The sequence below is a fragment of the Triticum dicoccoides genome, chromosome 6B (assembly GCF_002162155.2).
Source record: "Triticum dicoccoides isolate Atlit2015 ecotype Zavitan chromosome 6B, WEW_v2.0, whole genome shotgun sequence".
Taxonomy (NCBI): Eukaryota; Viridiplantae; Streptophyta; class Magnoliopsida; order Poales; family Poaceae; genus Triticum; species Triticum dicoccoides.
Genome location: NC_041391.1, coordinates 659,126,014 through 659,198,102, shown reverse-complemented (window position 1 = coordinate 659,198,102; position 72,089 = coordinate 659,126,014). Strand labels below are relative to the sequence as shown.

At 46.1% G+C, this 72,089-nt stretch overlaps 1 protein-coding gene, 5 non-coding genes and 1 pseudogene across 7 annotated transcripts; 1 reads left to right on the top strand and 6 right to left on the bottom strand.

Moving 5' to 3' along the window:
* Nucleotides 1-27,780: 27,780 nt before the first annotated feature.
* LOC119323196 (cyclic nucleotide-gated ion channel 17-like) lies at nucleotides 27,781-32,657 on the top strand. 2 transcript variants are annotated; one of them, XM_037596789.1, is made up of 8 exons: nucleotides 27,781-28,145; nucleotides 28,850-29,345; nucleotides 30,034-30,246; nucleotides 30,383-30,666; nucleotides 30,978-31,089; nucleotides 31,237-31,473; nucleotides 31,606-32,293; nucleotides 32,403-32,657. In XM_037596789.1, the coding sequence occupies exons 1-7, from the start codon at nucleotides 28,087-28,089 to the stop codon at nucleotides 32,290-32,292; spliced, it is 2,088 nt and encodes a 695-aa protein (XP_037452686.1). In that variant the 5' UTR covers nucleotides 27,781-28,086; the 3' UTR covers nucleotide 32,293; nucleotides 32,403-32,657. The 2 variants fall into 2 exon arrangements, with proteins under 2 accessions (XP_037452686.1, XP_037452685.1); XM_037596788.1 differs by having other exon boundaries at nucleotides 31,606-32,657.
* Nucleotides 32,658-33,707: 1,050 nt separating this feature from the next.
* Nucleotides 33,708-33,868, bottom strand: LOC119326854. The gene has a single exon (XR_005158219.1). It is a non-coding gene; the product is annotated as a U1 spliceosomal RNA (small nuclear RNA).
* Nucleotides 33,869-38,100: 4,232 nt separating this feature from the next.
* LOC119326853 lies at nucleotides 38,101-38,255 on the bottom strand. Its single transcript, XR_005158218.1, has one exon. It is a non-coding gene; the product is annotated as a U1 spliceosomal RNA (small nuclear RNA).
* Nucleotides 38,256-40,028: 1,773 nt separating this feature from the next.
* On the bottom strand, nucleotides 40,029-40,189 carry LOC119326833. Its single transcript, XR_005158200.1, has one exon. It is a non-coding gene; the product is annotated as a U1 spliceosomal RNA (small nuclear RNA).
* Nucleotides 40,190-42,588: 2,399 nt separating this feature from the next.
* LOC119326857 lies at nucleotides 42,589-42,748 on the bottom strand. Its single transcript, XR_005158222.1, has one exon. It is a non-coding gene; the product is annotated as a U1 spliceosomal RNA (small nuclear RNA).
* Nucleotides 42,749-69,347: 26,599 nt separating this feature from the next.
* Nucleotides 69,348-69,508, bottom strand: LOC119326831. The gene has a single exon (XR_005158198.1). It is a non-coding gene; the product is annotated as a U1 spliceosomal RNA (small nuclear RNA).
* A 1,533-nt stretch (nucleotides 69,509-71,041) lies between these two features.
* LOC119326868 lies at nucleotides 71,042-71,170 on the bottom strand (annotated as a pseudogene).
* Between the last annotated feature and the right edge of the window lie 919 nt (nucleotides 71,171-72,089).

Genomic DNA, 72,089 nt, shown 5'->3' with positions numbered 1-72,089 from the left:
ATCTAGTTCCGTGCTAGACTTGCCCACACAACGTTACAATTGCATGTTTGTTTGTTCTCAGTTGTTTTGTGATATGAATGATGCCATACTATGCTTACTGTATTATAAACTTTATCTCTGTATCCTTAGTTGTCAATACAATGTGAAGAAATAGACAATGCATTAGCGATGGTACATGGTCATATGTTTGGAACCAGGTTTTATTATGTACTTTGCAGTAAAATACAACTAATATTTTACATTGGTTCACCAGAATAAGTTTTGTATATAGACCAAAGCTATCTTGTTTGCTTTTGATGCCTCCTTAATATCTTCAGTTCTGGTAGTACTAATGTAAAAACTCAACTTTTCAGCAAGCTATGGAAAAACTAGTGGAACTGCCACCTTCTGAAGGTGGTGAGGCAACTATAACCGCAATGTCAGCTCTTGCTGCAGTGGGTCAGTACCTGTCCACTAACAGTGCCAAAAGCATGTTCCTGTGTAATACTAGGTTGGTTGTTAAGGCAATCTCATCCAAACTGCCTCATGATCAAGATATGCAAGCTCAAAACAATGTTATATCTGCGCTCCAAACACAAGTCCATTCCCTAACAGAGACCCTTTGTGAAACAAGGACATACATTGTTCGATGTCATCAAGATATGCATGGTTTTGAAACCAGACTATTAGACATTTGCTATGTTGTTTAGGAGCCTAGGAGAAATGAAGGCGAAGGTTATGGTGCTCCATCGGACAATACAACATGAAAACGTAATAGTCAGGTCAAATGAACTGAGCTTTTGAACTTCTGGTGGTGCATTTATCTGCCAGACTGTTAACTTTTATGCCAACCTTCCTTTTGTTTTATAGTTGTAATTTGTTTTGTTGTGATATAAAATTTGTTCTTAACATGCAGCCACCGGCTAAAGAAAACAGCAAGCCATTTTTGTATAGTATAGGGTGTTCCCTATATTTGCACTGGTGGCGATCTTTGATGCCGAGTGGATGTAATCTGTGCAATCGCCTTAATAGACTAGCGTTAGTTTCGGGCTTATTTATTTCCTACTCTTCTTTTTCCCTGGTTTGCTAGTGTCCCCAACAACCATGGGCCATATACGGACCGTGGTAACCTTGACCTTGCTATGGGCCGTAGGATCCATGGGTCTCCTACGGGCCATCGATAAATGGGACTCCAACAGGGCCATAAAATCGGCGGGCCTCAGGCCGCCGGATAAATGGGTCTACATGGGCCGTAAGTGGGTGTAATTGGTATCGGCCCAACACGGTAACAGGCCGTTAACAGGTCGAAGGACAGCAAAGGCTTAATTCGGTCACAGACATAACGGGTCGTTAATGGGCCAGAATACATGACTGGTTGGAAACGACTGAGGGAGTCCTGGATAAGGGGGTATCCGGACAGCCGGACTGTATACATCGTCCGGACTATAGAAGCGTCAAGATACAAGACTCAAGACTCCGGCTAGTGTCCGTATGGGACTCTCCTTTGCGTGGAAGACAAGTTTGGAGATCCGGATATTATGTTTCCTTCCTTGTAACCGAATCCATGTAAACCCTAGCTCTCCGGTGTCTATATAAACCGGAGAGGATGGTCCTTAGAAGGCCGATCACAATTACAATCATACCATCATAGGCTAGCTCTTAGGGTTTAGCCTCTATGATCTCGTGGTAGATCTACTCTTGTACTACTCATATCTTCAATATTAATCAAGAAGGAAGTAGGGTTTTACTTCCATCGAGAGGGCCCAAACCTGGGTAAACATTGTGTCCCTTGCTTCCTGTTACCATTAGCCTAAGACGCACATATTGGGACCCCCTACCCAAGATCCGCCGGTTTTGACACCGAAAATGGTGCTTTCATTGAGAGTTCCTCTGTGTCGTTGCTTCGAGGCTTGATGGCATCTTCAATCGTCAACAACACAGTCCAGGGTGAGACTTTTCTCCCCAGACATATCTTTGTGTTCGGCGGCTTCGCACTGCGGGCCAATTCGCTTGGCCAGTTGGAGCAGATCGATAGCTTCGCCCCTGGCCACCAGATCAGGTTCGGAAACTCGAACTACACGACAGATATCCGCGGAGACTTGATCTTCAACGGATTCGAGCCTGCGCCAGGAACATCGGACAGTCACGACAAGCACGGCCTAGACCTGCTGTCGGACAATGCTTGGGACATCATCCCCAAAGCAGCCCCGGATCTACATCCAGGGCAGGTTGCGTTGCCTATGGACAGAGGGCTGGACCCCGCCCCGCAGGCCGCACACTCATCGGCGCTGGAGTCGAACACATGTCTCACCTCTGTGGAGGCCTGTAACCATGGGCCCCCGGACTCATATCCGGCTGTTGGCCCTGGTCCGCACACTCTCGAGCTAGCCGGGCCAGGTTGGGCTCCGGTGATGGAGTTTACCGCTGCGGACATCTTTCAGCACTCGCCTTTTGGCGACATGCTGAACTCATTAAAGTCTCTCTCTCTCTCTCTCTCTCTCTCTCTCTCTGTCAGGAGGCTCTGAGCCGAACTATGTCTGGCTAGAGTGGGAAGCAGGCGACGAAGGAATTCGCTGCCCACCCACCACCCACTTTGTTGCCACGATCGATGATTTAACCGACGTGCTCGACTTCGACTTCGAAGACATCGACGGTATGGACGATGATGCAGGAGACATACAGGAGCCACCGCTCATAGGGCGGTGGACAGCCACTTCTTCATATGATATATATATGGTGGACACTCCAAAAGGAAACCAATGGCGATGAGGCAACGGAGGCTAACCCCTCCAAGAAAAAATCAAAGCATGGGCGTCGCCAGCGCCGCTCCAAGCCCCGCCAAGGCAATACCGGCACCGGAGACGATAATAATCCGGACGGTGCCGACGATGAATACAACCCCGAACAACCCGCCTTCAAGCAGGCCGAACAGGAAGACGGGCATGACAGCCCATATGAACAGGCGATGGACGGGTATCCGGAGGAGGACAACTACATGCCCCTCTCTGAAGATGAGGTTAGCCTCGGAGACGACGAGTTTGGTGTACCCGAAGACCCCGCAGAGCAGGAGCGCTTCAAGCGCCGGCTTATTGCCATGCGAGAAGCCTGAAGAAGAAGAAGCAGCAGCTTCAAGCTGATCAAGATCTGCTCACAGATAAATGGACAAAAGTCCTGGCAGCCGAGGAATATGGACTCAAGCACCAAATGGCTGACCGGCCGCCTCGAGGTCGGGACAAAATGGCATATCAGCCGGAATACCAGCCTGCAGCCCCGCGCTGGTTTACTATGGCCCGGGGCAATACTCAGGACCTGCGCGATAAACTGGGTAACGCCGCAGGACAACCAAGATCGATTTACGGATCACGGGGGCGCGCCAAAGCACATGACGAGAACCATCATACCGGATACACTAATAGCAAATCCGTCCGGGCCGAATACAACCAGAGAGACGCAGCTGGACTGCGCCGCGACATAGCCCGGCACAGAGGCGCCGCACACCCCCTCTGCTTCACTGATGAAGTGATGGATCATGAATTCCTAGAAGGGTTTAAACCCGTAAACATCGAATCATACGATGGCACAACAGACCCCGCGGTATGGATCGAGGATTTCCTTCTCCACATTCACATGGCCCGCGGAGATGATCTACATGCCATCAAGTATCTTCCCCTTAAGCTCAAAGGACCTGCCCGACACTGGCTAAACAGCCTGCCCGCAAATTCCATTGGCAGTTGGGAAAATCTGGAAGATGCATTTCTTGACAACTTCTATGGCACATATGTGCGACCTCCGGATGCTGATGACTTGAGCCACATTACTCAACAGCCCGGAGAATCAGCCAGGAAATTCTGGACTCGGTTCCTAACTAAAAAGAACCAAATAGTTGACTGTCCGGACGCCAAAGTCCTGGCGGCCTTCAAGCATAACATCCGTGACGAGTGGCTCGCCAGACACCTTGGCCAGGAGAAACCAAAGTCCATGGCAGCTCTCACGACATTAATGACCCTCTTTTGCGCGGGAGAAGACAGTTGGTTGGCTCGCAGCAGCACTACGCCGTATTCTGGCATGTCAGATGTCCATGACAATAACAGCAAGCTACAATGCAACAGACACAAGCGACGGAACAATGGCGACTACACCGAAGACACGGCGGTCAATGCCGGATTCAGCGGATCCAAATCCGGTCAGCGGAAGAAGCCATTCAAGCGCAACAATCAAGGACCGTCCAGTCTAGACCGCATACTGGAGCGCTCGTGCCAAATTCATGGCACCCCGGACAAGCCAGCCAACCACACCAATAGAGACTGATGGGTATTTAAACAGGCCGGCAAAATAAACGCCGAAAACAAGGACAAGGGGCTGCACAACGACGATGACAATGAGCCCTGGCGTCCACACATGGGGGGACAAAAGAAATTTCCCCCCAGGTGAAAACGGTCAACATGATCTACGCCACCCACATCCCCAAGCGGGAACGGAAGTGAGCACTACGGGACGTATACGCGATGGAGCCAGTCGTCCCCAAATTCAACCCATGGTCAGCTTGTCCGATCACCTTTGATTGTAGGGATCATCCTACTAGCATCCGTCACGGCGGCTCGGCCGCATTGGTTTTAGACCCAATTATAGATGGATTTCACCTCACAAGAGTCCTTATGGACGGAGGCAGCAGCCTGAACCTGCTCTATCAGGACACAGCGTGCAAAATGGGCATCGATCTTTCAAGGATTAAGCCCACCAAAACCACCTTTAAGGGTGTCATTCCTGGAGTAGAGGCCCGCTGCACGGGCTCTATAAGATTGGAAGTGGTCTTCGGATCTTCGGATAACTTCCGAAGCGAAGAGCTAATCTTCGATATCGTCCCTTTCCGCAGTGGTTACCACGCACTGCTTGGACGAAACGCATTCGCCAGATTCAATGCGGTACCACACTATGCATACCTCAAGCTCAAGATGCCAGGCCCGCGTGGGGTCATAACAGTCAATGGAAATATGGACCGCTCTCTCCGTACAGAAGAGCACACTGCGGCCCTTGCGGCCGAAGTACAATGCGGCCTCCTCCGGCAAACCACCAATCCGGCGATGACAACCTCAAGCTCCGTCAAGCGAGGGCGGAACACCCCGCAACAGGATCAGCAGGCACGTCAAGAGCATGACTAGCAGTCCGGCCTCCGCTCAAGTCCCACCCAAGAAGCATTCGTGCCACGCGTACACAATTACGCACTCAAAATACCATGGGCACAGGCGGAGGCATAGCAGTGGCTCAGTCAACAGTACGGTATTGCTTCGTAACCTTTCCTTTTACCCTTAAGGACATTGCTTTAGTGCAGCTTCTCCAGAAGAGCCGGATTGTCGGACTTACATAGGAGAGGAAACCCAGGAGGCAACAGGCTTTAGGCACAGCAAGAAACACCCAGGTGGAATCTATTTACGATCGTTGTTCTTGCTTTATCTATCTGTACGTAGCCTGCCCCTGGATAGGATATGTTAAATAATCCTATTTATCTCTGCTTAAAGCATTCATTGTAAACATACGCTTAAACGTATTATTTATCAATGGGAGACCATATATAGCGTCAGCTTACTTATTTTTATTTGAGCATTTTTTATAAATGTCTATTTGATTTCGCATCCGTACACATTGGTACGCTTAGTTTGCCAGGGGCTTCTTATGGCGCCCCACAATACGGCAAGTCAAGTCCGAACACTTTCAACAGTGCGGCACCCTGAACTTATAGCACTATATGCATCAGCTCCGAATCATGTCTTGGGTTATAGTTGGGATAGCCCGGCTCCCTTGTTTTGGTGCCTTACATTCCGTTAGTTCGGCTAAGGTAGCGCAGGGAGAACTACTGCGATTGTGCCCTGGTTTTTTCAGACGAGCACCTCAGTAGAGAAAGCACAAAACTGTCCGGCATGATGTGGCGAGAGCTGGTCGTTGTTCGAGAGGTCTTAAAATCCTTGAAGATTTTTCTGCTTTAGGCGATAATTTGGCTTTGTCTGATATAGGCGTGTATAGCGCCCCAATTCAGCCTTCCAGATTCTAGGGGCTTCGCCGAAATTTAAAATTATAGACTTCTATGGCTAAGTGAAGGTTATAAAGCCGTATAGTTTGATTGCCTTGCTCGCTGCGCTGGACACCTCCTTAAGGGAACAAACATTTGGATAAAGAGTGTCCGGGTTTTCCACGAACACCCCAATACTAGTTACACGAGGGCGGAAGCCGACGACTGGCCTACTTTCAGAATTTGATAAACAGCCGCATAGAAGGTAATATTTTAAATAACAAAAGTGCTACATAGCGCAAGTAACTTCGTATTTAAATTACAAACATGACAGAGGTGAATTCATTCAAAAATTATGTCTTTAGTACATTCATCGGCCACGAGGCAAGCACCCTTTATCACGCCATCATAATACTTCTCGGGATGCGGCTTGCCCTCCGGCGGCCCGTCCTTCACCAGCTTCTCCGCATCCAGCTTGCCCCAATGCAACTTTACACGGGCAAGGGCCCGGCGGGCACCCTCAATGCAAACGGATCGCTTGATAACTTCCAGTCGCGGACAGGCATCCACCATCCGCTTGATCAGGCCGAAGAAGCTGGTGGGCAGAAGATCACCAGGCCATATCCGGACTATGAGATCCTTCATAGCCACTTTGGTCGCCTTGTGGAGTTCGACCAACTGCTTCAGTTGGTCACTCAGAGGCGTTGAATGTTCGGCCCCAGCATACTGGGACCAGAACAGCTTCTCCGTTGAGCTCCCCTCCCGGGCATGGTAGAACTCCGCGGTGTCTGATATGCTGCATGGCAGATCTGCAAATGCCCCTAGAGAGCTCCGGACTCGGGTAAGTAAAATAAATGCCTCCTCCACATGTTTGCATTGCATAAAAAAATTTCTTAACCGCCGCTATCTTTCTGGCCTCCTGGATCTCCTGTTGTGCCCTCTCGGCTTCGGCCTTGGCGTCTTTTATATTTGTAAGGGCCTTCGCAAGCTCAGCCTCTTTTGCTTTCAGCTCATGCTCCGCAGACTCGAGCTTCTTGCCGAGCTCCTGGAGCTCTTCTTGTACCTCGCCCACTCAGGCCTCTTGCTTTTTGCGCTTCTTGAGTTCCAAGGCCGCTTTGTGTTCGGCCTCAGACAGCGCCTTCTTGAGAGATGCCACTTCGTTGGTGGCCTCTGTTACCATATCACGACGTTTCGTCATTAGCATAATCAAATTTTATTTACTATTCATTATATGAGAGAGGGGAATCATTCACCTTTGCTCTCCTCGGGCTGCCTCCTCGCGAGGACGAGCTCTCCCTGTGCCCGCTCTAAGTCCTGCATTAGGCCGGTGATTTCGACCGTGCGAGCAGCAGCGGCCAGTAGCATGGCTTGTTTATTTACATTCAAACTTATTGTTAGACTCCTGCGGATTATAATTGACCCTCCATTTGGTTTTTCTTTCCGAACACCAAACAGAGTATCAGGGGCTACTACCTATCGGGTGGTAACTTCACATATTTTTACTGCTTACCTCAAAGCCTGTTAGGAGGCTGGTGCAGGCTTCGGTTAGTCCGCTCTTGGCGGACGAAACCTTCTGAATCACCGCACTCATGAGAGTACGGTGCTCTCCATCTAGGGAAGCGCCGCGAAGCGCTTCCAGCAGACAATCCGGTGCCTGGGGCGCAACGGAAGTCCTTGATACAGACGGCCCTCCCTCCATAACGAGGGGCTGCCCGCCTAAGTCCGGAACCACTGAAGGCTCCGGAACAGTGTTCGGCTGAGAGCCCAGCTTGTTGTGGCTCTCATCAACACGATCCGCGGGGACCTTGAACCCCGCGAGTACGACGTCTGGGACGCCGCCTTGAGGCGCCCCCAGGGCCATCTCCACCATCGCCGGGAGCCTTCGAGACAATACCTCCGTGTCATCCGCAGGCCGAGGAGACGTGGCCGTCGGGTGTGAGTTCATTACTGACTCACTCAAGGACCCGTCCGAAGATGACACTTCAGGATGGGCCCTGTCCGGACTGCATACAAGTTCGGCATTATAAACAAAACTATGAAGCGAAATTACGATTGAGTGCGGATACTTATGATCGCACTAGGGGCTTCTTCCTGGGCAGCCACCCTTCCTCGCTATCGGCGGCGGTGGCAGAGTAGTCCGGAAGGGACACCTTTCCCTTCTTGGACGTCCCAGTCTCTCCCACCGGGGCGGTCTTCCTCTTCTTCCCTCCCCCAATACGGGGAGGTGGAGTTTCTCCCTGTTCCTCCCCGCCTCCGCGGGAGGAATCAGCCTCGTCGTCATCGGACTACAAGGGTATGACGGCCTTACGCCGGGGGCCTCTCCTGACCCCCTGGTCCGCCGTCTCAGGCCCCCCACTCTTTCTGGACGGGGCGGCCTCTTCTTCTTCTTCTTCTTCCCCTTTAGGGAAGGAGTGCGCCTCGTCGTCTTCGGATGAGGCTTGCGCAACCTTACTTCGGAGACCCTTTCGGGTCCTCGGGGCCTTCTTATAGGCCTTCTTCTCCGGCCCCTTATAGGGCGTCGGGACCAGCATCTTCGTCAGAAGATCATTGGCTGGGCTTTCTGGCAACGGAGCCGGACTGTCAATCCGCTCCGTTCTCTCCACATACTCCTAAACAAATATACACAATCACTTAGGAATTCTCCATGAATACATTGGGAAGAACCGGACCCGGTGGTGGCCTGAGAACTCACCTGGGTAGGGTGCCATGCGGCGTGGAGCCCACGGTCCTCGGTTATGAGAGGAGGTACTTTGGTGGCCTTGAATAGCTCCTTCCACTCGTTCTTGTGCTTCATGCCATAGAGCCTCTGGAGCGTCCGGTGTTTGGCCGGGACGAACTCCCACAGATTGAATGCCCGCCTTTGGCACGGCAGAATCCGGCGAATGAGCATGACTTGGATCATGTTGACAAGCTTGATGTTCTTGTCCTTCATGCCCTTGATGCAGTTGATGAGTCCGGTCAGCTCTGTAGATTCACCCCATAACAGGCCCTTCTATTCCCAAGAGGTGAGCTGCATAGGGGTTCCAGATCGGAACTCGGGGGCCGCCGCCCAGTTGGCGTCGCATGGCTCGGTGATGTAGAACCACCCCGATTGCCACCCCTTCACGGTTTCTGCAAAGGAGCCATCAGGCCAGGTGACATTAGGCATTTTTCCCACCATGGCTCCTCCGCACTCCGCTTGTTGGCCGTTCACGATCTTCGGCTTCACGCAGAAGATTTGCAGCCACAAGCCAAAATGAGGCTTGATGCGGAGGAAAGCCTCGCATACGACGATGAACGCCGAGATGTTGAGGACGAAGTTCGGAGCTAGATCATGGAAGTCTAGCCCGTAGTAGAACATGAGCCCGCGGACGAAGGGGTGTAGTGGAAACCCCAGTCCACGGACGAAATGGGCAAGGAACACGACCCTCTCATGGGGTCCTGGAGTTGGAATGACCTGCCCCTCGTCTGGTAGCTGGTGGGCTATATCTGCGGCCAAGTATCCGGCCGCCCTGAGATTCGCGATCTTCTTCTCTGTCACGGTGGAAGCCACCCACTTGCCTCCTGCTCCGGACATGGCTAACCGTGCGGAGAAAACCTGGACTAGGGTGCTGGAGCTCGAGGGGGCAAGAGTATGCGAGGGAGGAAGAAGGCGTGGGTAAGAATGGGGAACTCTTATCCCTTTATAGAGGCGACGAAAGCGGTGCGCGTCCCCACTAGCCTGTTGAGAATCGCTTACTTCCCAAGCGCCACGATTGATGGCACGAGGGGATTACCAATACCCATATTGATGAGAATCCTGTGATAAGGGGACATGATCTCTGCTTTGACAAGATGTGTCAAGGAAACCGCCTCGCAATGCGCATTGTGGCTGGTTGTGAAAAACGGTTCGAATAATGACCTGGCTCTAATGGCATGTCACGTCGTCTAAAAGTTGTCAGCTGAAGTATCATTCTCTCTACGGTGGTATGTGAAGATCATTTTGCAGATCCGGACATGACCTACGTGTTCGATAATAACCTTGGAGTATTCGGAGGAGGAACCCGCCTTGCAATGCCGAAGACAAGACTGCGCGCCGGACTCATCGTCATTGAAGCCTGGTTCAGGGGCTACTAAGGGAGTCCTAGATAAGGGGGTATCCGGACAGCCGGACTGTATACATCGTCCGGACTATAGAAGCGTCAAGATACAAGACTCAAGACTCCGGCTCGTGTCCGGATGGGACTCTCCTTTGCGTGGAAGACAAGCTTGGCGATCCGGATATTATGTTTCCTTCCTTATAACCGACTCCATGTAAACCCTAGCTCTCCGGTGTCAATATAAACCGAAGAGGATGGTCCTTAGAAGGCCGATCACAATTACAATCATACCATCATAGGCTAGCTCTTAGGGTTTAGCCTCTATGATCTCGTGGTAGATCTACTCTTGTACTACTCATATCTTCAATATTAATCAAGAAGGAAGTAGGGTTTTACCTCCATCGAGAGGGCCCGAACCTGGGTAAACATTGTGTCCCTTGCTTCCTGTTACCATCAGCCTAAGATGCACAGATCGGGACCCCCTACCCGAGATCCGCCGGTTTTGACACTAACAGGCGCCTCCACCTTTCTTGGGGGGGCAAGCCTCCCCTCCTGGCCGCCGCTCCTCCCCTCTAGATGGGATCTGGAGGGGGCCGGCCCCCTCTCCCCTTCCCCTAATATAGTGGGGGTGTTGGGGCTGCCAAACACATGAGTTTCCATCTCTCCTGGCGCAGCCCTACCCCTCTCCCTCCTCGTCTCTCGTAGTGCTTGGCGAAGCCCTGCTGGAGTGCCACGCTCCTCCATCACCACCACGCCGTTGTGTTGCTGCTGGACGGAGTCTTCCCCAACCTCTCCCTCTCTCCTTGCTGGATCAAGGCACGGGAGACGTCACTGGGCTGCACGTGTGTTGAACGCGGAGGCACCGTTGTTCGGTGCTTAGATTGGATTCGGTCGCGATCTGAATCGCTTCATGAACAACTCCACCAATCGCGTTCTTGCAACGCTTCCGCATCGCGATCTTCAACGGTATGAAGATACACTCCCCTCTCTCTTGTTGCTAGAATCTCCATAGATGTATCTTGGTGATGCGTAGAAAATTTTGAATTTCTGCTACGTTCCCCAACAGTGGCATCATGAGCTAGGTCTATGCGTAGTTTCTATGCACGAGTAGAAGACAAGTTGTTATGGGCGTCGATTTTGTCAATTTACTTGCCACTACTAGTCTTATCTTGATTCGGCGGCATCATGGGATGAAGCGGCCCGGACCGACCTTACACGTACGCTTACGTGAGGCGGGTTCCACTGACTGATGATACGTCTCCAACGTATCTATAATTTTTGATTGCTCCATGCTACTTTATCTACTGTTTTGGACTATATTGGGCTTTATTTTCCACTTTTATATTATTTTTGGGACTAACCTATTAACCGGAGGCCTAGCCCAGAATTGCTGTTTTTTGCCTATTTCAGTATTTCGAAGAAACAGAATATCAAATGGAGTCCAAACGGAATGAAACCTTCGGGAACGTGATTTTGTCACCGAGCGTGATCCAGGAGACTTGGACCCTACTCCAAGAAGTGCCAGAGGCGGGCACGAGGGTGGAGGGCGCCCCCCTGGGCGTGCTCCCCTGCCTCGTGGGCCCCCTGTTGCTTCACCGACGTACTCCTTCCTCCTGTATATACCTACGTACCCCCGTCAGATCAAATATGGAGCCAAAAACCTAATTCCACCGCTGCAACTTTCTGTATCCACGAGATCCCATCTTGGGGCCTGTTCTGAAGCTCTGCCGGAGAGGGCATCTACCATGGAGGGCTTCTACATCAACACCATAGCCTCTCCGATGAAGTGTGAGTAGTTTATTTCAGACCTTCGGGTCCATAGCTAGTAGCTAGATGGCTTCTTCTCTCTTTTTGGATCTCAATACAATGTTCTCCCCCTCTCTTGTGGAGATCTATTGGATGTAATCTTCTTTTTGCGGTGTGTTTGTTGAGACCGATGAATTGTGGGTTTATGATCCAGCTTATCTATGAATAATATTTGATTCTTCTCTGAATTCTTTTATGTATGATTGAGTTATCTTTGCAAGTCTCTTCGAATTATCCGTTTGGTTTGGCCAACTAGATTGGTAGTTCTTGCAATGGGAGAAGTGTTTAGCTTTGGGTTCAATCTTGCGGTGTCCTTACCCAGTGACAGAAAGGGTTGCAAGGCACGTATTGTATTGTTGCCATCGAGGCTAACAAGATGGGGTTTTTATCATATTGCATGAATTTATCCCTCTACATCATGTCATCTTGCTTAAGGTGTTACTCTGTTTTTAACTTAATACTCTAGATGCATGCTGGATAGCGGTCAATGAGTGGAGTAATAGTAGTAGATGCAGAATCGTTTCAATCTACTTGTCTCGGACGTGATGCCTATATACATGATCATACCTAGATAATCTCATAATTATTCGCTTTTCTATCAATTGCTCAACAGTAATTTGTTCACCCACCGTAGAATACTTATGCTCTTGAGAGAAGCCACTAGTGAAACCTATGGCCCCAGGGTCTATTCTCATCATATTAATCTCCATTACTTTAATACTTGCTTTGTTTTTACTTTGCCTTTTACTTTTTACTTTGCATCTCTATATCAAAAATACCAAAAATATTATTTATCATCTCTATCAGATCTCACCCTCGTAAGTGACCGTGAAGGGATTGACAACCCCTAATCGTGTTGGTTGCGAGTAGCTATCATTTTGTGTAGGTGCGAGGGACTCGTGCGTGATCTCCTACTGGATTGATACCTTGGTTCTCAAAAACTGAGGGAAATACTTACGCTACTTTATTGCATCATCCTCTCCTCTTCGGGGAAATCCAACGCAGTGCTCAAGAGGTAGCAAGAAGAATTTCTGGCGCCGTTGCCGGGGAGTTTGCGCAAAAGTCAACCATACCAAGTACCCATCACAATCCCTATCTCTCGCAGTACATTATTTGCCTCTCGTTTTCCTCTCCCCCACTTCACCCTTGCCGTTTTATTCGCCCTCTCTTTCCCAATCTTCTCCTCTCTTTCCCGTTTGCCTCTTTCCCGTTGCCTTTCTGTTTTCTCGTGTGCTAAGCTTGCTTGCTTGCTTGTCGTCATGTCTAATTCTTTATCTTCTTTGTTATCTCCCGAGAATGAAGTTCTAAATTTTAAGCAAAGGGAGGGAGAAAATCTGAAAGACGTTTGGTATAGAATTTGCAATGCTCAAAATAGATCTACTAGGAAGCAATCTACTTCAGTTCTTCTTCATAATTTTTGCGTAGGTGCTAATCCTTGGTATAGATATATCCTTGATACCATTACCGGAGGGAATTTTTTGGGTAGCCATACTTTTGATTCTTATAATGCTTTATTAGATTTATTTGGCACACCACCTCTTTTGATTAATGGAACTACATTAACTTTGGAGCATGTTACGTAAAGACTTGAAATTATTGAGAATAAAGTTGCTACCATTGAATCAATTGAGAATCTTGATAAAAAGATCCACAATCAAATTACCCAATATGGATCTAAGGTAGGAATGACTTTGAAAAATATTAAAGAAAAAGAACCCATAGTTAATGAGAAAATAAATCTAGATTCCACAAGAATCGATAAACTTGAGGGTATCATTACCAACTTGGGAACCGCTTTTTCTTCCGTTCAAAACACTCCAAGTTCTTCTACTAAAAATACTAAGCTCATTTATGTTCCTAAGAATAAGGGTGAATCGTCTAGTAAGGAAACTGTGGATCTTAAATCTATAAGTGTTCATCCCAATCTTTTTGCCATCATTAAGGAACCTTTTGCTATGAGTGAATTTCTCGATCTTGTGCCTAAGAGTTTTATAATTACTGGAAAGAAAGAAAGTTCTAGGAAAGATAGATGCCTCAATGAAGAATTGCCTACCAAAGAAGGCAAAACCTAGATCTATCTTCGCTTTTATGCCTAGCTAAGGGCGTTAAACGATAGCGCTTGTTGGGAGGCAACCCAATTTTATTTTGTGTTTTTTGTTTTTGATTCTGTTTAGGAATAAATAATCCATCTACTTTCTGTTTAGATGTGGTTTTATCTTTTAATTAGTGTTTGTGCCAAGTAGAACCTATAGAATAAGCTATGATGATAGTTGATTTGATTCTGCTGAAAAACAGAAACTTTGCGCTTATGAGAAAAACTTCAGTAAATTACAGAAACGTGTTTTTGCATTGATTCTTTTTTATGATGATCAATAAACAAATTTTCCAGTACGTCCTATTTTGGTAGAATTTTTAGAGTTCCAGAAGTTTGCGTTAGTTACAGATTGCTACAGACTGTTCTGTTTTTGACAGATTCTGTTTTTCGTGTGTTGTTTGCTTATTTCAATGCATCTATCGCTAATAAATTAGTTTATAAACCATAAGTAAGTTGGAATACAGTAGGTTTAACACCAATATAAATAAAGAATGAGCTCATTACAGTACCTTGAAGTAGTCTTTTGTTTTCTTTCACTAACGGAGCTCACGAGATTTCTATTGAGTTTTGTGTTGTGAAGTTTTCAAGTTTTGGGTGAATTCTTTTGATGGATTATGGAACAAAGAGTGTCAAGAGCCTAAGCTTGGGGATTCCCATGGAACCCCCAATATAATCCAAGGACACCAAAAAGTCAAAGCTTGGGGATGCCCTGGAAGGCATCCCCTCTTTCGTCTACTTCCATCGGTAATTTACTTGGAGCTATATTTTTATTCACCACATGATATGTGTTTTGCTTGGAGCGTCTTGTATTATTTGCGTCTTTGCTTGTTAGTTTACCACAATCATCCTTGCTGTACACACATTTTGAGAGAGCCATACATGATTTAGAATTTGCTAGAATACTCTATGTGCTTCACTTATATCTTTTGAGCTTGATAGTTTTGCTCATAATGCTTCACTTAAACCTTTTTGAGCGTAATAATTTTTGCTCTAGTGCTTCACTTAGATCTTTTAGAGCACGGTGATAGATTTGTTTTAAAGAAACTATTGATCTCTCATGCTTCACTTGGATTATTTTGAGAGTCGTTAATACCATGGTAATTTTCTTAATGTTAATATACTTGGTACTCAAGATATGTGAAACTTTCTTTTGAGTGAATTAAATACTAAGATAAGTTTGATGCTTGATAATTGTTTTGAGATATGGAGGTGATAATATCAAAGTCGTGCTAGTTGGGTGATTATGAATTTGAGAAATGCTTGTGTTGAAGTTTGCAAGTCCCGTAGCATGCACGTATGGTTAAAGTTGTGTAACAAATTTGAAACATGAAGTGTACCTGGCTTGTGCATCCTTATGAGTTCCGGTCGGGGACGAGTGATGGTCTTTTCCTACCAACCTATCCCCCTAGGAGCATGCGCGTAGTACTTGATTTTTGATGACTTCTAAATCTTTGCAATAAGTATATGAGTTCTTTTGACTAATGTTGAGTCCATGGATTATACGCACTCTCACCTTTCCGCCTTTGCTAGCCTCTTCGGTACCGTGCATTGCCCTTTCTCACCTTGAGAGTTGGCGGAAACTTCGCCGGTGCATCCAAACCCCGTGATACAATACGCTCTATCACACATAAACCTCCTTATATCTTCCTCAAAACAGCCACCATACCTACCTATTATGGCATTTCCATAGCCATTCCGAGATATATTGCCATGCAACTTCCACCATCATCATCATGACATACATTACTTTTGTCATATTGCCATTGCATGATCATGTAGTTGACATCGTATTTGTGGCAAGGCCACCATGCATTATTTTTCATACATGTCACTCTTGATTCATTGCACCATCCCGGTACACCGCCGGAGGCATTCATATAGAGTCATATCTTGTTCTAAGTTTCGAGTTGTAATCCTTATGTTGTAATCAATAGAAGTGTGATGATCATCATTATTAGAGCATTGCCCAAAAGAAAAAAAAGAAAAAAAAGGGGAAGAAAGGCCAAAAGAAAAAAAGAAAGGCCCAAAAAAAGGGCAATGCTACTATCTCTTTTTCCACACTTGTGCTTCAAAGTAGCACCTTGTTCTTCATGTAGTGAGTCTCATATATTGTGCTTCAAAGTAGCACCTTGTTCCTCATGTAGTGAGTCTCATAAGGTGTCCTTTTTTATACTAGTGGGAATCTTTCATTATAGAACTTGGCTTGTATATTCCTACGATGGGCTTCCTCAAATGCCCTAGGTCTTCATGAGCAAGCGAGTTGGATGCACACCCACTAGTTTTCTTTTGTTGAGCATTCATAGCTCTAGTGCATCCGTTGCATGGCAATCCCTACTCCTCATGTTGACATCAATTGATGGGCATCTCCATAGCCCATTGATTATCCTCGTCAATGTGAGACTTTCTCCTTTTTTGTCTTCTCCACACAATCCCCATCATCATATTCTATTCCACCCATAGTGCTATATCCATGGCTCACGCTCATGTATTGTGTGAAGGTTGAAAAAGTTTGAGATTATTTAAGTATGAAACAATTGCTTGGCTTGTCATCGGGGGTATAGAAGTTGGGAACATCTTTGTGTGACGAAAATGAAGCATAGCCTAACTATATGATTTTGTAGGGATGAACTTTCTTTTGCCATGCTATTTTGAGAAGACATGATTGCTTTGATTAGTATGCTTGAAGTATTATTATTTTTGTGTCAATATGAAATTTTGTCTTGAATCTTTCGGATCTGAATATTCATATCACAATCAAGAAGATTTACATTGAAATTATGCCAAAGTATCACTCCGCATCAAAAATTCTTTTTTTTCATTTACCTACTCGAGGACGAGCAGGAATTAAGCTTGGGGATGCTTGATACGTCTCCAACGTATCTATAATTTTTGATTGCTCCATGCTACTTTATCTACTGTTTTGGACTATATTGGGCTTTATTTTCCACTTTTATATTATTTTTGGGACTAACCTATTAACCGGAGGCCCAGCCCAGAATTGCTGTTTTTTGCCTATTTCAGTATTTCGAAGAAAAAGAATATCAAACGGAGTCCAAACGGAATGAAACCTTCGGGAACGTGATTTTCTCACCGAACGTGATCCAGGAGACTTGGACCCTACTCCAAGAAGTGCCAGAGGCGGTCACGAGGGTGGAGGGCGCCCCCCCTGGGCGCGCCCCCTGCCTCGTGGGCCCCCTGTTGCTTCACCGATGTACCCCTTCCTCCTGTAATACCTATGTACCCCCGTCAGATCAAATACGGAGCCAAAAATCTAATTCCACCACCGCAACTTTCTGTATCCGCGAGATCCCATCTTGGGGCCTGTTCCGGAGCTCCGCCGGAGAGGGCATTTACCATGGAGGGCTTCTACATCAACACCATAGCCTCTCTGATGAAGTGTGAGTAGTTTATTTCAGACCTTCGGGTCCATAGCTAGTAGCTAGATGGCATCTTCTCTCTTTTTGGATCTCAATACAATGTTCTCCCCCTCTCTTGTGGAGATCTATTCGATGTAATCTTCTTTTTGCGGTGTGTTTGTTGAGACCGATGAATTGTGGGTTTATGATCCAGCTTATATATGAATAATATTTGATTCTTCTCTGAATTCTTTTATGTATGATTGAGTTATCTTTGCAAGTCTCTTCGAATTATCCGTTTGGTTTGGCCAACTAGATTGGTAGTTCTTGCAATGGGAGAAGTGTTTAGCTTTGGGTTCAATCTTGCGGTGTCCTTACCCAGTGATAGAAAGGGTTGCAAGGCACGTATTGTATTGTTGCCATCGAGGATAACAAGATGGGGTTTTTATCATATTGCATGAATTTATCCCTCTACATCATGTCATCTTGCTTAAGGCGTTACTCTATTTTTAACTTAATACTCTAGATGCATGCTGGATAGCGGTCGATGAGTGGAGTAATAGTAGTAGATGCAGAATCGTTTCGATCTACTTGTCTCGGACGTGATGCCTATATACATGATCATACCTAGATAATCTCATAATTATTCGCTTTTCTATCAATTGCTCAACAGTAATTTGTTCACCCACCGTAGAATACTTATGCTCTTGAGAGAAGCCACTAGTGAAACCTATGGCCCCAGGGTCTATTCTCATCATATCAATCTCCATTACTTTAATACTTGCTTTGTTTTTACTTTGCCTTTTATTTTTTACTTTGCATCTCTATATCAAAAATACCAAAAATATTATTTATCATCTCTATCAGATCTCACCCTCGTAAGTGACTGTGAAGGGATTGACAACCCCTAATCATGTTGGTTGCGAGTAGCTATCATTTTGTGTAGGTACGAGGGACTCGTGCGTGATCTCCTACTGGATTGATATCTTGGTTCTCAAAAACTAAGGGAAATACTTACGCTACTTTACTGCATCAACCTCTCCTCTTTGGGGAAATCCAACGCAGTGCTCAAGAGGTAGCAACTGACATGCACTAGTTGCATAAGGTGGCTAGCGGGTGTCTGTCTCTCCCACTTTAGTCGGATCGGATTCGATGAAAAGGGTCCTTATGAAGGGTAAATAGCAATTGGCATATCACGTTGTGGTTTTGGCGTAGGTAAGAAACGTTCTTGCTAGAAACCTATAGCAGCCACGTAAAAACTTGCAACAACAATTAGAGGACGTCTAACTTGTTCTTGCAGCATATGCTGTGTGATGTGATATGGCCAAAAGGATGTGATGAATGATATATATGTGATGTATGATATTGATCATGTTCTTGTAATAGGAATCACGACTTGCATGTCGGTGAGTATTGCAACAGGCAGCAGCCATAGGAGTTGTCTTAATTTACTGTATGACCTGTGTGTCATTGAATAACGCCATGTAATTACTTTACTTTATTGCTAAATCATTAGCCATGGTAGTAGAAGTACTAGTTGGCGATACAACTTCATGAAGACACGATGATGGAGATCATGGTGTCATGCCGGTGACGATGATGATCATGGCGCCCCGAAGATGGAGATCAAAAGGAGCAAAATGATATTGGCCATATCATGTCACTATTTGATTGCATGAGATGTTTATCATGTTTTTGCATCTTATTTGCTTAGAACGACGATAGCATAAATAAGATGATCCCTCATAAAATTTCAAGAAAGTGTTCCCCCTAACTGTGCATCGTTGTGAAGGTTTGTTGTTTTGAAGCACCACGTGATGATCGGGTGTGATAGATTCTAACGTTCGCATACAACGGGTGTAAGCCAGATTTACACATGCAAAACACTTAGGTTGACTTGACGAGCCTGGCATGTACAGACATGGCCTCGGAACACAAGAGATCGAAAGGTCGAACATGAGTCGTATAGCAGATGCGATCAACATGAAGATGTTCACCGATGATGACTAGTCCGTCTCACGTGATGATCGGACACAGCCTAGTTGACTCGGATCATGTATCACTTAGATGACTAGAGGGATGTCTATCTAAGTGGGAGTTCATTAAATAATCAGATGAACTTAATTATCATGAACATAGTCAAAAGGTCTTTGCAAATTATGTCGTAGCCTACGCTTTAGTTCTACTGTTTTAAGATATGTTCCTAGAGAAAATTTAGTAGAAAGTTGACGGTAGCAATTATGCGGACTGCGTCCATATACTGAGGATTGTCCTCATTGCTGCACAGAAGGCTTATGTCCTTAATGCACCGCTCGGTGTGCTGAACCTCGAGCGTCGTTTGTGGATGTTGCGAACATCTGACATACACGTTTTGATGACTACGTGATAGTTCAGTGCATAATGTTAAACGGTTTAGAATTGAGGCACCGAAGACATTTTGAAACGTCGCAGAACATATGAGATGTTCCAAGAGCAGAAATTAGGATTTCAGGCTCGTGCCCACGTCAAGAGGTATGAGACCTCCGACAAGTTTCTTAACCTGCAAACTAAGGGAGAAAAGCTCAATCATTGAGCATGTGCTCAGATTTTCTGAGTACTACAATCACTTGAATCGAGTGGGAGTTAATCTTCCTTAAGATATAGTGATGGTTCTCCAAAGTCATTGCCACCAAGCTACTAGAGCTTCGTGATGAACTATAACATATCAGGGATAGATATGATGATCCTTGAGCTATTCGCGATGTTTGACACTGCGAAAGTAGAAATCAAGAAGGAGCATCAATTGTTGATGGTTAGTGAAACCACTAGTTTCAAGAAGGGCAAGGGCAAGAAGGGATACTTCATGAAACGGCAAATCAGTTGCTGCTCTAGTGAAGAAACCCAAAGTTTGAACCCAAACCCGAGACTAAGTGCTTCTATAATGAGGGGAACGGTCACTGAAGCAGAACTACCCTAGATACTTGGTAGATGAGAAGGCTGGCAAGGTCGACAGAAGTATATTGGATATACATTATATTAATGTGTACTTTACTAGTACTCCTAGTAGCACCAGGGTAATAGATACCGGTTCAGTTGCTAAGTGATAGTAACTCAAAATAAAAGGCTACGGAATAAACGGAGACTAGCTGAAGGCGAGGTGACGATATGTGTTGGAAGTATTTCCAAGGTTGATGTTATCAAACATCGCACACTCCCTCTACCATCGGGATTGGTGTTAAACCTAAATAATTGTTATTTGGTGTTTGCGTTGAGCATAGACATGATTGGATTATGTTTATCGCAATACGGTTATTCATTTAAGGAGAATAATGGTTACTCTGTTTATTTGAATAATACCTTCAATGGTCTTGCACCTAAAATGAATGGTTTATTGAATCTCGATGTTCATGCCAAAAGATATAAGATAGTAATGATAGTACCACCTACTTGTGGCACTGCCATTTGAGTCATATTGGTATAAAACGCATGAAGAAGCTCCATGTTGATGGATCTTTTGGACTCACTCATTTTTTTGAAAAGTTTGAGACATGCGAACCATGTCTATTAGTATGTACGCATGAAGAAACTCCATGCAGATGGATCATTTGGACTCATCTGATTTTGAATCACTTGAGACATGCAAATCATACCACATGGGTAAGATGACTGAAAAGCCTCGTTTTCAGTAAGATGGAACAAGAAAGCAACTTGTTGGAAGTAATACATTTTGATGTGTGCAGTCCAATGAGTGCTGAGGCACGCAGTGGATATCATTATGTTCTTACTTCACAGATGATTTGAGTAGATGCTGAGTATATTTACTTGATGAAACACAAGTCTGAATTATTGAAAGGTTCAAGTAATTTTAGAGTGAAGTTGAAGATCATCGTGACAAGAGGATAAAATGTCTATGATATGATCATAGAGATGAGTATCTAAGTTATGAGTTTGGTATACAATTAAGACATTGTGGAAATTGTTTCATAACTAATACCGCCTGGAACACCATAGTGTGATGGTGTGTCCGAACATCATAGCTGCACCCTATTGGATATGGTGCATACCATGATGTCTCTTATCGAATTACCACTGTCGTTTATGGGTTAGGCATTAGAGACAACCACATTCACTTCAAATAGGGCACCACGTAATTCCGTTGAGATGACAGCGTATGAACTATGGTTTAGAGAAACCTAAGTTGTCATTTCTTAAAAGTTTGGGGCTGCGAAGCTTATGTGGAAAAGTTTTAGCCTGATAAGCTCAAACCCAAAGAGGATAAATGCATCTTCATAGGACACCCAAGACAGTTGGGTATACCTCCTATTTCAGATCCAGAAGCAAAAGTGATTGTTTCTAGAAACGGGTCCTTTCTCGAGGAAAAGTTTCTCTTGTAAGAATTGAGTGGGAGGATGGTGGAGACTTGATGAGGTTATTGAACCATCACTTCAACCAATCTGTAGCAGGGCACAGGAAGTTGTTCCTGTGGCGCCTACACCAGTTGAAGTGGAAGCTGATGATAGCGATCATGAAACTTTGGATCAAGTCACTACCAAACCTCGTAGGTCGACAAGGACGCGTACTGCTTCGGAGTGGTACGGTAATCATGTCTTGGAGGTCATGTTGCTAGACAACAATGAACCTACGAGTTGTGGAGAAGTGATGATGGGCCCGGATTCCGACAAATGGCTCGAGGCCAGAAAATCCGAGAGAGGATCCATGTATGAAAACAAAGTATAGACTTTGGAAGAACTACTCGATGGTCGTAAAGGCTGTTGAGTATAGATGGATTTTAAAAGGAAGACAGACAATGATGGTAAGTGTCACCATTAGGAAAGCTTGACTTGTCGCTAAGATGTTTCCCGACAAGTTCAAGGAGTTGACTATGATGAGACTTTCTCACTCATAGGGATGCTAAGAGTTTGTTGGAATTATATTAGCAGTTACTGCATTATTTATGAAATCTTGCAGATAGGATGTCAAAACATTGTTTCCTCGACGATTTTCTTGAGGAAAGGTTGTATGTGATACAACCAGAAGGTTTTGTCAATCCTAAAAGATGCTAACAAGTATGCAAAGCTCCAGCAATCCTTCTAAGGACTGGAGTAAGCATCTCGGAGTTGGAATATACACTTTGATGAGATGATCAAAGATTTTGGGTTTATACAAAGTTTATGAGAAACTTGTATTTCCAAAGAAGTGAGTGGGAGCACTATAGAATTTCTGATGAGTATATGTTGAATACATATTGTTGATCAGAAATGATGTAGAATTTCTGGAAAGCATATAGGGTTATTTGAAAAGTGTTTTTCAATGGAAAACCTGGATTAAGCTACTTGAACATTGGGCATCAAGATCTATAAGGATAGATAAAAAACGCTTAGTACTTTCAAATGAATACATACCGTGACAAGATTCTGAAGGAGTTCAAAATAGATCGGCAAAGAAGGAGTTCTTGGCTGTGTTATAAGGTGTGAGTATTGAGTAAGACTCAAGACCTGACCACGACAGAAGAGAGAGAAAGGATGAAGGTTGTACCCTATGCTTTAGACGTAGGCTCTACAGTATGCTATGCTGTGTATCGCACCTAAAGTGTGCCTTGCCATAAGTCATTCAAGGGGTACAAGTGTGATCCAGGAATGGATCACAGGACAGTGGTCAAGGTTATCCTTAGTAACTAGTGGACTAAGGAATTTTCTCGATTATGGAGGTGGTAAATGAGTTTGTCGTAAAGGGTTACGCCGATGCAAACTTTGACACTAATCTGGATGACTCTGAGTAGTAGACCGGATTCGTATAGTAGAACAGCTATTTGGAATAGCTCCAAATAGCGCGTGGTAGTAGCATCTACAAGATTGCAAAGATATTTGTAAAGCACACACGAATTTGAAAGGTTCAGACCCGTTGACTAATAACCTCTCTCACAAGCGAGATATGATCAAACCCCATGGGTGTTGGATTCATTACAATCACATGTTGATGTGAACTAGATTATTGACTCTAGTGCAAGTGGGAGACTGTTAGAAATATGCCCTAGAGGCAATAATAAAATGGTTATTATTGTATTTCCTTGTTCATGATAATTGTCTATTATTCATGCTATAATTGTATTGACCGGAAATCGTAATACATGTGTGAATACATAGACCACAACATGTCCCTAGTAAGCCTCTAGTTGACTAGCTCATTGATCAATAGATGGTTATGGTTTCCTGACCATGGACATTGGATGTCGTTGATAACGGGGTCACATCATTAGGAGAATGATGTGATGGACAAGACCCAATCCTAAGCATAGCACAAGATCGTGTAGTTCGTTTGCTAAAGCTTTTCTAATGTCAAGTATCATTTCCTTAGACCATGAGATTGTGTAACTCCCGGATACCGTAAGAGTGCTTTGGGTGTACCAAACATCACAACGTAACTGGGTGACTATAAAGGTACACTACAGGTATCTCCAAAAGTGTCTGTTGGGTTGGCACGAATCGAGACTGGGATTTGTCACTCCGTATGACGGAGAGGTATCTCTGGGCCCACTCGGTAATGCATCATCATAATGAGCTCAATGTGACTAAGTAGTTAGTTGTGGGATCATGCATTACAGAACGAGTAAAGTGACTTGCCGGTAACGAGATTGAACGAGGTATTGGGATACCGACGATCGAATCTCGGGCAAGTAACGTACCGATTGACAAAGGGAGTTGCATACGGGATTGCTTGAATCCTTGACATCGTGGTTCATCCGATGAGATCATCATGGAACATGTGGGAGCCAACATGGGTATCCAGATCCCGCTGTTAGTTATTGGCCAGAGAGCTGTCTCGGTCATGTCTGCATGATTCCCGAACCCGTAGGGTCTACACACTTAAGGTTCGATGACGCTAGGGTTATAAAGGAAGTTTGTATGTGGTTACCGAATGTTGTTCGGAGTCCCGGATGAGATCCCGGACGTCATGAGAAGTTCTGGAATGGTCCGGAGGTAAAGATTTATATATGGGAAGTCCAGTTGCAGTCACCGGAATAGTTTCGGGGGTTATCGATATTGTACCGGGACCACCGAAAGGTGTCCGGAGGTCCACCGGGTGGGGCCACCTATCCCGGGGGACTTGATGGGCTGAATATGGGAGGGAACCAACCCCTAGTGGGTTGGTGCGCCCCTCCCCAAGGGCCCAAGGCACCTAGGGTTGAAAACCCTAGGGGAGGGGGGCGCCTCCACCTTGCTTGGGGGGCAAGCCTCCTCTCCTGGCCGCCGCCCCTCCCCTCTAGATGGGATCTGGAGGGGGCCGGCCCCCTCTCCCCTTACCCTATATATAGTAGGGGTGTTGGGGCTGCCAAACACATGAGTTTCCCTCTCTCCTGGCGCAGTCCTACCCCTCTCCCTCCTCATCTCTCGTAGTGCTTGGCGAAGCCCTGCTGGAGTGCCACGCTCCTCCATCACCACCACGCCGTTGTGCTGCTACTGGACGAAGTCTTCCCCAACCTCTCCCTCTCTCCTTGCTGGATCAAGGCACGGGAGACGTCACCGGGCTGCACGTGTGTTGAACACGGAGGCACCGTTGTTCGGTGCTTAGATCGGATTCGGCCGCGATCTGAATCGCTTCGTGAACGACTCCACCGGCTGCATTCTTGCAACGCTTCCGCATCGCGATCTTCAATGGTATGAAGATACACTCCCCTCTCTCTTGTTGCTAGAATCTCCATAGATTGATCTTGGTGATGCATAGAAAATTTTGAATTTCTGCTACGTTCCCCAACAGAGGCGGCCGGCCCTAGGGGGCGCGCCAAGTGGGGGGAGTCCTAGTCGCCCCTTCCTTTCCAACGGAGGGGGAAAGAGGGAAGTGGAGGGAGAGAGAGAGGGAAGTAAAGGGGGGTTGCGCCCCTCCTGTGGCCTGCCTTTCCTCTCCACTATGGACCATTCAGGCCCATTACTTCCCTGTCGGGTTCCGGTAACCCCTCCGTACTCTGGAAAATACCCGAACCAATCCGGAACCATTCCGGTGTCCGAATATAAACTTCCAATATATCGATCTTTACCTCTCGGCCATTTCGAGACTCCTCGTCATGTCCGATCTCATCCGGGACTCCGAATAACCTTCGGTCACCAAAACACATAACTCATATAATGCATATCGTCATCGAACGTTAAGCGTGCGGACCCTACGGGTTCGAGAACTATGTAGACATGACCGATACACCTCTTCGGTCAATAACCAATAGTGGAACATGGATGCTCATATTGGTTCCGACATATTCTACGAAGATCTTTATTGGTCGAATCGCAATGTCAACATACGTTATTCCCTTTATCATCGGTATGTTACTTGCCCGAGATTCGATCGTCGGTATCTTCATACCTAGTTCAATCTCGTTACCGTCAAGTCTCTTTACTCATTCTGTAGTGCATCATCTCACAACTAACTCATTAGTCACATTACTTGCAAGGCTTCATATGATGTGCATTACCGAGAGGGCCCAGAGCTATCTCTCCGATACTCAGAGTGACAAATCCTAATCTCGATCTATGCCAACCCAACAAACACCTTCGGAGATACCTGTAGAGCATCTTTATAATCACCCAGTTACGTTGTGATGGTTGATAGCACAGAAGGCATTCCTCCGGTGTCCGGGAGTTGCATAATCTCATAGTCGGAGGAATATATATTTGATACGAAGAAAGCAGTAGCATAAAACCGAACGATCATTATGCTAAGCTAACGGATGGGTCATGTCCATCACATCATTTCACTAATGATGTGATCCCGTTCATCAAATGACAACTCATGTCCATGGCTAGAAAACTTAACCATCTTTGACTAACGAGCTAGTCTAGTAGAGGTATACTAGGGACACGGTGTTTTGTCTATGTATTCACACATCTATCAAGTTTTCGGTTAATACAATTCTAGCATGAATAATAAACATTTATCATGAATAAGGAAATATAAAATAACAACTTTATTATTGCCTCTAGGGCATATTTCCTTCACATGTGCTTCATGCAAAGAAAATCTAACATTGCGTATCAGCCAGATGGTCGTGCTCATCGTGGCACCATTCGATTTGAAGACTTATGCTTCTTGGATCATGTGTTTCTTTAGAGCACATTCTCTTTTGGTAAGGTCAAAGACACACACCTCTTGAACGCTGCGTCTGTGACCGCTTGCTCTCAAACAGGTTGGTTGGTCGGCGACGCGCTCTCAGTTTTCAAAGCGGTCTGTGTCGTGCCCAATGCCAATAGGATACCTGCTAGGACGCGGAATCTGTACTGTATATCTTTCTCTGGCGTGGCGAGTCGAGCCATGGCAGGGAGGGTAGGGCAACCTAGCACAGGACCTCTTGCAAAAGAAAGAAAAACACCAGAAATCTTGGCCTGAGAGGGAGACAAATAACTGCTGATACACATTTCAGTGCAGCGAATATCACGACGCCACATCGGCTCCGTCACGCATCCCTCGTTCTTGCAGCCTCGCAGGTTGCGTGCCATTGCTCGGCCAAGTTGCAAGCCTGCAGAGGAAAATGTTTCTTCCTTCCTTTGCAGTTTTCGTCCCGCACGTATTTCACTTTTTTCACTTGGGGGAACGCACGCACGGTTATTTTACTACTCCATACTACGTACGTGATAGGTCAACCATGTCATGGGCACAGGCCGTTGTTATCATGTATTCATGTGGTCCTTGACTCAAATCTAGCTCATTGATCCCTCCGTCCACGAATAAGTGTATGTTTGATATTTAAAATTTATTCACAAAAGAGTATACTTCTATCTTTTCAATGCACTTTAAAATAGAAAAATGCTTCTCTCTCATTTCACGGTAGTCAAAACCAATAACATTCAACACATAGTCTCTTTCACTTCCATGCACTTACTAATCATTGGGACTGGGGTAATTAAAGAGAAGAGAGATTGTGGTTTGCAACTTCCCAATGATTTTTTTACTCAACTTCATAATTCATCCTAAAATTTCTACATGCACACTTATTTATGGACAGAGGACGTGACAACACTATAGTATGAACAGGTAACCACATCTTCCTTCCTGCGTGCAAGCACAACGGTGGCGACTTCCATTATGTTGGCTCCAAAATGCATGTATTGTGGTCGCTGCCATTTGAGAATCATTACCGATTCTAGCAAGGCTGCACGCTACATGTGTCCCTAGAATTGAAAAGATGCTTTTAAGTAGTAGTACTACTCTACGAACAAAGCATTAAAAAGAGCATAAATTGATAGGCATATAGTACAGTATATGTTCGCCCACATTCCCTTCTCGCAAAAAGAAAAAGCAAATCCAACATTTTCTCTAGAATTCGGATTCAAATTGAAATAGCTCCTCAAATCTTCCGCCTTCATCTCGGAAACGGTAAATTTTGGGGAGTTTCACTTCCGCGCCCGCTTTGCCACCACCACTTCAGCCTACCCCATTTCCACCGCGGTAAGTAGCAAGTGCACCACTAACTAACTAACCCCAAGCTTTAACCCAAACCCCGTGGCATTACCGGCCGCTAACCAAGCGATTAACCAACCCCCAGACGGTCAGGCAGTTTCCGCTTCGTCGTCTTCCCCGGGTCCTCCTTCCACCTCGTCGCCTCCCTCCCTCCACCCCTCGAACTCCTCGCCCTCGCCGGCTCCCAAATCCCGCCACCCCGCCTTAATCCCCCTCCCACGGCCGACGCGGAGGAGACCAGCCACCAGCTGCCTCGCGGCCGGATTCGGCCGCTGATCGAGGGCCGCTTCCTTTGGGTGCTTGGATTGGATGGCGGGCCGGTCGCGGGGTCCCTGGTCGGCGTAGCAGGCTGGGCTGGCCGGCGCCATGTTCGCGCCGAGGAAGGTGGAGGACGAGATGGCGCTCGGCAGGCAGAGGACCGTCAGGTGAGCCGCGGCGGCCTAGCTTCTCTACCCGATCTGCTGCTTTTGGTCAGGGATCCAGCATTTGGGGCCGTGCTTCGGCGCGAGCTTCGGGGTTGGGGGCTCGGCAGCATCGGTTTGATTCGTATCGTTAGCCTGTTGGAGCAGGCAGTTCAGTGTCTTAAATTTTGAGCTGTTAAGCCATACCGTAGCATGGGAGCTTTTCCCCTTTTTGGTTGATCTGGTCGGTGTTAAAGTAAAAGGCAGCATCACATAAAGTAAAACTGTTGATTGAGAACCCAATTCGTTTTGAAATACAGGGATCCAGCAATTAGGACTCTGCTTCGGCGGTTAGTCTGTTGGAGCATGCAGTTGTAGTGTCTTAAATTTTTTTTTTGAGTTGTTAAGCTGTACTAGCATGGAGCTTTTCCCCTTTTTGGTTGATCTGGTCGGTGGGGAATTTGCATTTATGGATAAAGTAAAAGGCAGCATCACATAAACAAATGCTGTTGATTGAGAACTAAATCTGTTTTGAAGTACAGTGGTCCTCTGCTTACTTAATATAGAATGAAGAATATTTCTTCTGAATAATAAAAAAACTATTATGCATATTGTTAATGAGGAATAAGAATTACAGTAGTCTATTGCATTTATCGCGTGTTCTGAATGATTTTATGTTTCAAGTCAGATACTAGAGTCCAACCTTTTTTTGCTGGTACCATTCACAGGTTCTATGACGAGGGGAGAAAGCCAGCGATACCGATTCAACAGAAACAGGCAGCGTTCGCTGCTAGTAAACTTGGCGTTGCGAGCTCAGGGAAGAACAAGATTTTCGTGGGAGGGGATGCGCAGCAGTACAAGATTTTCGATCCATCTAGCAACTTCATCTTGATGTGGAACCGCATTTTCCTTTTTTCGTCCTTCCTTGCTCTATTTATAGATCCCCTGTACTTCTACGTGCCAAAAATCGTCTATGGCGACACCTATTCCTGTGTTGGGACAGACAGGCATTTGACCATCATCATTACATTCTTCCGATCAATTGCCGATCTCTTGTATGTGATTCACATCATAATGAAGTTCAGAACTGCATTTGTTAAAACTAGCTCAACCTTGCGGGTTTTCGGGAGAGGAGATCTTGTCACAGACCCTAAAGAGATTGCATGGAAATATTTGAGATCTGACTTTGCAATTGATGTGGTGGCTGCATTGCCTTTGCCGCAGGTAACTTGCTAGTCTTCCTTTTTATTCTAATAAGTGGAATATTAACAGTACTAATGAAGTAATGATCCCTGGTTTTAGGATGTTTGTCACGATTGTAAGTATTTGCAATATATGATCGTATTTAACGCAGATATGCTATATTAAGCATGAAATTGTAAGATGAGATTGAACTCAAATAATTTTCTTCGATGCAGTTGCAGTCCAGGCATTTTCTGAAAATAATAGTAGACATAGTTCTGTGTGAGTGCAACATTGGACTGGTCTCAATTAAGAATATGATGGACATCAAACCGTTCTCTCTAAACCAGCCCTTGGGGTTGTCTGTAAAAGAGACATTCTTTCTTGTAAAGACATTAACTTTTGTAGTTTCAGTGGAGTGGATTGTAGTACAGAGTTTTTTTCTTAATTTTTCAAAACTTTGAGGTGCTTCAACATGATGGTGTGCTCATGCACCTGCTCGTATTAAGTATGTGACTCTGTAGTTCAACCTGGCCGAATTTCTTTTGGAAAAGATATTCGAGATTCTAATGCAGAAATTGTGGAGCTTACGAATAATCATTGAGTTTTTTTTATACAATTGTTGTGTATTGTGTATGTTCTGTAAGGGAAAATGTATTGTTCCGTACAGCCTAGTCGCCTAGAAGCACTGCATCTCAATTTCTCATGCATTTATTCTACTTATCTGCAGATCATAGTCTGGTATGTGATACCAGCTATCAAGTATTCTGGTGCTGAGCATAACAATAACATTCTGGTGCTTATAGTTCTTGCTCAGTATCTTCCAAGACTATATCTCATATTCCCTTTAACTTATGAAATTGTCAAAGCTACTGGAGTTGTCGCAAAGACTGCCTGGGAAGGGGCTGTGTACAACCTGCTACTTTACTTGATAGCTAGTCATGTACGGTATCTGTATGCAACCTTTCATCGTTTCGTATCTTGAAGTTTGATTTAAAGTCAAATGTATTGCTCAAGTTTTCATCCTTTTTTTTTCTTATGTAGCAAATTTCTTAGAACCCCTGTTCTTTTTCATTCAGGTTCTAGGTGCACTATGGTACTTGCTATCTGTTGATCGCCAAACAGCCTGCTGGAAAATGAATTGCAGGAATGAAAGTGATTGTAATATTAGGTACCTAGACTGTGATACACCAAATCAGACATGGGCTAGTACGACTAATCTCTTCAGCAGCTGCAATGCTAGTGATGACAACATCACCTTCGACTATGGCATGTTTCAGCCTGCACTGTCAAATCAAGCGCCTGCTCAGGGTTTCTTGAGAAAGTTCTTCTATTCCCTTTGGTGGGGTTTACAGAATCTAAGGTATTTCTGTCGTGGACATCTTGATATCGAAGTAGGGTACTAACTGCTATCTGAGGAACTTAGGTTGCAATTCCCTTTACAAACAGGCAGCTCTTTGGTAATGTTATATACTTGTGTAAGTTGAAAGGTCTGATGAGAACCTCAGAGCATTATGTGTTAAACAAAATGTGTTCGGATCTTACTCTTTCAGTTTCGGTTGAATGTACATTGCAAAATTAACTTACAAGTTCCTTTAATCTTGTCATTATCAGTTGTCAGGATCGATAAGTGGTTCTCTAACATGGCATATATTTCTTCCTTTTTCTGGACAGTTGCTACGGCCAGACACTTTCTGTGAGCACCTACATTGGTGAGACACTGTACTGTATATTCTTGGCAGTACTTGGTCTTGTCTTGTTTGCGCATTTGATTGGAAATGTGCAGGTACATTATATACATACTTAATTATGCTCTCTACATTGTAGAAGTTCGTTATTCATGAGCATGAAATTCATCATTTTAATCATAATGTATTAATGTAAACTGTTTTTTAGAATATATTGTCTTACATTATTTTTCTTATTATTCCAGACCTACTTGCAATCTATCACTGTGAGGGTTGAGGAGTGGAGATTAAAGCAAAGAGATACGGAGGAGTGGATGAGACATCGCCAACTTCCTGATGAACTGCGGGAAAGAGTTAGACGATTTATCCAGTACAAGTGGCTTGCAACTCGAGGTGTGAATGAAGAGTCTATATTACAGGTTTTACCAGCAGATCTACGACGTGACATTAAACGCCACCTTTGCTTGGATCTTGTTCGCCGGGTAAATACTTTTACATGCTTTTGTACAAATACATAACGACTGCACGTTTGGAACTTCTAGGTTCACCTTTTGGACTAGACTTTTTGTTATCACTATCATATGCTAATCTCTCTTTCTACTGCGAGGTTTCAGGTGCCGTTTTTCTCCCAGATGGATGACCAACTTCTAGATGCCATCTGTGTGCGTCTTGTATCATCACTGTGCACAAAGGGGACATACATTGTCCGTGAGGGTGATCCGGTGACTGAGATGCTTTTCATCATCCGTGGGAAACTAGAGAGCTCCACAACAAATGGTGGCCGCACAGGCTTTTTCAATTCAACTACACTGAAAGCTGGTGATTTCTGCGGTGAGGAACTTCTTGGGTGGGCTCTTGTCCCGAAGCCGACCGCTAGTTTGCCATCATCCACTCGCACAGTGAAGGCACAAATAGAAGTGGAGGCCTTTTCACTCCAGGCTGAGGATCTCAAGTTTGTGGCCAGCCAATTTAGGCGGTTGCACAGCAAGAAGTTGCAGCACACTTTCCGATACTACTCACACCATTGGAGAACCTGGGGCGCGTGCTTCATCCAAGCTGCCTGGCGGCGGTACAGGAGGAGGAAGATGGCGAAGGACCTGAGTATGAGGGAGTCATTCAATTCCGTGAGATCAGAAGACTCGGATGGTGAAGATGACCCTCCACCCAAGAAGAATATCTCTCTAAGAATGATGGCCGGGAAAGTCATGGCTGGGAACAGGAAAGGGCTTCAGGCCATAAAAGAGTTGCCGACACTGAAGAAGCCGGACGAGCCAGATTTCTCGGTCGAACCCTACGAGTAAGGTATAATGTTCTACCCAGAACGGTCACTGATCCTCTAGCTCTGCTACCAAGTTAGTCTGTCTTTGCTGCATTGAGGAGACTGTAATCCGGTTGGAATTTGGATTCGCAGAACCGGTCGTTGATGCGAGAATTCTAATTAACACTGAATCCCAAATGCGCGGTGGGAGACCTTACGAAGAGATGCTAAACAGATTATACTACACATAGATATTCTAGTCATAATTACGTTGTACATTCAGATGTTTATCTGTGTTTGTAAAATTCTTGGTGCCTCAGCACAGGGCGCTGCTACACTGACTGTCTGAGCTTCAAAGAAATCCTGACATTGAAGCCATAGTATGGAGTACCTTTTTGCAGTCTTTTTAGTACGAGGTTTGCTACATATTTTGTTAAAAGTAGACTGTAAATGCTGCATATTCCCCATCACTGTCTATTTCCATTTGTTTGGGCTGGAGTTTCCCGCCAGCAAATTATTTTTGAATTTTTGTGTAAAAGGACCACCTGCCAAGTTGAATGGCCAAAAAAGACTATCTCTGAAATAGATTGACAAAAAAGACCAGCAACAATGTGGCGGCAGGTGCGGCAGCTGACACGTGGCACCTGCCGCCACAGACGCCGGCGGCAGCCCCTGCCGCCACGGGCGCAGGCAGCAGCCCGGGCTTAACAGGTTTTCTCGCCTCACCTGCAACGGGACGGACCGCCACGCAACGAGGCTGCAGCTACTGCTGCTGCGCGTGCACCGCGACAGGCCAGGTGGGCCATGCCGCCACGGCCAGAGGCGGCACCCAGTGCGTAAAGTAGCTTGCCACGCGGTAGCTGCAGCTCGGACCCATTCAAATGCATATCAACTTGGAAAAACTAGTACTTGGTTTAACGTGGGTTAATGGATAGAGTCGTTTTTCTCCGGCCGGCAGTTCATACGACTGGAGTCAGTCCGCCGTACTTACGCGGCTACACTAAACAATAGCCCAGCCCGATTAAACAAAGCAGCATGGCCACCTGGCCCGTCGCAGCGCGCACAGCCTCAGTAGTTGCCGCCTTGCTGCGTGGCGGCATGGCTCATCACTTCGGTCCATCCCGTTGCAGCTGACGCGCGGACGAGAAAACCTGTTAAGCCTGAGCTGCCGCCTGTGCCCGTGGCGGCAGAGGCTGCCGCTGGCGTCTGTGGCGGCAGGTGCCATGTGTCGGCTGCCGCACCTGCCGCCACGCTGCTGATCCTTTTTGTCAATCTGTTTCAGATGCGGTTTTTTTTGACAATTCAACTCGACAGGTGGTCCTTTTAGACAACAGCCAGCAATTTGACACATACTAATTCTGCAAGGGCAGGTTGATATAGCTAAAACTGAACATGAATTTAGAACAAAGCCACCGATTATTTAGCTTTGAAAGACCAAAATTTTATTTTAGAGAATTGGTAGGGGCCGCGCGGACACGTACCCCCTTTACCACAAACTACGACATCCACTCTCCCACTTCGGGAGATGGTAGGCCAGCACATCCACCAAGTGCAATGTGAACCACTAGCCTAGGCCACGACTCTTCTTGATCAGTCGTCGACCCCGTCCAGGTAAGTATGTTGCAAGGGTGCACCTGGGGCTCCTTATATAGCAACCTCTCCCTCTCCTGTCTCCTCTTGCTGGCGAGGTGGTACTAAACAAACTAACTTTTTTTTTTTTGAGAATCAACTAACTCAGAGCGCCCTGGTGGTGCAGCTGGTGCAACGTCGTGGGCCTGATTCTGATGGGGCTTTCGGTGCTCAGGCCCAGTTCATTAGGAAAACGATCTCTCTGGAACAGAATGTCTATTTCATCAAATGGGCTGTCTCCACGAAAGCTGCAGGTAGAACGTGGGCTGTCCGCGCCGCCCACATCCAAGCCCACATAAATCATCTTCGTTATCTGAAAAAACAAAACATAAATCATCTTCGTGGACGTCACACGCGTAAAAAGTGCTGAAACGACGTGGACTGTCCTGCCATGGCCGAGAGGAGCACCCGGAGAGCCCCCGCCCCCGGCCATGGCCACTACAAGATCCCCGCTCGTGGCCACCCGCTGCCCACGCATCACGGGTTCTCCTGATCCACTGCGGCTTAGGGCATCTCCAGTCGTTTGGCGCCTCAGGAGGCATTTTTTTCGCACCTTGAGGGGCTGCCGGCGAAAAAATTGACCTGGGGGGCGAAAATGTTCCACTCGTTGCATCCCCACGAGCAGTGTTGGACTCCCACGAACAGAGCGGCATTTCGTCGAGCATCTTGCCCGCGGCGGCGTCCGACTACCTCCTCGTCGCAGCTAGAGCAGGTCGCGCCCGTGTTGGCCTTGACATTGACCTTGAGCCCCTTGGCCGCGAGCAGGTCGAGGCGCGCGTCGTGGGCGCCGGTCGTCTTCGCCGCCGCCGGAGACGCGCTGCTCGAGCTCGGCGCGCCCGTGCTCCTCGTGTGCGGCATCGACAGCGCCCCCGTGCTCCCGTTCTGCGTGGCTCGCGCCCTCCCTGCCCCGCCGTCGCGTTCGACGCCGCCGAGAAGACTTGTGCATGCCCTCCCTGCCCCTGTGCATGCCCCTTGTGCATGCCCGGCCACGCCCCGGCGGGCGCGGGCGAGCTCCGCCCCGGCCACGCCCCGGCGGGCGCGGGCGAGCTCCGCCCTGGCCACGCAGAGGCGGGCGCGTGCGCGGGCGAGCTCCGCCCCGGCCACCCCCGGGCGGGCGCGGGCGAGCTCCGCCCTGGCCACGCAGAGGTGGGCGCGGGCCGCCCCAGCCACGCCCCGGCGGGCGCGGGCGAGCTCCGCCCCGGCCACGCAGAGGTGGGCGCGGCCGCGGGCCGCCCCGGCCACACCCCGGCGGGCGCAGGCGAGCTCCGCCCCGGCCACACCCCGGCTGGCGCCCGGCCTCCCGCCCTGGCCGCTGCCAGTCGTGCCCGTGCGAGGGGCTGGTGCCGCCCGTGCGTGGCTCGTCGTGGCCGGGGCCGCCCGTGGCCGGCGCGCTCGGGGCCTCCTCCTGTTTCATCTCCAGGTCGCCGGCGAAGCCTCAGCCATCCGAGGCCCCAGTCCCACCAGCGCTTGAGCGGGCCGCCCGCGAACTCGGCGGCGAGCGACGGCGCCGACCGGGTCCGCCGGAACGCCCACTCGGCGGACGCGGAGGAGATGGGCTGGATCTTGCGAGGATGGTGGCCATGGCGCCCAAGCGAGGAGGAAGGAGATGGTCCGCGAGCCCTGCCCCGGCCATGCGCGCTGTGTGGAAGGAAAGGGAGAGGAGAGGAGAAAGAAAATAAAGAAAGGGGAGGAGAGAGGAGAGAGAGGGGAGAGAGGGGCTGACGAGTGGCCCTGTGCATGCAAAAGTCATCTGCCGGCGTCCCCAGCTGCCCGGGGCTGGGTTCGGGGTGGTAGCGCCGGCCGTAAATAACGCGAAATCCGGCAAAAAACGTGTCTCTGGGGTCCAAGTGAAACGTTTTTTGCCCGCCGGGGTTTAAAAAGTGCCTTGGGAGGCTTCCTGGGGGGCCGGCTGGAGATGCCCTTAGATGGATCGGGCTGCAACTTCTGCAGCCATAGCAGCGGCGGAAACGAAGGCAGTCAAAGGCCGGCATGGCCGCGCGGGGGAGCACCACGGGAGGGTGTTGAGGAAGGAAGATCAGGTGCATGCTTCTGATGCCCATCGACGGCAAGCACCAGGTGTGACACAAGGAGCAATTGCACCCAGGGATTGGCGACATCGACGATGTCTGCAAGAGCCCCGAGGACCCAATAAGGGAAGAACAAGAGTATGTGTTTTCTTGCTGATATGAGTTACCTGAAGCCATTGACTGATTATGATCCAAACTGACAGAGGGAGATGTGCAGAGTCTTTGAAGATATATTCAGTTCTCTCCTCTCTGGTTAATTTTTGATGTTTTTCAGATTATGTAGTAGTACTAGTAGTTATGTACGAGAGGGTGTAATCTTGTTGTGCACAAACTAGTGCGTCTCTCATCTGAAGTTCATCCATGGTCAAATCTTTGTGCTGACTTGTAGGAACACCGCCGCAAGATGAGCTGTGCCAATGTGTCTGTCAAAGCAATGGGTGGGTGCTTCAGATTTGTACAGCATGGTACCGTATATGTGTACGTGTCTAAGCCAGTAGCTCACTTTGGAACTGAAAGCTTGGCCAGCTGGAAGGAAGGTTACACTACTCAGCTGTTGGACTGATCAGATAAGAGTTCCTTCGAGTATATGCGTTGGGGTTCTATGTTAATTTTGCTATGCTAGTCTAATTGATGATACCCTGAACCATGCATCCCTGAACCTGAAGCTTCAGTTACAACTTACAAGACTGGACCTAACGCTGGGAGGAGTTTTATTCTGAGATGCACAAATTTTCCTTATTCTGAATTTTGCAAGTTATCTACTGTCCTAGAGATTGTAATAAGGTGACAACACATTTAATAAACTAGCATCTGATGCTTCTAATTAGTTCGTGTTTGCGGAGTTTGCCTCCCTAAAAAATCAGGGTGACATTGTCACCGGACAGAACACAGACTATGATGGTTGCCTATGCAGAAGGACGAACAGGGTGACATTGTCAAGAAATTTGTTGCCGTGGTCACTCCAAACAGCAGATCGCTCGATGCCAGTTTATGTTATTTCCAGGTGCAAGCAACAGAGTATGTGCAAAACTGGGCATTGCTAGCCCCGCTGCCACTGACCAACACAGCAATCCTTTTCTTCTACGCCACCACCAAGTGATCCCCCTATCAGTCGTTCATGTTCGGTACGAACAACAACCAGCTCAAAGACAAACGAGGCACAGAACAATAATGCATATTTGCTACTTTCTTGGATAAAGATGTCACAACACCTGAATTTTTCCGACATCGACCTCGTACATATTTTCAAACTATCTTCATGAATAGTGTCTGAATCATTGTGACGCTATTCATGTTCTTGATGCTAGGGGAAAACTACTAGATGTGCTGATGAAATGGTCAGAGAAGAGTATCCAGTGGTCTCGCCATGGTCGTTTCCTTTTTGGCTTCTTTTAGTTGGCCCAGCTTCAATGAGTTTATGTATAGGACATGACACATATTGCTATCATGTAAATAATCCTGTTTGAATGAAGCAGATATGGCAATTATGTATGGCCACTTACTCCTCTTTGGTATATTTTTTTGCGGGGTCCTCTTTGGTATACGGAGAAGAATATTTTGATGCTCAGTTTAACCGACTTTCTATGTCATGGACTTGGTATGTAGGTATGTTGTTTTGCTTCCTTTGTAACCAAGAATGTGTTCAAGCTAGACATAAAAAAGGTTATTGTCATAAGTAGAAAATATTTGAGGATCATTACCCAAAAGAATAATACGGATAAAAGATGCCCATCGACCATGTATGCCACCATATCCATTGATCTACTCAATGAAACTTACCAAATATGTTGTTGCAACATTTATCTACCCTATCATCTCAATATTGAGTAACAATGGATTAAGACACAAAATAATTGACGACGGACTTAAACACAGGTGCGGCGTGGCACCACGCCTCCGCCTACTAGTATCATGTAATTGTTGCATATCCCCCTTCACACTGTCTATTTCCATTTGTTTGGGCTGGAGTAAACTGTCACACACTAGATGGAGTGACCTGCCATCAAATTATTTTTTTGGCGGCTAGCAATTTGAAATGGAGTGACCTGCCATCAAATTATCTTTTGGCAATTAGCAATTTGAAACATGCTGATTCTGCAAGGCCAGGTTGATGTAGCTGAAACTGAACATGCATTTAGCAAATAGCTACCAATTATTTTGAGCATTGAAGGACCAAAAATTAATTTAGAGAATTGGCAGGGGCCGCGCGAACGCGTACCCCCTCTACCACAAATTACGACGTCCACTCTCCCACTTGGGGAGATGGTAGGCCAGCACCAAGTGCAATGTGGACCACTAGCCCAGACCACGACTCTTCTTGATCAGCCGTTGACCCCGTCCAGGTAAGTACTCCCTCCGTCCGAAATTACTTGTCATCAAAATGGATGAAAATGGATGTATCTAGAACTAAAATACATCTAGATACATCCATTTTAATGACAAGTATTTCCGGACGGAGGGAGTATGTTGCAAGGGTGCACCAGAGGCTCCTTATATAGCAACTTATCCCTCCCCTGCCTCCTCTCGCTGGCGAGGTGGTTCTAAACAATACTACTAACTAAGAACGATGTGGTGCATCTGCAGCAAGGTTGTGGGCCTGATTCTGATGGGGCTTTCGGTGCTCAGGCCCAGTTCATTAGGAAAACGATTTCTCTGGCACAAAACGTCTATTTCATCAAATCAAATGGGCTGTCTCCATCCCTTAAAAAAATCAAATGGGCTGTCTCCACGAGAAGACCTAAGAGGGTGTTGGGCCGGAAGACCAGGTGATTCTGATGACCATCGACTGCAAGCACCAGGTGTGGCACCTTTTTTTTCCCGTAAAAAAGAAGGTGTGGCACAATGATTACTCAAAAAAAAAAGGTGTGGCACAAGGAGCAATTGCACCCAGGGGTTGGCGATGTCGACGAGGTCTGCGACATTATTATTTTTTTGACATGATTACCGACATGAGTTATCTGAAGCCATGGACTGATTATGATCCAAACTGACAGAGGGAGATGTGCACAGTCTTAGAAGATATATTCAGTCTTACCTGAAGCTTCAGTTACAAGTAGAACCTCACGCTGGGAGGAGTTTTTATTCTGAGAAGCACCAATTTTCCTTATTCTGAATTATTGTCAGCACACATTGAATAAACTACTCATCTGATGCTTTTAATGAGTTCGTGCACTCTTGGAGCATGGATGTTAGCAATTGACAGAGTCATGCACGTATACAGTTGGTGTTCTAAAATTTCGTTTGCTCTGAAGGCAGAAAGGATATCCACGTGAACTCTGAAGACAGAAACGGGTACTCTGAATCCTACGTTCATCGCTCTGTGACGCTAAGTGTTTTAAATCTTGCAGGACCAAATATAACCAAAATATGTGGACACCCCCCTAAACCCACTTGTCCCGCAGAAATCATAATTTGCCACTCTCGCACTTCATCTCAATTTCTCATGTATTTATTATGCTTATGTATCTTTACTTAATGTGCAGATCATAGACTGCCACAGACCAGCTATCAAGTAGTACTACACTGCTGAGCACAACAATAACATTCTGTTGCTTATACTTCTTGCTTAGTATCTTCCAAGACTATATCTCATATTCCCTCTCACTTATGAAATTGTCAAAGCTACTGGAGTTGTTGCAAATACTGCCTGTGAAGGGGCTGTATACAACCTGCTACTTTACTTGTTAGCTAGTCATGTACAGTATCTGGATGCTTTTATATCTAACCTTTCAACATTTCATATGTTGAAATTCACTAAATTTCAACTCAAATGTGTTGCTCAAGTTTTCATCCCTTTTTTAAAAATTATGTAGCAATTTTTTTAGAATCCCCTGCTCTTCTTCATTCATGTTCTAGGTGCATTATGGTACTATTTGCTATCTGTTGATGGCCAAACAGCCTGCTGGAAAATGAGTTGCAAGAATGAAACCGGGTGTAATGTTAGGTACCTGGACTGTGGTTTACGCCAAATCAGACATCGGCTAGTACATCTTAGGTCTTCAGCAGCTGCAATGCTACTATTCAATATTAAAGGTCCAATGTTTAACTTAGAAAATTGGCACGGGCCAAACAAACACATAAAGCCTCACAACTATAAAAGACCAAGATTTAATTTAAAAAATTGGCAGGGGCCGCGCGAACGCGTACCCCCTCTACCATAAATTATGACGTCCACTCTCCCTCTTGGGGAGATGGTAAGCCAACGCATCCACCAAGTGCAATGTGGACCACTAGCCTAGGCCACGACTCTTCTTGATCAGCCGTCGACCCCGTCCAGGTAAGTATGTTGCAAGGGTGCACCCAGGGATCATTATGTAGCAGTCTCTCCCTCCCCTGCCTCCTCTTGCTGGCGAGGTGGTACTAAACAAACTGGCTAAGAGCGCAGCACCGTGGTGCGGCTGGTGCAAGGTCGTGGACCTGATTCTGATGGGACTTTTGGTGCTCAGGCCCAGTTCACTACAAAACCGATCTCTCTGGCACTAGAAAAACGATCTCTCACATCCAAGCCCACATAAATCATCTTCGTGTTTCTAAAAAAAAAAAGGTGCTGAAACGATGTGGACTGTCCTGCCATGGCTGAGAGGAGCACCCGGAGAGCCCCCTCCCCTCAAAAAAAAGGAAAAAAAAAAGGAAAACGGAGAGCCCCCGCCCCGGCCATGGCCAACTGACAGAGGGAGATGTGCGCAGTCTTAGAAGATATATTCAGTTACCTCCTCTCTGGTTAATTTTGATGTTTTTCAGGTTATGTTTATGTAGTACTCCCTCTGTAAACTAATATAAGAGCGTTAAGATTACTAAAATAGTGATCTAAACACTCTTATATTAGTTTACGGAGGGAGTACGAGAGAATGTAATCTTGTTGTGCATTGCGTTCATCCATTGTCAACTGTTTGTACTAACTTGTAGGAACACCGCTGCAAGATGAGTTGCGCTAATGTGTTTGTGAAAACAATGGGTGGGTGCTTCAGACTTGCATAACAGGTAGCGTATATGTGTATGTGCCTAAGCTAGTATAGCTCACTTTGGATGTGAAAAGCTTTGGTAAGCTGGAAGGAAGGTTACACTTGTCAGCTGTTGGACTGACCAGATAATAGTTCCTTTGAGTATATACGTTGGGGTTCTATGTTAATTTTGCTATGCTAGTCTAATTGATGATACCCTGCACCCTGAACGGCTGAACCTGAAGCTTCAGTTACAGGTAGGCTCACGCCGGGAGGAGTTTTATTCTGAGAAGCTCCAGTTTTCCTTTCTCTGAATTTTGCAGGTTATCTATTGTCCTAGTATCCTAGAGATTGTAATAAGGTGACCACACATTGAATAAACTAGCATCTGATGCTTTTACTTAATTCGTACACTCTTGGGGCATGGATGTTAACAATTCACAGAGTCATGCACGGTGTTCTAAAATTTCGTTTGCTCTGAAGGCAGAAAGGATATCCACGTGAACTCTGAAGACAGGAACGGGTACTCTGAAACCTACGTTCATCATTGTATGACGCTAAGTGTTTAAATCTTGCAGGACCAAGTATATAACGATAATATGTGGACATCCCGCTAAGCCCACTTGTCCCGCATAAATCATATGTGGCCACAATATCAAGTATAACATTCTTGTCGCTTATACTTTTTGCCCAGTACTGTATCTTCCAAGACTATATCTCATATTCTTTCTAACTTGTGAAATTGTCAAAGCTACTGGAGGTGTTGCAAAGACTGCCTGTGAAGGGGCTGTACACAACCTGCTACTTTACTTGTTAGCTAGTCATGTATGGTATCTGGATGCTTTTATATGCAGCCTTTCAACATTTCATATGTTGAAATTCACCAAATTTCAAGTCAAAAGTGTTGCTCAAGTTTTCATCCTTCTTTCTATTAAGGGATCTAATAATGTAGCGATTTTTTTAGAAGCCTGCTGGAAAATGAGTTGCAAGAATGAAACTGGGGAGTTGAATCCACTGGGGAGGAGCCAAGCAATGGTGTACGCAGGCAGAGCACTCTTCTTTCAGTTCTTTGTGTGGTGTCCGTCCTGACGCAAGGAAGAATTCGGGAGTGCATTAAAAAGTGTGATGCCAATGTGTATGTGATGCTTTTCGATTGTCAACCCGAGTTTCTTGTATATATAAGCATAAAAAGTTTTTCTGCTTTGCCATCCTGGATTAGAATAACACAACACTCCGTAACATAGAATCTGTTTGGAGGACGAACGCTCTATCTCTGCCTGACAGCCAGTGGTTTGTTTGCGCGTGCATGCGACTGACGGAGACGGCTCAATCTGGATCAGGATATTGGCTGAGCCGTGGGCGGATTAGCTGTTCCGCCTGTACAGGACGAGCTGCTGTCATATTTAATGCGCCTGCAACCTGGTCTTTTTTACTACGATAGCTATGATATAGGAAGAGAAAATACCATGGGCGGCACAGATCCCCATCCTATTGGACAACCCTGATTTCAGGTTCATCTGAGCACGGGCTCAGAAAGCAATATCTGATGTAATATTAGGTACCTCGACTGTGATATTACGCCGAATCAGACATCGGCTAGTACAACTTATGTCTTCAGCAGCTGCAACGCTAGTACTATTTCAATAATAAAGGTCCAATGTTTAATTTAGAGAAATGGCAGGGGTCAAACAAACACAAAAATCCTCGCAACTATAAAAGACCACATTTAATTTAAAGAATTGGCAAGGGCCGCGCGGACGCGTACCCCCTCTATCACAAATTATGACGTCCACTCTCCCACTTGGGGAGATGGTAAGCCAACGCATCCATCAAGTGCAATGTGGACCACTAGCCTAGGCCACGACTCTCCTTAATCAGTCGTCGACCCCGTCCAGGTAAGTATGTTGCAAGGGTGCACTGAGGGATCATTATATAGCATCCTCCCCCACCCCTGCCTCCTCCCGTTGGCGAGGTGGTACTAAACAAACAAGAGTACAAAGGTTTATTTTTATTTTTTGAGGTGCAACCGGTGCAAGTTCATGGGCCTGATTCTGGTGAACCTTCGATGCTCAGGGCATCTCTAGCCGCGCCCCCAACAGGCCCTCCCCAGGCGATTTTGCCGCGCCGGCGCCAAAAAAAGGCCCCAGTCGCGCCCCCAGAAGCCCGTTTTTCGCCGGCTCGGGCCAAAACTGGTGCCGGCGGACCCAGGCCGAACCCGGCGCCCTGGGGGGCGCTTGGGGAGCCAGCACAAGCGAAAAATGCGCGTGGGCCCGCCCTGGAAGCGACCCGAGGGCCTTTTCCCGCCGTTTCTTGACGCTTTTCCCTCGCATCTCTCCCGCTCGCTCGCCTTCCTCCCGCCATTCTCTCCCTTTCTCCCGCCAAACCCCCTCCTGCTCACCGCGAAGAAGCACGCCATGCCGCCGAAGAAGTACGCCATGCCGCGCGCGCGCGGCAACCGCGACTGGCGCCGTGGCCCAGCCGAAGCAGAGGAAGCCGAGGGCGCCGCCATCGAAGCCACCGGGCCTGTCGAACGCCGAGTGGAGGGTGGAAGTTCAGCGGCGCGAAGCAGTCACCGCCGACAGGCGGAACAGGGCCATAGCCAAGAAGGCCCGCGACAACGCGGCGCGCGCGGCGGCGTCTTCCTCATCGGTTGACCAGGCGGGGATGAATCCACCCGTCGTCAGCCACGCCCAGTACGCGCCCTGGGGACAGCAAGGCGCCGGATCTCCATGGGGTTCATCGTCGCCCGGCTACGCCGACGGCGACGCGCACGGTGGGTTCAACCCAAACGTGACCTTCCCTTATGGTCACCCCGCTACGCGCACGCCCTCGCCCGCCTTCGCCGGCGTGCAGTACCCTCCATACAACTACTCGCCGCCCGCCGCCTATGCGTCCACACCGACGCCCCATCTCTACCGCGGACCGCTACCCTTCTCGCACCTCGGCGACGCCGACGACACGGGAGCCGACATGGACGACATCATCGCGACAGGATCGATCGCGGCCGCCGCATCTCCCGGGTTCGCCACCCAGGACGAGGTAGTGGACCTCAGCGGCGACATGGAGGCCGAGCTCGGCTACGTCTACGGCGACGACGTGCAAGAACCCGAGGAGGAGGAGGACGAGGAGGAGGAGGAGGAGGAGCCGGCTCCTGTTCCGACGAAGGGGCGCCAGAAGAAGAAGAAGCGGGTGGCTAGGTCAGGCGAACCGCGCATCAAGTGGACGTCCAAGGAGGAGGAATGCCTCGCCGAAGCATGGAAAGTCGTCTGCCTCGACCCGACCACCGGCGTGAACCAGAGCTTGGACACGTACTGGGACCGCATCAAGGCCGAGTTCGACGAGCGGAAGCTCGTCGACCCCTACTTCAAAGGCGTCTACATGTAGCGCGGCTCCAAGGCGATGGTGAACCATTGGGGGCGTATCCAGTTGGCGTGCAACAAATGGCATGGAATCGTCGAGGAGGTCGCGGCTCGCCCGGAGAGCGGCGCCAGCGTTGAGGATCAGGTACGCACGCCGTTCGCCCGCATATCTTCGTCCCCTACGCCCGCCGCCCGCCAACTGTTTGTCCCTCCGCGCAGCTGCTGCGTATGTTCGCCATGTATCGGGGCGACAACCAAGACGCCGACTTCAAGCACCTCCACGTCTACAAGCGCATTGACAAGTGCGAGAAGTGGGCGGAAGTCCGACGTGCCCTCGACAAGGCCAAGGAGACATACAAGCCAAATGCGACGACTCCGGGCGCGTCAGAGGGACGGCCGGATGGCCACAAATTGGCAAAGAAGGGGAAAAGCGCCGACGCGGCAACCGCGCGAGTGCAGGAGTCCATCGAGCATTGCCTCGCCGACGCCCAGGCCCGGGCCGTCCTACGCGAAGAGAAGACCGAGGCGCGGTGGTCGTCGCTAATGAAGAACAACGCCGTCAAGCTCGACCTGCTCCGGACGAACGTCGCCGCGAAGAAGAGGAACACCGACATGGCTTTTCTGATGAGCGGGGCGGACATGCTCCAGAGCAACAACGAGAAGCTCAAGGCGTGGTACCTAGTGCAGCGCGGCCTCATCCTGAACGAGCTGCCACGGCGACGCCGACGACGCCGACGACGCCCACGACCACACGGACGCCAAGCCCGAACGACGCCTTTACATCACCGCCCAGCAGTGCCGAAGCCGCGCCGACGCAGCCCTGCACCGAAGCAGCTCCGACACCGACGAGCCCGCGCACGCCGACTCCGCCAACGCCTGGAGCCGACCCTGCCGAGTGAATCGTTGCGCACGGCGGCGCTCTGTTTTTTGTAACGCCAGACTACGTCCGATCGCCGGATTTGCGGCGTCTTTTGAGAGCGGGAACGACCAAGTTTGAATTTCCCGCATCCTGGGGCCGGCGCGTGGGGGCGTGACTGGGAGCTAGGTCGCCCCCAGGGGCCGAACTAGCGCCGGCACGCCCCCAGGCCACTCTATTTAGGCGCCCTGGGGGCAAACGGCTGGAGATGCCCTCACGCCCAATTCATTAGAAAACGATCTTTGGGACAATAGAAGGTTGATTTCAAATGGATTGTCTGGGCTGGGTAGATGCATGCATCCACGGTGGTCAGGCCTCGTGGGCTCAGGTGGAGGATGTTGCAAATAATAAATATAAAGAGTTCCCGCAAAAAAATATGGAAAGAAGAGTACGAGATGATTTTTTTTTGCGGAGAAGAGAGTACGAGATGATGATCCCATAATTAACGAGTTGGAGCCAATGATAATCACATGCAGCTGAAAGATTTTTTTTCAAGGGTACACGTGCAGTTAAAAAATTACTGTGGATGCATACTAGCGAATACTCCTTACTTCCCAAAATATAAAACGCTTGACTTTCCACGATCTTTAATGCATAACTTTGATTACTAATATATATACAAAATTATATGAATCTAGCATGTATAAATAGTATCACATATTTGTCGTGCAAAATAGTTTTATTTTATATATCTTTATACTAATTATGTAGACATGCTACAAGTGAAAATCATAGTTAAAATTATGTCAAACAGTCCCCGCAAAAAAAATTATGTCAAAGAGCAAAACAAAAGAAGTCAACCGTGCCTTATATTTTCGAAATGAGTGAGTACTTCTTTCAGAACAACCGAGTAGCTTTAATTAAGGATTATATACTTTTTTAGAATTAATTAAGGAATATTTTTTTTAGTCTAGGAATATATACATGGGAGGAGGACGGGAGAGTTCTAATTAAATTGCATGTGGAGACTTCTAAAAACACAAGCTCGTGGCCACCCACTGCCCCGCATCACGGGTTCTTCTGACCCACTGCAGCAACTCTGCAGTCATAGCAGCTGCGGAAACGAAGGCAGTGAAAGGACCAAACTCATCTGCATGGCCGTGCGGGGGAGCACCACCGGAGTGTGTTGGGGCCGGAAGACGACGTGCTTGTGATGCCCATCGACTGCAAGCGCCAGGTGTGGCACAAGGAGCAATTGCACCAAGGGATTGGCGATATCGATGAGGTCTGCAAGAGCCCCGAGAACCCAAGAAGGGAAGAACAAGGTAAGGGTGTGTGCTGATAATGATCCAAACTGACAGAGGGAGATGTGCGCAGTCTTAGAAGATATATTCAGTTCTCTCCTCTCTGGTTAATTTTGATGTTTTTCAGATTATGTAGTAGTAGTACTCCCTCCGTCCCATAATGTAAGATGTTTTGACAAGTGTCAAAAACGTCTTACATTATGGGACGGAGGGAGTAGTTATGTATGAGAGAATGCAATCTTGTTGTCCACAAACAAGTGCGTTTTCATATGAAGTTCATCCATGGTCAAATCTTTGTGCTGACTTGTAGGTGTTAAGCACAATATGCGTGATATGATGGCGTGTACAGCAAGGAGGATCACCACCGAAGGATGAGTAGTTATATAGGATATTCATGTACTCTTTATCTTGTTTTATCTCTTGTATTCTTCTCTTTCAAGATGTAATCTCTCCAACAACCTGTACGCATAGTAGGGCTCGCACCCCCTCTATTTAACACGTAGCACGTCAGCCTGGATCGGCAAGACGTTTACCGCAATCGCACATGGTATACAGAGCAATCTTCTTCCCAAAACCCTAGCAAACCCATCTCCACCAAAGTGCGCAGCATGTCTTCCTCCACCTCCTCCTTCCAGCCAACCCTCAGCGGAGGAGTCACGGAGAAACTCTCCCGCACCAACTACATCCTGTGGCGGACTCAGATCACGCCACAGCTGCGGGGCGCCGGCGTTTACCACTATGTCGATGGCACGTCGACCGAGCCGGCCAAAACCCACGTCACCAAAGATGCCGCTGGGAAAGAAACCAAGGGGCCGAATCCTCTCCATCCGCTCTGGGTGAAGGAGGATCATCAGGTCCTTGGATATCTACTCCAACACCTATCCAAGGAGGTGCTCGTCACGGTGACCGCGATCACCACGACGCGCGAACTCTGGGTGGCGCTGGCGAGCATGTTCTCGTCACAGTCACTCAGCCACGTCAACAACATTCGCACGTCGCTGATCAACGCGGAGAAGGGCAACCAATCGGTGTCCTCCTTCTTCGCCGCCATGAGGGGGCTCACTGATGAACTCGCCGCGGCGGGAAAACCAATCCAAGACGACGAGCTCATATCCTACATCCTCCACGGGCTGGACCAAGACTATCAGCCCCTCGTCTCCGCCTTGGACGCTCGCGTCACTCCGGTAACCCTTGATGAGCTCTTCACTATGCTTAGCAATTTTAATCAGCGTATGGCGCAGTTTCACGGCTCCGGTGGCAGCTTCAAGTCCTCGGCCAACTCTGTCTCCAGAGGCCGCGGTGGCGGCTCTCGCTCTCGTTCCTCCCCTCGTGGCAAGGGAAGGTCCGGTGGCGGCGGCTACTCCAACAACACTCGCGGCGGCGGACGCTCTGGCAGCTCAAAAGGGCACCACAGTGGCGGCTCCAACAGATCGCTTCCGGACTTCCCTCGCTGCCAAATTTGTGGCAAGCCCGGCCACACGGCGAGGGGCTGTTGGTACCGATACGAAGATGATGATGGTGATTCCTTGCAAGACAAAGAAAAAGTTGTTGCCGCTGCCGATGGTTCCTACGGGGTCGACACAAATTGGTATGTCGATAGCGGAGCCACCAAACACATCACCAACAAGCTTGTGAAGGTCACCATGAAGGATAAGTATCGTGGAAAAGACCAAATCCACACGGCCAGTGGTGAAGGTATGGACATACGTCACATTGGTCATTCAATTTTTAATACCCCCAACCGAAAAATACATCTCAAAAGAATCTTGCATGTTCCTAGTGCCCACAAAAATCTTATATCTGTTCATAGAATTGCTATTGACAATCATGTTTTTCTCGAGTTTCATCCTTATTTCTTTTTTATTAAGGATCAGGCAACGAAGAAAGTGCTCTATCGAGGTAGATGTGTTCGAGGACTCTACCCGTTGATTCCGGACTTTAGAAGATTCAATAAACAAGCTTGTGGTGCTATCAAGCTTTCGTCCACACGATGGCACGATTGTTTAGGACATGCCTCTTTTTCTTTAATTGAAAAGCTACTTAGGAAAAATAAGCTCTCGTTTGTTGGTGAGCAAAATATTGAAACTATTTGTGATTCATGCCAGTGTGCTAAAAGTCATCAGCTACCATATCCTATATCTACTAGTGTCTCCACTAAACCTTTGCAATTGATCTTTTCTGATGTGTGGGGCCTGGTCCCTCCTCTGTTGGCAGACACACTTACTATGTAAGTTTTACCGATGACTATAGCAAGTTCTCCTGGATCTATCTTCTTAAGAAAAGGTCCAACATCTTTCAAGTCTTTAAGAACTTCCAAGCACTCGTTGAAAGGAAGTTTGACAACAAAATTATAGCTGTCCAATCCGATTAGGGAGGGAATACGAGAAACTCAATTCCTTCTTCCAAAACATTGGCATATCACACCATGTATCATGCCCCCACGCTCACCAACAAAACGGGTCAGCCGAACGCAAGCATAGGCACATAGTTGAGGTTGGTTTGGCCCTTCTATCAGGAGCTTCTATGCCCCTCAAATTCTGGGACTAGGCGTTTCTTACAGCTGTCCACACCATCAACATGCTACCTAGTCGTGTCATCAATCATGAAACACCTATGGAACGCCTTCTCCATGTCAAACCGGACTACACATCTCTCCGTGTCTTTGGCTGTGCTTGTTGGCCAAATCTTCGTTCGTACAATAATCGCAAACTCATGTTTAGATCCAAGCAATGTGCTTTTCTTGGCTATAGTGCTCAGCACAAAGGTGTCAAGTGTCTTGACATCTCCACCGGACGGGTCTACATCTCACGGGATGTCGTGTTTGATGAGACTAAGTTTCCCTTTGCCGACCTACATCCTAATGCCGGTGCTCTCCTACACAAGGAAATCTTGCTTTTACCATCCCATCTCTCTAGCTATGATCAAGGGGGTGTTACTAATTGTGATGATCATATGTTGACTAACCCTACTGATAGCCCTTATGAGCCTTGTGACGATGCAGAAAACAGTAGTGAAAAAATCACAGCAAATGGTGAAGAAAAACTGCAGCAGCTCCATATTTCATGTGCCCTAGCCTGAGCAATAAATCTCCCTCGGGATCTGGGTAGGTGCTGTCGCCGTGCAACGAATCTGCCTCGGGATCGGAGTTCTGCCGCGGATCTGCTGCACCAGAACCGATAGGTGCAAGCGCAGGCGCGCGTGCAGCCACGACAGCCGCAGGTCGGTGCACCGAGCCACCCGCGCCAGCCACGCGGCGGGTCCTGGAAGGCCACGGGGACTCTCCTCACGCACGCCAATCGCCGCCGGACAGATGGAGGGTCGGTGCTGGTCTGGACGGCGCACGGTGATACGTCTCCAACGTATCTATAATTTTTGATTGTTCGATGCTATTATATTACCTCTTTTGGATGTCTATGGGCTTTATTTTACACATTTATATCATTTTTGGGACTAACCTACTAACCGGAGGCCCAGCCCGTGTTGCTGTTTTTTGCCTATTTCAGTATTTCGAAGAAAAAGAATATCAAACGGAGTCCAAACGGAATGAAACCTTCGGGAGCGTGATTTTTGGAACGAACATGATCCGGAGAACTTGGAGTGCAAGCCAAGAAGCAGCCAAGGCGGCCACGAGATAGGAGGGCGCGCCCACCCCTCGTAGGCGCGCCCCCCTATCTCGTGGACCCCTCGGGCGGCCACCGACGTATTTCTTCCTTCTATATAAGCCTACATACCACAAAAACATCCAGGGAACCACCTAAGAAATATTTCCGCCACCGTAACCTTCTGTATCCGCGAGATCCCATCTTGGAGCTGTCGCCGGTGTTCTGCCGGAGGGGGAATCCACCATGGAGGGCTTCTACATCAACACCATAGCCCCTCCAATGAGTTGTGAGTAGTTTACCACAGACCTTCGGGTCCATAGTTATTAGCTAGATGACTTCTTCTCTCTTTTTGGATCTCAATATAATGTTCTCCCCCTCTCTTGTGGAGATCTATTTGATGTAATCTCTTTTTGCGGTGTGTTTGTCGAGATCCGATGAATTGTGGGTTTATGATCAAGTTTATCTATGAATAATAATTGAATCTTCTCTGAATTCTTTTATGTATGGTTGAGTTATCTTTGCAAGTCTCTTCGAATTATCGGTTTTGTTTGGCCTACTAGATTGATCTTTCTTGCCATGGGAGAAGTGCTTAGCTTTGGGTTCAATCTTGCGGTGTTCTTACCCAGTGATAGAAAGGGTTGCAAGACACATATTGTATTGTTGCCATCTAGGATAAAAAGATGGGGTTTATATCATATTGCTTGAGTTTATCCCTCTACATCATGTCATCTTTTTTAATGCATTACTCTGTTCTTATGAACTTAATACTCTAGATGCATGCTGGATAGCGGTCGATGTGTGGAGTAATAATAGTAGATGCAGGCAGGAGTCGGTCTACTTGTCATGGATGTGATGCCTATATACATGATCATGCCTAGATAACATGATAATTATTCGCTTTTCTATCAATTGCTCGACAGTAATTTGTTCACCCACCGTAATACTTATGCTATCTTGAGAGAAGCCTCTAGTGAAACCTATGGCCCCCGGGTCTATTCTTTATCATATAAGCTTTCAATCTACTTTTATTTGCATCTTTACTTTCTGTATCTATATCACAAAATACCAAAAATATATTTATCTTATCATATTATCTCTATCAGATCTCACCTTCGCAAGTGGCCGTGAAGGGATTGACAACCCCTTTATCGCGTTGGTTGCGAGTTCTTTGTTTGTTTGTGTATGTTCGTGGGACTTGTGAGGAGCCTCCTACTAGATTGATACCTTGGTTCTCAAAAACTGAGGGAAATACTTACGCTACTGTGCTGCATCACCCTTTCCTCTTCAAGGAAAACCAACGCAAAGCTCAAGACGTAGCAAGAAGGATTTCTGGCACCGTTGCCGGGGAGGTCTTCGCTCAAGTCAAGACATACCAAGTACCCATCACAAATTCATCTCCCTCGCATTTACGTTATTTGCCATTTGCCTCTCGTTTTCCTCTCCCCCACTTCACCCTTGCCGTTTTATTTGCCCTCTCTCTCTCAATCTCTCTCTTTCACTTGCCTTTTTTCGTTTTCTTGTGTGCCTGTTGTCCTTATGGCTTTGCTAAGAGTACCGACCTCCTTCTTAGAAGGTTCGAAGAGATTGAATCAAATATTAGAAGCTTTATGAATTTGCAATTTGAGCATAATAATTTCTTTAGAAAAGAGTTTAAAGAACAAAAAGATTTTTTGGGTCTTATGAATAAGGAGCTTGATGATATGAATAAAGAATTTTATGGTGTGAACTCTCAAATTACCCGGCTTGAAAGGGCTATAGCCCAAATTTCTGATAAGCAAGCTACCTTAGTCAATAAGATGGCTGCCAAACCAGAAAAGTTCCATGAAAATAATGATGAAGATCTTAAAGTCATTGATGTGTCCCCTATTAGATCCTTGTTTTGCAATATGAATCTTGATAATAATGGGACTGAAAGTGAATCAACTTTTGTTAAAAAACGTTCCAATAATTTGGAGTTTTTAGATCTTGATGCTAAATTTGGTCAAAGTGCAATTGGAGAGGTCAAAACTTTAAATAGTATTGAACCCACTATCTCGGATTTCAAGGAATTTGATTATGATAATTGTTCTTCAGAAAGTTGTATTTCCTTGTTGCAATCCGTTGTTAATTCTCCTCATGCTTATAGTCAAAATAAAGCCTTTACCAAACATATTGTTGATGCCTTGATGCAATCTTTTGACGAAAACCTTAATTTGGAAGTTTCTATACCTAGAAAACTCAATGATGAGTGGGAACCTACTATAAATATTAAAATTAAAGATTATGAGTGTTTTGCTTTGTGTGATTTGGGTGCTAGTGTTTCCACGATTCCGAAAACTTTATGTGATATTCTAGGTTTCCATGATCTTGATGATTGCTCTTTAAATTTGCACCTTGCGGATTCCATCATTAAAAAGCCAATGGGAAGAATCAATGATGTTCTAATTGTTGCAAATAGAAATTTGGTGCCCGTTGATTTTATCGTTCTTGATATAGATTGCAATCTTTCTTGCCCTATTATTCTTGGTAGACCTTTTCTTAGAACGATTGGTGCGATTATTGATATGAAGGAAGGGAATATTAGATTCCAATTTCCATTAAAGAAAGGCATGTAGCACTTTCCAAGAAAGAAAGTCAAATTACCCTATGAATCCATTATGCGGGCTACCTATGAATCAAGTGCCAAAGATGGCACTACTTAGATCTATCTTCGCTTTTATGCCTAGCTAGGGGCGTTAAACGATAGCGCTAGTTGGGAGGCAACCCAATTTTCTTTGTGTTTCTTGTTTTTGTTCCTGTTTAGTAATAAATTTTGCATCTACTTTCTGTTTAGATGTGTTTTCATGTTTTATTTAGTGTTTGTGCCAAGTAGAACCTATAGGATAACCTATGGTATGAGTTGATTTGATTCTGCTGAAAAACAGAAACTTTGCGCTCACGAGAAAAAATTCAATAAATCACAGGAACGTGCTTTTTCATTGATTCTTTTTGCTGCTGATCAATAAAAAAAATTAGGACGTCCTATTTTGGTAGGATTTTTAAGGTTCCAGAAGTTTTCGTTAGTTACAGATTGCTACAGACTGTTCTGTTTTTGACAGATTCTGCCTTTCATGTGTTGTTTTCTTACTTTGATGCATCTATGGCTAGTATGTAAGGGTATGAACCATAGAGAACTTGGAATATAGTAGGTTTAACACCAATATAAATAAAGAATGAGTTCATTACAGTACCTTATGTGGTGGTTTTGTTTTCTTTCACTAACGGAGCTTATGAGATTTCTTGTTGAGTTTTGTGTTGTGAAGTTTTCAAGTTTTGGGTAAAGATTTGATGGACTATGGAATAAAGGGTGGCAAAAGCCTAAGCTTGGGGATGCCCAAGGCACCCCAAGATATTCAAGAATAGCCAAAAGCCTAAGCTTGGGGATGCCCCGGGAAGGCATCCCCTCTTTCGTCTTCGTTCATTGGTAACTTTACTTGGAGCTATATTTTTATTCGCCACATGATATGTGTTTTGCTTGGAGCGTCGTGTATTATATTAGTATTTTCTTGTTAGTTTACCACAATCATCCTTGCTGTACACACCTTTTGGGAGAAGCCTACTTGATTGAAATTTTATTAGAATATGCTATGTGCTTCACTTATATCTTTTGAGCTAGATAGTTTTTGCTCTAGTACTTCACTTATATCTTTTAGAGCACGACGGTGGATTAATTTTGAAGAAATTGTTGATCTCTCATGCTTCAGTTATATTATTTTGAGAGTCTTTTAGAACAGCATGGTATTTGCTATAGTTATGAATTTGGTCCTAGAATGATGAGCATCCAAATTGGGTATAATAAAAACTATCATAAAAGGTGCATTAAACACTAGGATCAATTTTATGCTTGATAATTGTTTTGAGATATAAAGGTAGTAATGCTAGAGTCATGCTAGTGGATAATTATGAAATTGAGAAATACTTGTGTTGAAGTTGGCAAGTCCCGTAGCATGCACGTATGGTAAAAGTTGTGTGACAAATTTGTTGCATGAGGTGCTCGTTTGATTGTCTTCCTTATGAGTGGCAGTCGGGGACGAGCGATGGTCTTTTCCTACCAATCTATCCCTCTAGGGGCATGCGTAGTAGTACTTTGCTTCGAGGGCTAAGTAGACTTTTGTAATAAGTATATGAGTTCTTTATGACTAATGTGAGTCCATGGATATACGCACACTCATCCTTCCACTATGCTAGCCTCTATTTTACCGCGCAATTTTCGCCGGTATCATGAACCCATTATTTACCTTCCTCAAAACAGCCACCATACCTACCTATTATGGCATTTCCATAGCCATTCCGAGATATATTGCCATGCAACTTTCCACCATTCCGTTTATTATGACACGTTCCATCATTGTCATATTGCTCTTTGCATGATCATGTAGTTGACATCGTATTTGTGGCAAAGCCACCATCATAATTTTCATACATGTCACTCTTGATTCATTGCATATCCCGGTACATCGCCGGAGGCATTCATATAGAGTCATATCTTGTTCTAGCTTTGAGTTGTAATTCTTGAGTTGTAAATCAATAAAAGTGTGACGATCTTCATTATTAGAGCATTGTTCCAGTGAGGAAAGGATGACGAAGACTATGATTCCCACACAAGTCGGGATGAGACTTCAGACTTTATAAAAATAAAAGAGGCCAAAGAAGCCCACTAAAAAGAAAAAAGAAAGAAAGAAAGAAAAAGAAAAGGAAAAAAAGGAAAAGAAAAAAAATGAGAGAAAAAGAGAGAAGGGACAATTGCTACTATCTCTTTTCCACACTTGTGCTTCAAAATAGCACCATGATCTTCATGATAGAGAGTCTCCTATGTTGTCACTTTCATATACTAGTGGGAATTTTTCATTATAGAACTTGGCTTGTATATTCCAATGATGGGCTTCCTCAAAATGCCCTAGGTCTTCGTGAGCAAGCAAGTTGGATGCACACCCACTTAGTTTCTTTTGTTGAGCTTTCATACATTTATAGCTCTAGTGCATCCGTTGCATGGCAATCCCTACTCACTCACATTGATATCTATTAATGGGCATCTCCATAGCCCATTGATACGCCTAGTTGATGTGAGACTATCTTCTCCCTTTTTGTCCTTACAACCACCACCATATACCACCATAGTGCTATGTCCATGGCTTGCGCTCATGTATTGAGTAAGAGTTGAAGAAAAGCTGAAGCGCGTTAAAAAGTATGAACCAATTGCTCGGCTCGTCATCGGGGTTGTACATGATGGGAGTATGTTGTGTAATGAAAATGAAGCATGGCCTAACTATATGATTTTGTAGGTATAAGCTTTCTTTGGCTATGCTATTTCGATAGGACATGATTATTTGTCAGTATGCTTCAAAGTATTATTATTTTTATGTTTTATAAGCTTTTATCTTGAATCATTTGGATCTGAACATTCATGCCACAATAAAGAAAATTACATTGAGAATTATGCTAGGTAGCATTCCACATCAAAAATTCTGTTTTTTATCATTTACCTACTCAAGGACGAGCATGAATTAAGCTTGGGGATGCTTGATACGTCTCCAACGTATCTATTATTTTTTATTGTTCCATGCTATTATATTACCTGTTTTGGATGTCTGTCGGCTTTATTTTACATATTTATATCATTTTTGGGACTAACCTACTAACCGGAGGCCCAACCCGTATTGCTGTTCTTTTGCCTATTTCAGTATTTCGAAGAAAAGGAATATCAAACGGAGTCCAAACGGAATGAAACCTTCGGGAGCATGATTTTTGGAACGAACGTGATCCGAAGAACTTGGAGTGCAAGCTAAGAAGCAGTCGAGGCGGCCACGAGATAGGAGGGCGCGCCCACCCCTCCTGGGCGCGCCCCCTGTCTCGTGGACCCCTCGGGCGGCCACCGACGTACTTCTTCCTCCTATATAAGCATACATACCCCAAAAACATCCAGGGAGCCACCGAAGAAATATTTCCGCCACCGTAACCTTCTGTATCTGCGAGATCCCATCTTGGAGCCGTCGCTGGCGTTCTGCCGGAGGGGGAATCCACCACTGAGGGCTTCTACATCAACACCATAGCCCCTCCAATGAGTTGTGAGTAGTTTACCACAGACCTTCGGGTCCATAGTTATTAGCTAGATGGCTTCTTCTCTCTTTTTGGATCTCAATACATGTCGGGGAACGTTGCAGAAAATAAAATTTTTCCTATGGTTTCACCAAGATCCATCTATGAGTTCATCTAAGCAATGGGTGAAAGGGGAGATGCATCTACATACCACTTTGTAGATCGCGAGCACAAGCGTTCAAAAGAACGGGGTTGAAGTAGTCGTTCTCGTCGTGATCCTATCACCGGAGATCCTAGCGCCGAACGGACGGCACCTCCGCGTTCAACACACGTACGGTCAGCGTGACGTCTCCTCCGTCTTGATCCAGCAAGGGGGAAGGAGAGGTTGATGATGATCCAGCAGCACGACGGCGTGGTGGTGGATGCAGCAGAACTCCGGCAGGGCTTCACCAAGCTGCTGCGGGAGGAGGACGAGGTGTAGCAGGGGAGGGAGGCGCCAAGACTTGGGTGCGGCTGCCCTCCCCCTGCCCTCCTTTATATAGGCCCCCAAGGGGGGGCGCCATCCCTCGGAGATGCAATCTCCCAATGGGGCGGCGGCCAGGGGGGTTGGAGTGCCCCCCAAGGCAAGTGGTGCGCCCCCCCACCTAGGGTTTCCAACCCTAGGCGTAGGGGGGGCCCAAGGGGGGCGCACCCGGTGGACCCCCTCCCACTTCATCCCACGGGGCCCTCCGGGATAGGTGGCCCCACCCGGTGGACCCCCGGGACCCTTCCGGTGGTCCCGGTACAATACCGGGTGAACCCGAAACTTTCCCGATGGCCGAAACATCACTTCCTATATAGTTTTCTTTACCTCCGGACCATTCCGGAACTCCTCGTGACGTCCGGGATCTCATCCGGGACTCCGAACAACATTCAGTTTGCTGCATACTCATATTCATACAACCCTAGCGTCACCGAACCTTAAGTGTGTAGACCCTACGGGTTCGGGAGACATGCAGACATGACCGAGACAACTCTCCGGTCAATAACCAACAGCGGGATCTGGATACCCATGTTGGCTCCCACATACTCCTCGATGATCTCATCGGATGAACCACAATGTCGAGGGTTCAAGCAACCCCGTATACTATTCCCTTTGTCAGACGGTATGTTACTTGCCCGAGACTCGATCGTCGGTATCCCAATACCTCGTTCAGTCTCGTTACCGGCAAGTCACTTTACTCGTACCGTAATGCATGATCCTGTGACCAGACACTTGGTCACTTTGAGCTCATTATGATGATGCACTACCGAGTGGGCCCAGTGATACCTCTCCGTAACACGGAGTGACAAATCCCAGTCTCGATCCGTGTCAACCCAACAGACACTTTCGGAGATACCTGTAGTGCACCTTTATAGTCACCCAGTTACATTGTGACGTTTGGTACACCCAAAGCACTCCTACGGTATCCGGGAGTTACACGATCTCATGGTCTAAGGAAGAGATACTTGACATTGGAAAAGCTCTAGCAAAACCAACTACACGATCTTGTGCTATGCTTAGGAATGGGTCTTGTCCATCACATCATTCTCCTAATGATGTGATCCCGTTGTCAACGACATCTAATGTCCATAGTCAGGAAACCATGACTATCTGTTGACCAACGAGCTAGTCAACTAGAGGCTTACTAGGGACGTATTGTGGTCTATGTATTCACACGTGTATTACAATTTCCGGATAATACAATTATAGCATGAATAAAAGACAATTATCATGAACAAGGAAATGTAATAATAATCCTTTTATTATTGCCTCTAGGGCATATTTCCAATAGTCTCCCACTTGCACTAGAGTCAATAATCTAGTTACATTATGATGAATCGAACACCCATATAGTTCTGGTGTTGATCATGTTTTGCTCGCGAGAGAGGCTTAGTCAACGGATCTGAGACATTCATATCCGTATGTACTTTGCAAATATCTATGTCTCCATCTTGAACATTTTCACGGATGGAGTTGAAGCGACGCTTGATGTGCCTGGTCTTCTTGTGAAACCTGGGCTCCTTGGCAAGGGCAATAGCTCCAGTGTTGTCACAGAAGAGTTTGATCGGCCCCGACGCATTGGGTATGAATCCTAGGTCGGTGATGAACTCCTTCACCCAAATTGCTTCATGCGCTGCCTCCGAGGCTGCCATGTACTCCGCTTCACATGTAGATCCCGCCACGGCGCTCTGCTTGCAGCTGCACCAGCTTACTGCTCCACTATTCAACATATACACATATCCGGTTTGTGACTTAGAGTCATCCAGATCTGTGTCGAAGCTAGCGTTGACGTAACCCTTTACGACGAGCTCTTCATCACCTCCATAAAAGAGAAACATGTCCTTTGTCCTTTTCAGGTACTTCAGGATATTCTTGACCGTTGTCCAGTGTTCCTTGCCGGGATTACTTTGGTACCTTCCTACCAAACTTACGGCAAGGTTTACATCAGGTCTGGTACACAACATGGCATACATAATAGATCCTATGGCTGAGGCATAGGGGATGACGCTCATCTCTTCTTTATCTTTTGCCGTGGTCGGGCATTGAGCTGAGCTCAGTCTCACACCTTGCAGTACAGGCAAGAACCCTTTCTTGGACTGATCCATTTTGAACTTCTTCAAAATCTTATCAAGGTATGTGCTTTGTGAAAGACCTATGAGGCGTCTCGATCTATCCCTATAGATCTTGATGCCTAATATGCAAGTAGCTTCTCCAAGGTCCTTCATTGAAAAACACTTATTCAAGTAGGCCTTAATGCTGTCCAAGAATTCTATATCATTTCCCATCAAAAGTATGTCATCTACATATAACATGAGAAATGCTATTGAGCTCCCACTCACTTTCTTGTAAACGCAGGTTCTCCATAAGTCTGCATAAACCCAAACGCTTTGATCATCTCATCAAAGCGAATGTTCCAACTCTGAGATGCTTGCACCAGCCCATAAATGGATCGCTGGAGCTTGCACACTTTGTTAGCATTCTTAGGATCGACAAAACCTTCCGGCTGCATCATATACAGCTCTTCCTTAAGATAACCATTAAGGAATGCCGTTTTGATGTCCATCTGCCATATCTCATAATCATAGTATGCAGCAATTGCTAACATGATTCGGACGGACTTAAGCTTCGCTACGGGAGAGAAAGTCTCATCATAGTCAATCCCTTGAACTTGCCGATAACCCTTAGCGACAAGTCGAGCTTTATTGATGGTGACATGACCATCCGCGTCCGTCTTCTTCTTAAAGATCCATTTGTTTTCTATCGCTCGCCGATCATCGGGCAAGTCAGTCAAAGTCCATACTTTGTTTTCATACATGTATTCTATCTCGGATTGCATGGCTTCTAGCCATTTGTTGGAATCCGGGCCCGCCATTGCTCCTTCATAGTTCGAAGGTTCACCGTTGTCTAACAACATGATTTCCAGGACAGGGTTGGCATACCACTCTGGTGTGGAACGTGTCCTTGTTGACCTACGAAGTTCAGTAGCAACTTGATCAGAAGTACCTTGATCATCATCATTAATTTCCTCTCCAGTCGGTGTAGGCACCACAGGAACGTTTTCCTGAGCTGCACTACTTTCCGGTTCAAGAGGTAGTACTTCATCGAGTTCTACTTTCCTCCCACTTACTCCTTTCGAGAGAAACTCTTTTTCCAGAAAGGATCCGTTCTTGGCAACAAAGATCTTGCCCTCGGATCTTAAGTAGAAGGTATACCCAATGGTTTCCTTAGGGTATCCTATGAAGATGCATTTTTCCGACTTGGGTTTGAGCTTTTCAGGTTGAAGTTTCTTGACATAAGCATTGCATCCCCAAACTTTTAGAAACGACAGCTTAGGTTTCTTCCCAAACCATAATTCATACAGTGTCGTCTCAACGGATTTAGACGGTGCCCTATTTAAAGTGAATGTAGCTGTCTCTAGAGCGTATCCCCAAAATGATAGCGGTAAATCGGTAAGAGACATCATAGATCGCACCATATCCAATAGAGTGCGATTACGATGTTCGGACACACCGTTACGCTGAGGTGTTCCAGGCGGCATGAGTTGTGAAACGATTCCACATTTTCTTAAGTGTGTACCAAATTCATGACTTAAATATTCTCCTCCACGATCTGATCGTAAGAATTTTATCTTTCGGTCATGTTGATTCTCTACTTCATTTTGAAATTCCTTGAACTTTTCAAAGGTCTCAGACTTGTGTTTCATCAAGTAGACATACCCATATCTACTCAAGTCATCAGTGAGAGTGAGAACATAACGATATCCTCCGCGAGCCTCAACGCTCATTGGACCACACACATCAGTATGTATGATTTCTAATAAGTTGGTTGCTCGCTCCATTGTTCCGGAGAACGGGGTCTTGGTCATTTTGCCCACGAGGCATGGTTCGCACGTGTCAAATGATTCATAATCTAGAGACTCTAAAAGTCCATCAACATGGAGCTTCTTCATGCGCTTGACACCAATGTGACCAAGGCGGCAGTGCCACAAGTATGTGGGACTATCGTTATCAACTTTACATCTTTTGGTATTCACACTATGAATATGTGTAACATTACATTCGAGATTCATTAAGAATAAACCATTGACCATCGGGGCATGACCATAAAACATATCTCTCATATAAATAGAACAACAATTATTCTCAGATTTAAATGAGTAGCCATCTCGTATCAAACGAGATCCAGATAAAATGTTCATGCTCAAACTTGGCACTAAATAACAATTATTGAGGTTTAAAACTAATCCTGTAGGTAAATGTAGAGGTAGCGTGCCGACGGCGATCACATCGAGCTTGGAACCATTCCCGACGCGCATCGTCACCTCGTCCTTCGCCAGTCTCCGCTTATTCCGCAGCTCCTGTTGTGAGTTACAAATGTGAGCAACGGCACCGGTATCAAATACCCAGGAGTTACTACGAGTACTATAAGCTACACATAAATTACATGTATATCAAATATACCTTTAGTGTTTCCAGCCTTCTTGTCCGCTAAGTATTTGGGGCAGTTCCACTTCCAGTGACCCTTCCCCTTGCAATAAAATCACTCAGTCTCAGGCTTGGGTCTATTCTTTGACTTCTTCCCGGCAACTGGCTTACCGGGCGCGGCAACATCTTTGCCGTCCTTCTTGAAGTTTTTCTTACCCTTGCCCTTCTTGAACTTAGTGGTCTTATTGACCATCAACACTTGATGTTCTTTCTTGATTTCAACCTCTGCTGACTTCAGCATTGAAAATACCTCAGGAATGGTCTTCACCATCCCCTGCATATTGTAGTTCAACATAAAGCTCTTGTAGCTTGGTGGGAGCGACTGAAGGATTCTGTCAATGACCGCCTCGTCCGGGAGGTTGATCTCCAGCTGGGACAGGCGGTTGTGCAACCCAGACATTTTGAGTATGTGCTCACTGACAGAACTGTTTTCTTCCATCTTACAACTATAGAACTTGTCGGAGACTTCATATCTCTCGACCCGGCATGAGCTTGAAAAACCATTTTTAGCTCCTCGAACATCTCATATGCTCCGTGTTTCTCAAAACACTTTTGGAGCCCCGGTTCTAAGCTGTAAAGCATGCCGCACTGAACGAGGGAGTAATCATTAGCACGTGATTGCCAAGTGTTCATAACGTCTTGGTTCTCTGGGATGGGTGCTTCACCTAGCGGTGCATCTAGGACATAATCTTTCTTGGCTGCTATGAGGATGATCCTCAGGTTCCGGACCCAGTCCGAATAGTTGCTGCCATCATCTTTCAGCTTAGTTTTCTCTAGGAATGCGTTGAAGTTCATGTTGACATGAGCGTTGGCCATTTGATCTACAAGACATATTTTGCAAAAGTTTTAGACTAAGTTCATCTAATCAAATTATTTAATGAACTCCCACTCAGATTAGACATTCCTCTAGTCATCTAAGTGTTACACGATCCGAGTCGACTAGGCCGTGTCTGATCATCACGTGAGACGGACTAGTCATCATCGGTGAACATCTCCATGTTGATCGTATCTTCCATACGACTCGTGTTCGACCTTTCGGTCTCTGTGTTCCGAGGCCATGTCTGTACATGCTAGGCTTGTCAAGTTAACCCTAAGTGTTCTGCATGTGTAAATCTGTCTTACACCCGTTGTATGTGAACGTAAGGATCTATCACACCTGATCATCACGTGGTGCTTCGAAACGACGAACTTTAGCAACGGTGCACAGTTAGGGGGAACACTTTCTTGAAATTATTATAAGGGATCATCTTATTTACTACCGCCGTTCTAAGTAAACAAGATGCATAAAACATAATAAACATCACATGCAATTATATAGTAGTGACATGATATGGCCAATATCATATAGCTCCTTCGATCTCCATCTTCGGGGCTCCATGATCATCTTCGTCACCGGCATGACACCATGATCTCCATCATCATGATCTCCATCATTGTGTCTTCATGAAGTTGTCACGCCAACGACTACTTCTACTTCTATGGCTAACACGTTTAGCAATAAAGTAAAGTAATTTACATGGCGTTCTTCAATGACACGCAGGTCATACAAAAATAAAGACAACTCCTATGGCTCCTGCCGGTTGTCATACTCATCGACATGCAAGTCGTGATTCCTATTACAAGAACATGATCTCATACATCACAATATATCATTCATCATTCATCACAACTTCTGGCCGTATCACATCACATGACAATTGCTGCGAAAACAAGTTAGACGTCCTCTAATTGTTGTTGCATCTTTTACGTGGCTGCAATTGGGTTCTAGCAAGAACATTTTCTTACCTACGAATAACCACAACGTGATTTTGTCAACTTCTATTTACCCTTCATAAGGACCCTTTTCATCGAATCCGCTCCAACTAAAGTAGGAGAGACAGACACCCGCTAGCCACCTTATGCAACTAGTGCATGTCAGTCGGTGGAACCTGTCTCACGTAAGCGTACGTGTAAGGTCGGTCCGGGCCGCTTCATCCCACAATACCGCTGAAGCAAGAAAAGACTAGTAGCGGCAAGAAAGTTGACAAGATCTATGCCCACAACAAAATTGTGTTCTACTCGTGCAATAGAGAACTACACATAGACCTAGCTCATGATGCCACTGTCGGGGAACGTTGCAGAAAATAAATTTTTTCCTACGGTTTCACCAAGATCCATCTATGAGTTCATCTAAGCAACGAGTGAAAGGGGAGATGCATCTACATACCACTTTGTAGATCGCGAGTGGAAGCGTTCAAAAGAACGGGGTTGAAGTAGTCATTCTCGTCGTGATCCTATCACCGGAGATCCTAGCGCCGAACAGACGGCACCTCCACATTCAACACACGTACGGTCAGCGTGACATCTCCTCCGTCTTGATCCAGCAAGGGGGAAGGAGAGGTTGATGATGATCCAGCAGCACGACGGTGTGGTGGTGGATGCAGCAGAACTCCGGCAGGGCTTCGCCAAGCTGCTGCGGGAGGAGGACGAGGTGTAGCAGGGGGAGGGAGGGGCCAAGACTTGGGTGCGGCTGCCCTCCCCCTGCCCTCCTTTATATAGGCCCCCAAGGGGAGGCACCGGCCCTGGGAGATGCAATCTCCCAAGGGGGCGGCGGCCAGGGGGGTGGAGTGCCCCCCAAGGCAAGTGGTGCGCCCCCACCTAGGGTTTCCAACCCTAGGCGTAGGGGGGGCCAAGGGGGGCGCACCAGCCCACTAGGGGCTGGTTCCCCTCCCACTTCAGCCCACGGGGCCCTCCAGGATAGGTGGCCCCATCTGGTGGACCCCCGGGACCTTTCCGGTGGTCCCGGTACAATACCGGGTGACCCCGAAACTTTCCTGATGGCCAAAACAACACTTCCTATATAGTTTTATTTACCTACGGACCATTCCGGAACTCCTCGTGACGTCCGGGATCTCATTCGGGACTCCGAACAACATTCCGTTCGCTGCATACTCATATTCATACACCCCTAGCGTCACCGAACCTTAAGTGTGTAGACCCTACGGGTTCGGGAGACATGCAGACATGACCGAGACAGCTCTCCGGTCAATAACCAACAGCGGGATCTGGATACCAATGTTGGCTCCCACATTCTCCTCGATGATCTCATCGGATGAACCACGACGTCGAGGGTTCAAGCAACCCCGTATACTATTCCCTTTGTCAGACGGTATGTTACTTGCCCGAGACTCGATCGTCGGTATCCCAATACCTCGTTCAGTCTCGTTACCGGCAAGTCACTTTACTCGTACCGTAATGCATGATCCCGTGACCAGACACTTGGTCACTTTGAGCTCATTATGATGATGCACTACCGAGTGGGCCCAGTGATACCTCTCCGTAACACGGAGTGACAAATCCCAGTCTCGATCCGTGTCAACCCAACAGACACTTTCGGAGATACCTGTAGTGCACCTTTATAGTCACCCAGTTACGTTGTGACGTTTGGTACACCCAAAGCACTCCTACGGTATCCGGGAGTTACATGATCTCATGGTCTAAGGAAGAGATACTTGACATTGGAAAAGCTCTAGCAAAACGAACTACATGATCTTGTGCTATGCTTAGGAATGGGTCTTGTCCATCACATCATTCTCCTAATGATGTGATCCCGTTGTCAACGACATCTAATGTCCATAGTCAGGAAACCATGACTATCTGTTGACCAACGAGCTAGTCAACTAGAGGCTTACTAGGGACGTATTGTGGTCTATGTATTCACACGTGTATTACGATTTCCGGATAATACAATTATAGCATGAATAAAAGACAATTATCATGAACGAGGAAATGTAATAATAATCCTTTTATTATTGCCTCTAGGGCATATTTCCAACAATACAATGTTCCCCCCCTCTCTTGTGGAGATCTATTCGATGTAATCTCTTTTTGCGGTGTGTTTGTCGAGATCCAATGAATTGTGGGTTTATGATCAAGTTTATCTATGAATAATAATTGAATCTTCTCTGAATTCTTTTATGTATGATTGAGTTATCTTTGCAAGTCTCTTCGAATTATCGGTTTGGTTTGGCCTACTAGATTGATCTTTCTTGCCATGGGGGAAGTGCTTAGCTTTGTGTTCAATCTTGCGGTGTTCTTACCCAGTGACAGAAAGGGTTGCAAGACACGTATTGTATTGTTGCCATCGAGGATAAAAAGATGGGGATTATATCATATTGCTTGAGTTTATCCCTCTACATCATGTCATCTTTCTTAATGCGTTACTCTGTTCTTATGAACTTAATACTCTAGATGCATGCTGGATAGCGGTCGATGTATGGAGTAATAGTAGTAGATGCAGGGAGGAGTCGGTCTACTTGTCATGGACGTGATGCCTATATGCATGATCATGCCTAGATAACATGATAATTATTCGCTTTTTTATCAATTGCTCGACAGTAATTTGTTCACCCACCGTAATACTTATGCTATCTTGAGAGAAGCCTCTAGTGAAATCTATGGCCCCTGGGTCTATTCTTTATCATATAAGCTTTCAATCTACTTTTATTTGCATCTTTACTTTCTACATCTATATCCCAAAATACCAAAAATATATTTATCTTATCATATTATCTCTATCAGATCTCACTTTCGCAAGTGGCCGTGAAGGGATTGACAACCCCTTTATCGCGTTGGTTACGAGTTCTTTGTTTGTTTGTGTAGATTCGTGGGACTTGTGAGGAGCCTCCTACTGGATTGATACCTTGGTTCTCAAAAACTGAGGGAAATACTTATGCTACTGTGCTGCATCACCCTTTCCTCTTCAAGGAAAACCAAAGCAAGCTCAAGACGTAGCACACGGCCTCGGGCCCAACAACTTGTTTACAAGCGGCAGGCTGCGACTCGCCTGACGAGCGCGGGGACATATCCTGTCGAAGTGGGGCCCAGGCAATCACGAGGAGATGATGACGCTGCTCGGCCTAGATTTTCTGTGGCTGATTCGCCGCGTGCATCATAGCTGGCGACCACAGAAGATCCAGACCCGGCTGCTGCTACCGACAACACCGGTCTAGAGCTGCATTCAGATCCTCCTCGGGATCGGCAGAGGATCAGCCTGATCCAGGTGCGGGATCCTCTGCGCCGAGGGTTTCTGTAGTGCCTCCTGCTACTACTCCACGTCGCACACGGCTACAACAAGGTTTAATTAAACCCGTTGATTATAAACATATTACAAAATATGGGATGATTTGTTTAACAGGTGAACCAGGAGAACCTAACACTCTTGAAGAGGCTCTTGGTGATGCACTTTGGAGAAAGGCAATGCATGATGAAATTGTGGCACTAAGGAAAAATAAAACATGGCACTTGGTTCCTCCAAGACAAGGTAAAAATCCTATTGACTGTAAGTGGGTCTTTAGGATAAAAAGAAAAGCTGATGGAACTATTGACCGTTACAAAGCTAGACTCATTGTAAAGGGTTTTAAACAAAGGTATGGTATTGACTATGAGGACACGTTTAGTCCAGTTGTTAAAGCAGCTACCATACGCCTTGTCCTGTCCATTGTCGTGTCTAGGGGATGGAGTCTACGACAACTGGATGTTCAGAACGCGTTCCTCCATGATGTTCTGGAAGAAGAGGTTTACATAAAACAACCTCCTGGGTTTGTAAATGCACAGGCACCACTTCATGTGTGCAAAATTGACAAGGCTTTGTATGGACTGAAACAGGCTCCAAGAGCGTGGTATTCTCGCCTTAGTAAAAAGATGCAAGCACTTGGTTTTATTCCTTCAAAGTCTGACACTTCGTTATTCATTTATAACAAGTCAAGAATATCCATATTTGTTCTCATTTATGTTGATGATATAATTGTGACAAGCTCATCTGATGAAGCAATAACAGCGCCGTTGAAGGATTTAAGTGCAGAATTTGCTCTCAAAGATCTAGGAGATCTACACTACTTTCTTGGTATTGAGGTTAAGCAGCACAAGGATGGTCTTCATCTCTCTCAAGAAAAGTATGCAACAGACTTAGTAAAAAAGGATGGTCTGCAAAGTTGTAAGCCTGCACCCACTCCTTTATCTAGCACAGAAAAATTATCACTTGCTGAAGGAGAACTTCTGGACTCAGAAGATAGTACAAAGTACAGAAGCCTAGTAGGTGCTCTTCAGTACTTGACATCGACACGACCAGATATCTGATTTGCGGTTAACAAAGTATGTCAATTCCTTCATGCACCTACCACAGTTCACTTGACTGCTGCAAAACGCATAGTGAGATATGTGAAAAATACATTGAGCATTGGTCTGAATTTTAGCAAGTCATCCTTCACACTTATCAGTGCCTTCTCTGACTCAAACTGGGCAGGGTGCTTAGATGACAGACGCTCAACTGGTGGTTTTGCAGTGTTCTTTGGACCTAATTTGATATCTTGGAGTGCAAGGAAGCAAGCCACAGTTTCTAGATCTAGCACAGAAGCAGAATATAAAGCCCTGGCCAATGCAACCGCAGAGATCATATGGGTACAGTCAATTTTGAAGGAACTAGGCATGAAAAACACTAAAGCTCCATGTCTATGGTGTGATAATCTAGGTGCTACCTATTTATCAGCAAATCCAGTTTTTCATGCTAGAACTAAACATATTGAGATAGATTTTCACTTTGTCCGTGAGAGAGTTGCAAACAAACTCTTAGACATTCGGTTCATTCATTCCCAAGACCAAGTTGCGGATGGTTTCACCAAAGCTCTTCCCACAAAAAGTTTTGAAGTCTTCAAGTATAATCTCAACTTGATGAAGTTGTGATTAAGGGAGGGTGTTAAACACAATATGCGTGATATGATCGTGTGTACAGCAAGGAGGATCACCACCGAAGGAGGAGTAGTTATACATGATATTCATGTACTCTTTATCTTGTTTTATCTCTTGTATTCTTCTCTCCCAAGATGTAATCTCTCCAACAACCTGTACGCTTATTAGGGCTCGCAACCCCTCTATTTAACATGCAACACGTCAGCCTGGATCGGCAAGACGTTTCCACAATCGCACAGTAGGAACACTGCTGACTTGTGCCAATGGTCAATGTGCCAATTTCTTTACTCCGTTTAAAAAAAGGGTCAAATCTTGTGCTGACTTGTAGGAACACTGCTGCAAGTGACTTGTGCCAATGTGTTTGTCAAAGCAGACTTGCATAACAGGTAGCGTATATGTGTGTGTGCCTAAACTAGTATATCTTACTTTGGAAATGAAAGCTTGGTCAGCTGGAAGGAAGGTTATACTACTCAGCTGTTGGACTGAACAGATAAGAGTTCCTTATATACATTGGGGTTTCTGTTAATTTTGCTATGCTAGTCTAATTGATGATACCCTGAACCATGCTGCCCATCCATGAGATCAGAAGACTCGGATGGTGAAGATGTTCCTCCACCCAAGAGGAATATCTTTCTAAGAAATAAGAATGATGGCCGGTAAAGTCATGGCTAGGAACAGGAAAGGGCTTTCAGGCCATGCATAAAAGAGTTGCCGACACTAAAGAAGCCGGACGAGCCAGGTTTCTCGGTCGAACCCTACGAGTAAGGTATAATGTTCTATCCAGAACGGCCACTGATTCTCTAGCTCTGCTACCAAGTTAGGCCTTGATTGGATTGTCGTTTCCAGCGCTTTTACCCTTGTAAAATATACAGCGCTTTTACCTCTGTGAAATATACAGACCACAATCCCTACTTTTGATTCTCAGGTGGAATTTGCACACGGACGGTAAGATACACTTGTAAAACAAATACAGGTGTATAAAAATACACCGATTCCAAGCAGAACTTTAGTCTTCTTTGCTGCATTGAGGAGACTGTTTTTTTGACGGTGCATTGAGGAGACTGTAACCCGGTAGGAATTCGGATTCGCAGAACTGGTCGTTGATGCGAGAATGCTAATTAACACTGAATCCCAAATGCATGGTGGGATACCTTACCAAGAGATGCTTATAACAGTTTAAAGTACACATATATAATATAGTCATCGGTACGTTGTACATTTGTAAAATTCTTGGTGCCTCAGCACAGGGTGCCGCTACACTGACTGTCTGAGCTTCAAAGAAATCCTGACATTGATGCCATAGTCTGTACCATTTTGGAGCCTATAAACTGACTGTCTGTCTGTACAAGGTTTGCTATTTTGTTGAAAGTATAGACTGTAAAGGCCACTTGAACATCAACTTCAGGTAATGCTGCATATGCGTCTCATCACACTGTCTATTTCTAAAATGCCACACTAGATTGAGTGACCTGTCAGCAATTTGAAACCATATAAGCTGACTCTGCAAGGCCAGGATAAAGTAACTGAAACTGAACGTGAATTCAGCACAAAGAACCACTAAAGTAGGAAGGACAAAACTTAATTCAGAGAATTGGCAGGGGCCGCGCGAACGCGTACCCCCTCTACCACAAATTACGACGTCCACTCTCCCACTTGGGGAGATGGTAGGCCAACGCATCCACCAAGTGCAATGTGGACCACTAGCCTAGGCCACGACTCTTCTTGATCAGCCGTCGACCCCGTCCAGGTAAGTATGTTGCAAGGGTGCACCGAGGGATCATTATATAGCAGGCTCTCCCTCCCTTGCCTCCTCTCGCTGGCCGAGGTGGTACTAAACAAACTAACCAAGACTCTAAGAGCGCAGCGCCATGGTGCACCTGGTGCAAGGTCGTGGGCCTGATTCTGATGGGATTTTCGGCGCTCAGGCCCAGTTCATTAGAAAAACGACCTCTCTTCGAAATCTTAGACGTGGGCTATCCGCCGCGCCCACACCCAAGCCCACATGAATCATCTTCGTGGACGTCCACGGGTAAAAAGGTGCTGAAGACATGGCCGCGCGGGGGAGCACCACCGAAGGGTGTTGGGGCCGGAAGACGGGGACCAGGTGTGGCACAACCGCACAAGGAGCAATTGCACCCAGGGGTTGGCAATATCGACGAGGTGCGTGAGAGCCCTGAGGACCAAAGAAGGGAAGAACAAGGTACTGTAAGAGTATGTGTTTTCTTGCTGATATATACGTTGGGGTTCTCTGCTAATTTGTGCTAGTCTATAATTGATGATACCCTACTGAACCCTGAACCTGAAGCTTCAGTTACAAGCAGGACCTCACGCCCTGAGGAGTTTTATTCTGAGAAGCACCAATTTTCCTTATTCTGAATTTTGCAGGTTATCTGTTGTCCTAGAGATTGTAGTAGGTGACCACACATTGAATAAACTAGCATCTGATGCTTTTTAATAATTCGTGCACTCTTGGATCATGGATGTTAGCAACTGACAGACTCATCACTCATGCACGTATACAGTTGGTGTTCTAAAATTTTGTTTGCTCTAAAGGCAGAAAGGATATCCATGTGAACTCTGAAGACAGGAACGGGTACTCTGAAACCTACGTTCATCGTTGTATGACGCTAAGTCTTTAAATCTTACAGGACCAAGTATAACGATAATATGTGGACATCCCGCTAAACCCACTTGTCCCGCATAAATCATATGTGGCCACAATATCAAGTATAACATTCTTGTCGCTTATACTTCTTGCCCAGTATCTTCCAAGACTATATCCCATATTCTTTCTAACTTGTGAAATTGTCAAAGCTACTGGAGGTGTTGCAAAGACTGCCTGTGAAGGGGCTGTATATATATACAACCTGCTACTTTACTTGTTAGCTACCTTTTTATATGCAACCAAAGTCATGTATGGTATCTGGATGCTTTTATATGCAACCTTTCAACATTTCATATGTCAAAATTCACCAATTTTCAAGTCAAATGTGTTGCTCAAGTTTTCATCCTTCTTTCTAATATAAGGGATCTAATAATGTAGCGATTTTTTTAGAAGCCTGCTGGAAAATGAGTTGCAAGAATGAAACTGGGTGTAATATTAGGTACCTCGACTGTGATATTACGCCAAATCAGACATCGGCTAGTACAACTTATGTCTTCAACAGCTGCAATGCTAGTACTATTTCAATAATAAAGGTCCAATGTTTAATTTAGAGAATTGGCAGGGGCCAAACAAACACATAAATCCCTACAACTATAAAATATCAAATTTAATTTAAAGAATTGGCAGGGGCCGCGCGGACGCGTACCCCTCTACCACAAAGGTAAGCCAGCGCATCCACCAATTGCAATGTGGACCACTAGCCTAGGCCACGACTCTTCTTGATCAGTCGTCGACCCCGTTCAGGTAAGTACTACCTCCGTTCGGGTTTATTGGTCCCTATTGTATTTCGTGCCAAATTTTGACTATAGATTAAACTAACAAAATGTTCAAGCATGTCACCAAACATTATTTTTTGAAAACTATGTTCAAATATGAATCCAATGAGATAATTTTTCTTGACATGCATTAACATTTTGTTAGTTAAATCTTTAGTTAAAATTTGGCACAAACTACAAAGGGGACTTATAAACCAGGACGGATGTACACTAGTAGAAAAACACCTAATAGTCCCGGTTCGTAAGGGCCTTTAGTCCCGGTTCATGAACCGGGACTAATGAGTCGTTACTAATACCTCCACCCATTAGTCCCGGTTCAAACACGAACCGGGACCAATGTGCCTCCACGTGGCCCTGTGCGTCGAGCCCAGTCAGGGGGCCTTTGGTCCCGGTTGGTGGCACCAACCGGGACCAAAAGTCCATGTTTTTTTAGAAAAGTGGCTGCTTTAGAGGTTTTGGGGGTTATTTTTAGGTTGTTATTAGCTAGCTAATAGAGAGAAGTGTCCTCTCTTATATCTTCGTCCTTGGTTTACCAACGTTGCTGCTATATATGTTCATTTCACCCGCTGATATAATAACTCATGCATGCTCGCATCATACATCATCATATATAATAACAAGTCCTACTAATCATGCATTATCATACAACTTCTACTCGTTATTAATAATAACTCATACGATCATCATCCTCATAGTCATCAAACCCAACCCTACATAATTGTTCTTAGCACATGATCATCAGTATCATGTAGGACATGACCTAAACACCCTTAAGGTAAAATAACATAAAACAATATAGACCCTGACTCTCCATTATGAAGAATGGCGATCATCCTGTCTCCAATTCTTGCCCTCCGCTGATTGTTGCTTCCAAGAAGCTCCTTACGACTGTCCA

What these genes read in the sequence shown, in the direction of transcription:
- LOC119323196 (XM_037596789.1), top strand. Translation starts at nt 28,087, where the DNA reads ATGTTCGCGCCGAGGAAGGTGGAGGACGAGATGGCGCTCGGCAGGCAG. An exon ending in TTTACTTGATAGCTAGTCAT is followed by an intron (nt 30,247 to 30,382) that starts GTACGGTATCTG and finishes TTTTTCATTCAG; the next exon opens with GTTCTAGGTGCACTATGGTA. An exon ending in ATTTGATTGGAAATGTGCAG is followed by an intron (nt 31,090 to 31,236) that starts GTACATTATATA and finishes TTATTATTCCAG; the next exon opens with ACCTACTTGCAATCTATCAC.